The 72,089-nt window shown below is 43.1% G+C and overlaps 2 protein-coding genes across 6 annotated transcripts; both read left to right on the top strand.

The window, feature by feature from the left end:
• Positions 1–21,848: 21,848 nt before the first annotated feature.
• LOC147624267 (pentatricopeptide repeat-containing protein At5g27110-like) lies at positions 21,849–65,457 on the top strand. Of its 5 annotated transcripts, XM_086819238.1 has the most exons (5): positions 21,855–22,249; positions 22,498–26,473; positions 26,575–26,736; positions 64,675–64,738; positions 65,206–65,453. In XM_086819238.1, exons 1-2 carry the CDS (start codon positions 22,149–22,151, stop codon positions 25,568–25,570), a joined length of 3,174 nt encoding a protein of 1,057 aa, XP_086675364.1. In that variant the 5' UTR covers positions 21,855–22,148; the 3' UTR covers positions 25,571–26,473; positions 26,575–26,736; positions 64,675–64,738; positions 65,206–65,453. The 5 variants fall into 5 exon arrangements, with proteins under 5 accessions (XP_086675365.1, XP_086675364.1, XP_086675363.1 ...); XM_086819237.1 differs by having other exon boundaries at positions 64,675–65,457; XM_086819236.1 differs by lacking the exons at positions 64,675–64,738; positions 65,206–65,453 and adding an exon at positions 62,849–63,355.
• On the top strand, positions 34,092–34,571 carry LOC147624268 (uncharacterized). Its single transcript, XM_086819816.1, has one exon. It carries the CDS (start codon positions 34,092–34,094, stop codon positions 34,569–34,571), a length of 480 nt encoding a protein of 159 aa, XP_086675942.1.
• Positions 65,458–72,089: the final 6,632 nt, after the last annotated feature.

Raw genomic sequence — 72,089 nt, 5'->3', positions numbered from 1 at the left:
ATTATGGCATCCACCTTATCAAGATCCATTCTTGTACCATTTGTGGATACAATGTGACCCAAATAATGAATCTCCTCAGCAAAGAATTTGCATTTGGACTCCCTCCCAAACAACTTATTCTTTTTGAGCAATTCAAACACAGCACGCAAGTGCTCCAAGTGTTCTTTTTTCAATAATAATGAGAAGGTTTTTGCTATGGACATGATGCTTTTATGCATTGGAATGATGCTATTGAGCATTGGAAGAGCTTGATGTGTGATTGGAATCAATTGGTAATGCTACATTCAAATGCAAGTTGATGCCCTTGAATGCCATTTGATGCCAATTACTCATAAGCAATGCTTATGGGAGTGATACCAATTGGATATTGATGTCATTGGTATATGGTATTACCTCACTTGTGCTTATTGATTGATATTGGATCTTTGGATGAATGGCAGACATTTGGAGCTATGTGGATAAGCATGAGTTCATGCATAATGGTTTATGAGTATATTGTAATGGGCATGAGTCATGCCACATCCTTGTAAGTGATCCGCCTCATTTTCATATTCAAGCTATATGCACCTCACAATTGTTTGCACTACTTCAATTTCTAGAAACTAGATATGTTGGTGAGGGTACCCCGGGTGTTGGCGGAGAGGCCCAGGGGGGGAGCATGGCTTGAATTCACCGTGCCGTGAGTGCCGTGGTAAAGCGGTACGGTGGAGGATTAGGTGTGGAGGTGAAGACTTGGCCTCAACCCGTGCCTTGGTTTGGACTAGGTACGGGGGTGAGAAGAGCTTGGCCGGGAGATCGGCAAGCTTCAACGCGCTACACCAACGATCTTCTTCGCACAATCATCCTCTTGGTTTATGTACATGGCAATGGCGCTTTAATATGGACATCTCATGGGAATTGATCTTGCAATATGCCATGGGAAACGTATGGTGAATGCTTGGAATTGCAAGGAATTTGTATGCCTTTTGGTGATGCAAGTTGAGGCCCATGCTATGTAATGGATGGGAATTGATAAGAGGATTATGGATTTTTGCATTGCTACTTGAGAAAAATTGAGATTTAGCCCCTAAAACAAAGGAGACTATGTCAAAATTTTCTCAAATTTCTGGTCATACATGGACAATTGAAGCTTGTGGACCATAATTTGCAGACCTTGGGATGCCAATGAGGTGCGAAAGCTGTTGACATTGGTTTGGGAGCAAACAAAGATCAATTCGGCACAAAAAGGGTCCCTTTGCCAAGAATATGCAGATTCACAAAAACCCTAATTTAGTCCCAACCCTTTTGGACTGAATTAAAAGGGACCATATGAGCTCTTAGTGCTTCCTTAGAGCTAGCCAACGAGCCCTTAACCTTCGCATTTTGATATCTCTTTAGGGTAGAATTTAGGGTTTTTGCAGAAATAGTAAACCCTAATTCAGTCTCCCAGGGGTTTGAAGGTCTTCTAGATCTAATTACATAGGCTTGTAGTACTCATCGAAGGCTTCCATTTGAGCTAAAAAGTTTTGCATTTGGATATCTCTAGCTCAAGTTGTACCGAAAATACCGTTTTAGTCTATAACCCTGTAAACCCTAAAACAGAGAATAGTAGCACACCTCATCTCTTACGGGTCTTTGCATAGTGGTCTAGTACACTTCATTAGCTCTCCAACAAGCTTTAGATCACTTCAATCGGACATCCCTACCTCAATTTAGAGCCAAATTTCTGAAACCGAAGGTTTCCATGGGACCGAAGCCAAAAGAGCGACCGAGGCACAACACTTTGGCTTCCGACGAGGTAGAGGGTGAAGAGGCAATGATGGAACAAGGAATTTTGGATGCTCCGGAGGATACTCTTGGGCACACTTCAAGAGAAGGGGATAATTTTGGGCATACTTCAAGAGAAGGGAATGAGGAGTTGAATGTCGGAAGTGCCCATAAGCACACCCCACAATCTTTGCATGCCATCCCCATCGATTCGATCATGCAAATGCTGATGGAAATGAATGCTAAGATGGACACGATGGCTACAAGGGTGGAAGTCAATGGTAGGCTTGACACTATGGCTACAAGGATGGAAGTTTTGGAAGAGAGGATCGCTCGGCCAATGAGCCAACCTTCCTATGATAGTGGTCATGGTGCTTTACATGAAGGCAAGCAATTTGGGACAGCTTTTGAAGGCCGTAGGGAAGGCAAGCTACCCATGGTACAAGAGGTTTCTCCCAAGGTAACACATGAGCATTCCACCAAGAATGTCACTTTCGGATTCATGGCGGATGCTAGGAGGCCTTCTATGCGGGAGATGAAGCCTACTACATTCCAAGCGGGTTCTTCCCAATTGGATGGAAAGCAACATGCACCTACATTCAGACATGAGGAGTCAAATTTTGGGGATCCGAGGAGAGTACCTTTGCATCCCAAACCAAATCAGTTCTCCATGCTTGAAGAGGAGGTGTATGATATGGATGATGTGGTTGAGCTTGATTGGGAACATATGTCATTCATTGAGAGACAAAGAGAAGCTCATGATAGGTGGATGGAAATGCCAAATTTCCTCAAGAGGGAGTACAAGGATTTTGCACAATTCCTTGGATCTTATGTGCAAATGCAAAAGCACAAGCCCTCGCACCATCATGAGAATGCATCGTCAACCGTGTCAAAGGAAGTAAAGGACAAGATTTCACTCTCTAAGTTCAAGGGTGATGGTTCAGCCCCACATGAGTTGGAAGAATGGATGAATAAGTTGGATACATACTTTCAGCTCTATCCGAAGAATGAAAGGGACAAAGTGCATTTTGCATCCTTGCATTTGGAAGACTATGCACATCAATGGTGGAGACATATGCTCAAGGAAGGAGTTATGCCACATACTTGGGAAGAACTCAAGCATGAAATGAATATGACATTTGTGTCGCCTTTGGTTCTTGATCGATACCATGAAGAATGGTACGAACTCACACAAAAGGGCATGTCAGTTAGGGAGTACATCAAGAGGTTCATGAAGCTCTCTATGTTTGAAGGATGGACTCAATGAAGGCATGCGATTGAAGAAGTTTGTGCATGGTCTAGATTCATACATCAAAGTGGATGTCTCGGCACAAAGACCAAGCACTATCAAAGAGGCTATGAGGTTGGCGGAGCTATATGAGCCAAAGTATAAGAGGGTTCAGCCCAATGTACCTTTTCATAAGCCATTTCACACTTCTTCAAATGTGGGGAAAAGTCTACCTTCTTCTACATCCACTTATACTTCCAAATTCCATACATCTTTTGGAAGTGGATAGTCCACAAGTGGAGTTCATAATGATGCTAAGAAGAGCAATGGGTTTGTCAAGAATCCTCCTCAACCATTCAAGAAGACTCAACAGATGGATGATCCTAAGATTGAGGAATTGAGGAGCAAAGGCCTATGTTTTAAATGCAAAGAGAAGTGGTCACTCGGGCACATTTGCAAATCAAAGAAAGTGGTGGCTACTATGATCATTATGGATGAGGATGACGATTCCAAGTCATCTCATGATGTGGAAGAGTTTGAAGATTGCAGCAGCGAGGAGACACATGAAGAAGACTTGGAGGGTCATTCTTTTGTCAAAGAAGAGGATGAGTTTCCTTTCGACCCCGGTGGAAGGGATCATGCATGCATTTTGAGGGACAACATGCTAAAAGATACAGGAAATGCAGAAAATGCAGCCCATGTATGTTCCATTTCACAAGAGCTTTTGGCAGGTTGCAAGAGTTCAAACACCTTGAGGTTGGTGGGCACCATTAATGGGAGAGTTGCACACATCTTGGTGGATTTAGGGAGTACTCAGTTTTGTTAACTCCAAATCCCTCAACTCTCTCAAACTATCTCCGACGGAGCTACCCATAACCTTCCAAGTACAAGTAGCAAATGGAGAGAATGAAAAAGCCAAATTGTTTTGCCCTTCAACAAGAGTGAGTTTATCCTCTTCATATGCTTGGGAAGGTGACTTGGTAGTATTGGACATGGGGCCCATTGATGTGATTATGGGATGTGATTGGTTGGCTTCTCTTGGTGATTTTCACATGAACCTTCAACAAGGTGTTATGAGCTTTTCACATGATGGACAACTTGTGGTATTGGCTAGAAATACACCAAAAGAGCTTTCTTTGATCACTCCAAAGAGACTCAAGAAGGAACTCAAAACTCTTGGTACAGTCTATGTGTTGCATGTCACTAAAGAAGGGATGGATAGCAATGGACAACACATAGACAAGGATATGGCAGCTCTTCTCAAGGATTATGAGGACATTTTCCAAGTGCCAAAGAGTTTGCCACCAAAGAGGGAAATTGACCATGCCATTGTACTTGAGCCGAATGCAAAGGTTGTGAACAAACCTCCTTACCGGTTGTCAAAGGTGGAAAGGGAAGAAGTGGCAAAGCAAGTGCAAGAATTGCTTTCCATGGGTCTCATTCAACCCTCACAATCTCCGTTTGTATCTCCCGTTCTATTGGTGAAGAAGAAGGATGGTTCCTTTCGTATGTGCATAGATTACCGTGATTTGAATAAGGTAACCATCAAGAATAGATACCCCATACCTCGCATCGATGATCTTCTTGATGAGCTAAAAGGGGCAAAGTTCTTCACCAAGATTGACTTGAGATCAGGATACCATCAAATAAGGATGAAGGAGGGTGATGAAGAGAAGACGGCATTTCGGACCGAAAGAGGATTGTTTCATTTCATGGTTATGCCTTTTGGTCTCACGAATGCCCCGGCCACCTTCCAAGCACTCATGAATAGGGTGTTGGCTCCTTTCTTGTTCAAATTTGTACTTGTGTTCTTTGATGACATATTGGTCTATAGCAAGAGCTAGCAAGAGCAAATAAGAGCATTTGGTACATGTGAAGCAAGTTTTTGAGGTCATGAGGGAGCATAGATTGTTTCCAAAGGAGACCAAGTGCACTTTCATGGTGAATGAGGTTGAATACCTTGGACACTTGGTGGGAGAAAATGGCATTAGGGCTGATCCAAAGAAGGTGGCATGTGTCAAAGAATGGCCAACCCCTACTAATGCAACACAATTGAGAGCATTTTTGGGTCTATCTTCTTTCTATAGAAGATTTATGGAGCACTATGCATCAATTACGGCACCTCTTACCGATCTACTTAAGAGGGAAGCTTTCTTTTGGGATGCCATTGCCGACAAGAGTTTCAATGAGCTCAAGGCTTTACTTATATCAGCTCCTATTCTTGTTTGTCCGGATTTCTCAAAGACATTCTATGTGAGAGCGGATGCAAGTGGAAGAGGTCTTGGGGCAGTTTTGTATCAAGAGCATGGTGTCATTGCATTTGAGAGTAGTAAGCTTTCTGAGAAGGAGATGGAAATCCTAATTTGGTGCATGATTGGGCATTAGATCATGTGTATGTGCGTAGGGATTCACAAATTTTAAAAATAGGTCTGAGAACATGGAAAGCACATCCCATGGAAGGGCAATTATTCGGTAATGATTTGGTCACAACTGGGTGGACCACATCTGTACACATATGCCAAACCACAGTGAAAAATTCCAAGGGAGAAGAAGAAACAAAAATGTATGCATCACTTCCTCCTCCGGACTTTAGTGAAAACTAGATGCATGTGCTAGCTACCATACATGTGATGCAACCCAGGGAAACCCAGTATGTGGAATCTGAAAATATCCCTATGACCTTTGTCTGTATGGTTAAGTGGCAAACCTTTGATGAAAAATCAGAAGAGGAATCCTCTAGCATAGAAGTGACCATAACACAAGGTTGTACCAATGCTCAACGCCTCAAAAGATGGAGAAAACAGAAACGATATCTCACCTGATGAAATGCCCTATTTACGAAGAAAACCACGAATGCCCAGTGGCTGAGATACCTCGAAGCCACCAAGGTACACGATGAGTTTTCTAAGGATTGGGGTGAGGAGTTGAGTAAGATATCGCTGGAAGGAAGATAAAAAGAGGCAATCACCCCTTAAAAATCCAGAAACACCTAAGCTTACACAAGCTAGGCATCAAAAATGCAATAAAGCTTTGGCAAAAGCTGAACGTGAGGCTAGAAAAGTCATGGCTAAAACAAAACGTGAGAATGAGGATAAACCAGACTTGCTCTCAGTGCCAGACCACTTCAAAACCTACACTGTTGAACGGAAAGTGGTCCGACTAACGGCAACAAGGGTTAAGGAGGATGGGCTATCCACATCATACGATGGCCTAGCAGAAGTCATGGAAGTTGACATTGCGGGACCAGGGGAGGAAGCCACACCCATATACATTACCGCAAGACTTGACTTTGGCTGAAGAAGATGAGCTCGTTACCCTCCTTAAGGAATTTAAGGATTATTTCACCTAGAATTACAAGGAGATGAAGGGGGTACCACCTGAGGTAGTGCAACATATGATTCCAATCATGGAAGGGTCAAGACCAAACCAAGCATAGAAACCATACCAGATGAATCCTAAGTATGCGGCATTTGTAAAGGAAGAAATAGACAAGCTAATTGCTGCAAATTTAATCTATGAGATAGAACACACGGATTGGTTGTCACCAATCGTAATAGTACCAAAAAAGAATGGAAAACTTAGGGTATGTGTCGATCTTAAAAAGGTCGATGTAGCTACTAGGAAAGACCATTATTTATTACCCTATAAAACGGAACATGTTTTGGAGAGAGTGGCTGGTGAAGAAGCTTACAGCTTCTTGGATGGATTCTCTAGCTACAATCACGTGCCATAGCACCAGAAGAACATCATAAGACAGCTTTCAATACAATGTGGGGGACATTTGCATACAAGGTTATGCCCTTCAGTCTCACCAATGTCCTAGCAACATTTCAAAAACGATTGGTGTGCACAACCTTCAAAGACTTCTTGTAGAAGTGGTTGGAGGTATTCATTGATGATCTGTGTGCACACTCTTGATGGGTGAACCATTTGGCTTGCTTAAGGAAGGTGTTCAAGCGATGTCGATTATATCGTATATCCATGAACCCTTTAAAGTGTCAATTTTGGGTCAAACATGGTGTGATATTAGGACACATTGTCTCAAAGAACGGAATATCCACGGATGATAGCAACGTTAAGTTGATATTGGAGCTGCCACCTCCTACTAATTACAAAGGTGTGCAAAGATTTATGGGCCACGTAGGGTATTACCACGCTGGCGACGGAGCTGCTTCATAATTTTCTATGCTGAAATCGCCATACCATTATACAAGCTACTCATTGTATTTGAATGGATTGAGGAATGCCAGGAAGCATATGATCGACTGAAGCAGGCATTGGCTAGCGCGCCAATTCTACGACCCCCCAATTGGGATCTCATATTTCATGTTATGGGAATATATTTTAAGCCCTTAATAATATTATTCTACCATCTTAGATAATTCGGGGATGCTTGGATTATCTTTGCATCATGCCAAATTATGTTAATATCATGGGTGATACCATTATAAATATTAAAAGTCAATATTAGGTAATTTGAGAAAAATCTCACATTTTGGGAATCAATTACTCCATATAGTTTTGGACATATCTTAAACATACTAACTCCAAATTTGTCAGAGATCATAGATTTAGATTCTACTCTGCAAGATCTTTCCGATGATACATCACATGGGGGGGTTTTGACAAACTTTTGGACAAGTTCACCATGCTCCCATTTTTCAAATGGGAATGGGATTTTTCCCAAATTATTTAGTATGGCGTTTTAATACATTTGGTGGATATTGACGTATGCTTGGGGTCTCCAATGTTTGTTTCAGCAGTTGGTTCGTATGTAGGGGTGATTCCTGGGTTACTTACGCCTGGCAAACATGTGTGTGATGATGGTTTGTATGCTTATGGAATATTTATATCACTAATTTATTGTTGGTTATTTTATAGGTGAAGAGGATTCCGAGGATTAAGGAGGTCACACCAATTTATTACTTAGCACACCATTTTTTTAAACAAGCTTGTAAATACATATGCTAGCTTGTACACATTTTGATTTATTTTGTATAGTTTAGCAAGCATAGACTTGATCCTTAATATTTGCTAAAGCCTGATATGCTTCAAACCCAAGCCTTAAATTATGGGCACTCTATTTTTTAAGATAAGAGAGTGTCGTGCAAGAAAAGCACCACTTTTTGTATTTTTGGAGGCTATGGTCTAATTTGGAATAAAATATCTCATAAATACTCATGTGTGGGGGAAATGGGCCATACACACGAGGGGGGATGATTGCACCCAATCTTGGAGTCGCATCTTTGTGAGCTAAGTATTTTCATTTGTTTTTTAATATTTTAATCATGGTCATGTGATGTTTGATGAATTCTTGAATTTAAATCAATTTCTTGCAAATTATTTGATTTCTATCTCCCTAGAAATTTTAGATCCAGTGATAGTGGTATTAGAGCTAGACACCTAGGGAGAAAAGGATAAAATTGAGTGGGAGAAAGTTAACTTCAAAGGTTTGAGGGATTGCCTCTATTAACCAAAGGGTAATAACCAAAGGTTAAGAGGAGAGTGGTAAACCATTTTGAGAAAGCCATGAAACAGTGGTAAACCATTTTGAGAAAACCATGAAACCACTCTTAAATTAAAAAGCAGTTTTGCTGAATTCTTGACCTCTTTTCGATCTATATGTATGGATGAATTCCAAAATTGAGAGCAAATCCTACTTAGCTTTCTAATTGCTAAACCATTGAGGGAGGAAGGAACCTAAAATGGACGGTGTACAAATCTCCAAGAGTCAATTTATGGAGAATATGCACTGTGGGAAAAATTTCTGAAATTAGTCTTTTGATTACTTAGAAAAACTTTTCTATCCTTTTTTCCTTCCAACTCACGGCCATGGAATGTTAAAGCTTTGGAATTTTATTATTATTATTGTTCTTCTCTCAATCCCACGATGATTGAATGCCCGATAGCGCTGCGAATTCAGAGGGGGGGAGATTACTTCGCCTAAGCTTCTATTAAGCTTGTGATGATTAAGACTGCGCTAGGTTTAAATTCATAGAAATAATTATAAGCATAAGCTTTATTTAGTAAGTTTAATTAAAATCTTTATAAGCTTTAATTAATAAAGCTTATAAATGCTTTATTAGAACAAAAAGGGGCTTCGCACAGACATTTCTCAAAAGCTTACTAAGCTTTTATTAAAGCTACACTCTTTAGCTTTAGTAAAAGAGCTTTCTTAAGCTTCCACATCATCTGTAGCATGGTGAGAACCCTCAGCAGATCAAAGAGATGCTCTGTGGCGCTAGGCTCGTCCTTAATCTCCTCCAGCAATAAATCATCCACATCATCTGCAGCATGGTACAAGTGAGAACCCTGGAGAAGTGACAACTGTTAGTAATAGTAGTGGGATAATTCAAGTAATTAATCCAAATGAATAATAAGATATTCTACCAATTCCCCCGTATTTTGCACCCTCCCCGCCAAAAAGGCTCGAAACACCAGTTCCATTGATAATTCCATTGATTACCCATTGATAAAAAAAATATGACTAGCTTACTCTCAGAAAGACATTGTAGTAATAATCGATGTAACCTCGATTTAGTGACCAACCTTGAATGAAATGTCCGAGTGGAATTCATTCACCGTGCGATAAGGGGAAAGCAACGATGCTGCTGGAATGCATCTATCACACTGTGGATGGTATGGCCTTGAATGACTCGCATCCTGGACGCACCGTGGACAGTATGGAAAGCGAGAAAATTTCGAGCGTAGAGAAAAGCAAAAAAAAAACTCGCACCATCTTTATATAGGTCAAATAATAGGGCTGACGTCACATGATTGAGGATCGAACGTCACGTGTTGAAGGACTTACGTCATCGTCGATTCACAAATTGCCACGTGTAGGGCTGACACAGTCAACACATGATTGCATTTTGCTCTATAAAAAGGAGGAATATTTTCTTTTCCATGCTTTTCTTCCACGGTGTTTTTCACGATTTTTTCCAATTATGTTTCTCCGCACTTTGCTCATGCAGCTCGCTGAATCGATCCATCCCAGCCCTTGTTTCAAGCGCCTATAAGTTTTTCTCTCTCTTCCCCTTTTCTTTCGCTGATTTTATTCACGGTGCGATATGGCTATTCTCCATGTGAAATCGAATCGACATATCGCTCCGTGGTGGACGGTTGGGTGAATTTTATTAATAAGAGATTTTGTTCATGGTGCGATATATCTATTCTCCATGTTTTCGAATTGAAATATGGCTCCGTGTGGACGGGTCCAAAAATTTTATTGGATAAGTTCTTGTTTCGTTCACCATGCGATATATCTATTCTCCATGTTTTCGAATTGAAATATCGCTCCGTGTGGACGGGTCTGAAAATTTTATTTATAAGTTCTTGTTTTGTTCACCGTGCGAAAAGAACTTTGAATTCCCCTTATCGCGCGGTGGATGGTGGTCGTGTGACTTGGCTAAGTACTCTGCCTTCTCTTTTCTAGTGTTGTAATGGCATGCACAAAACAGACCGTCAGGAGAGTTTCAGTGCCAGAGCCAGATCCAGCGCCTGATCCAGTGCTGAATCCAGTTTTGGTTCCAGATATCCCAGAGAAAATTCCAAAGGACGTCTTAAGTGAACCTATGCTTCCTGATGTCAAACCCAACACCAGCAAGAACATTTCAAAGGCGAGGGTCACTTTGCAGAGGCAAAGAAAAATGTTTGCGGAGATAAGGAAGGTGCAGATGGCTGTCAATCACCTCATCCCCAAAGCTCCTTTCTTGAGAAGTCAGATCCATAAGCAACAGAATAAAGTGGAAAGGTTACTTTAAATGGCAGAGTAGCGTCGTCGCATGTCTTCAAGAGTCATGCGAGGACTTCCTTATAGACTTATTAAATGATAGTAACATTTTTGCTGCCCATGCCAGGAGGGTCACACTAATGGACAAGGACATGACATTAGTAAGCAGAGTTAGGTATAGGTATGATAAGTTCATGCGACCTATACCATTCAGGGATAGGAAGGCAACGGAAATCCTCTCCATTCCTCTTGCTTTGAAGAGGAACAGGGCTTTTGAACAAGGTGGTTATTAACAGCAAGTCCACAAGGGCTTAAGAGGCTTGTAAAGGGGGCGGATCTAAAAGGAAAGGAGACATTAGAAGAGAATGTCGATAGGGATGATTTGGCAGAAAACCTTCTAAAGTTGGAGGGAGAGAATAACGACAGACTTAAGGCGGTGCCTGGCCAGATTATATGCAATGTCTCGTACAGCGCATGCCAAGCAGGAGGACCTCCATATCGCTCCAAAACGGATGTTTATATGCTCGTTGAAAAGAATAGAGAGATGAATGACAGTATTGTGCTTACTTATTTAAGGTGTGTACTCTTCGTCTTTTTTTGAATGCTTTCTTGTTTTGATTTCTTTTTCCCTTTCCTATGTTTTTAATTCAATCTGTAGGGTACTATTGAAAGAGCTTTTGCCAGACTAGGCAAAGCAAGTATATATTTGTGATCCTTTGGTATCAACTATCCTGATTGACCCGTCGAGGTCTGACGAGGACCTTGCTCCTTATTTCCAGGGAGTTAGTCTGGGTACCTACTTTGTTGTGCTGCCATATATAGAGAAGTATGTATTTTCTTTGGATTTCAAGCTGTTGATGGAGTTTAAGTTATTAGTTGCTTGTGTTAGGTTTCTTATATTTTTTGTTCACTTTCTCAATTTCAGAGGGCACTGGTCTACTTGTTTAATAAATGTGGTGAAATGCCGGAATATTTTTATGAATAGCCTTCTCCAAATGCACGGACCGTCTAAATTGTAAGTCATTATACTTTATATCGTTTCCTTCTTGCTTCCTAATTGTTGATTGTAAGTCATTCTTTATATCGTTGACTATAGGGCATGTAAGAGGGCGACTGCATTGATTGAAACTCTATGTCCTGAATTGAAAAAAGATATAGAGTGGAAATTTCTCAACCAACTCATTCCTATGATGCAAAAGAATTCGCACTCTTGTGGTTGGCACGTAGTCGCAAATTTCTGGAAGTTCCTCCTTTCCAAGTACACTAATTTTGATAGCTGCATAAGTTTCTTATGTCACTGTAATATAATTTCTCTATGTTCATTTCATGAGAGATCCCGCATTATTCTAATTGACTTTTATGTTGTTGTGTAGTATGTTCTCTCAGACAAGTTCTGGCTGTGGAGTGTACGGGCAAAGGCAATAAACATTATCCTCAATAATGCAACTACGCTTGATGACCCTGACTCGCCACTTCCACCAGTTGCTAGCACTAGTGCATCAAAGAAGAGAAAAAAGATGTCATTTCATTCCCCTATTAAGCATTTTAGCTTTAAACAAGGAGTCCTGGAGAAGGGAAGCAAGGGCAAGGCAAAGAGGAAGCTTCCATTTGCAGGCAAGGGCAAGGATAAGGCAGGCCAACAAAGGAGACAAAGGAGGAGGCCAATGAGTCAAAGGAAGGCTGAGTCAAAGGAGGAGGCCAAGGCTGAGTTAAACTAAAGAGAGCCCGAAACCGCTTAGAGGCATTTTGTATGTCTAGAGACAACGTTGTAAAGATTATGTATTTTTATTGAGCTTGGCTCATATTTGTATAAACATTCTATATTTTTATTGAGCCCTACTCATTATTGTATTTTGTGAGTATTGTGCTTTGCCATAATAAAATAGATTATTGAGAATTTTTATCCTCATAACTTATCTTTGGTTAAAACTGAATTTTAAAGACGTTTGCTTCAAAATCGTTATGAGTACTTTGTAGAGTAGACACATGTCCATGTAGAAATTTTTCATCACATTAAACATTGCTAAGATATAACAGTTCAGTACAAGTCTTACAATGACTTCTATTGGGCCTAAGTCCATCGATTTAAGACCTTTCTAATCCTGCACGATAGATTTTTCCTCCGTCTTCTTCTCTGGGTTGTTCATCTAAATTATTCTTTGATGCACCTCTTTGGCTTCATCTATCAGTTTGTCTACATCTATCAGTTTGTCTACATCTTCAAGGTCTTTTTTGAAGCTTTTAGATATCTGGATAGGTTGGTCATCTCCCTAACAGAGGAATAGGAGTCATCATCAGAAGAAATAGCTAAAATAGCTGGCCTAGCAACCTTGCTAGGAACAATGCTCTCATTAGAAGAATTTGCATCCATGGGCGGCTTTTGTATAGAGCTTATAAGTTGTAAGCTATTATGTTCTCAATCCCCTTATGGACTGGTCTTTATATACTGTTTTGGATGGGCTCTGAAACCATCGACATAAAAAAACCATGTGCTATAAATCTGTGTGCCACTAAACCATTTTGGAATAGGAACCCTAGTACCTACACTGAGCTGACCATTATTGTGCGCATACAAGACAGCTTTAGAGTAAATTTGTTGAGTTATAACTTTAATATAAAAATCTAAATTCATAGCTGTTTTACAAGACAAAAATTCATTACTCAACACTTTTTTGAGGGCAAGGACTTTATAAAATTAACATACTTAAAGTAGCTTCAAAATTCACAAAATTCAAAATCCCCATTAATTGAGCAATATACCATCAACATCCCAATCGGGATCTACCAAGGTCTTTGGCTCTAGTCGTTTTCAAATCTTCCTATTGTTCACCTTGAATTGTGCTCTGCTAATATCATCACCTCCCACGATATTGAGGTGCTCTCTAATATTTAGGAGGCTCCAATGTCTACTTGCACCTACAACTTCCACTGCACCACTGGGCAACCGAACTCATATATCAAGAGGCAAAACAGCTTGTTCATCTGCCTGCATTGGGACCCAACAACTATTCTTTTTCATCCACCGCTCATAATAGAAGCGTATGTGTAGTGTGGCACGAGCTTTGAGGTACCGAAATGAGACACTAGATTCTACTATATTGCACTTGAATGTGTCATCCTTATGTATCCCTTCTACAGTCCTCCACTGGTCTCAAAGCAAGGCTATCATGTCATCACCTAATACCTTCTTGCACACAAACATGGTAGGTGTTTGTGAGAAACAAAATTGATTGAACATCTTGGCAAAAAGATGTATTGGGCATACCCAACTAAGACTCACAGATCGAGAGAGCTTTGCAAAACTTCAAAGACCCTTGTATATCACAAAGCATCTTTGATTTCATGACCATTACAGTCCAAGCATCTGGAATTAGCCATTCTATAGCAGATAGGGGTGGATATGTGATTATCTATAGCTTACCAAACCCACCGTCCTGCTTTGGCACCAAATAGGAGTGCCGGTAAAAGAAGACCTTTTCCTTTAGAAGTTCTGCACTTGTTTTACAAGAAAACATTGCCTGACCACTGTCTGCATGCAATGCTTAAAATGTTCTGGTAAGGCTTTCCAATGGCTGCTTCTCTACCATGTTTGAAGGAAAAATATCTGCAAACAAGAAATAAGTTGACTTAGATTGAAACATCTCTGTAAGAAAATCTCACATGCCCCTTTCTACCTGCGATACTTACAATATTGTATGGAAATCGAGTTTGTTGGCGAAGATGGATATCTCGTGCTGTGTAAACATGTTGTACCGTGGCCACTAGTTTTCCATTGCTTGCCTTCTTGAAGCCTTGTAAATGACCTTTCCAATGGTGCTCCAGTACATTTCGCCGTCAAACTCGGTGAGGCCCGATTGCAACAAGCTATAGATAAACCCAAGTGCTCTTACGAAATGCCTCTCCCACCCAAGCACCATCATCGTCCTTCTTGTTGTGCAAGGATATCTCCTCAATCTCATCTTTTCATCTTCTTGGTGCGGCCATATCTTCTTGGAAGCTAGAGTAGAAAGGTTATGTTTAGAGTAAAAAGGAAAGAGATGTACAAACTAGGGTTTTACGGGAGCCTTGAAGATGAAAGAGATGGAGCTCCGAGAAGGGAGGGAGATTAAGATGGAGGAGAAAGTTTAGGGTTTTGGGCTTTTATGGTTTCATTAGGGTTAGGCAAATGAGATAGAGATGGAAGAGAAAGGGAGGAAGAGTTTAATTTGGATGTTCAAGAGGGAAAGCGGACTTGAAAATGAAATTTTTGATTATAATGAAATTTGAGATGGGTTTTTGGGGGGATCTCAAAAATTTCAAAATTTTAAGGATTTTTTGAGCCACGAAAATGGTGGGACCCTACCTACCCTAAACCCCCTACTTTTTGAGCCACGAAAATGGTGGGACCCTACCTACCCTAAACCCCCTACTTTTTTAAAGGGACAAGTGTAATTATTAGTATTGAAAGCCTAGTCTCCCTCCCTATAGCCTAGTCTCCCTTCCTATATTTTCAAAGGAGACCAAATGTGCACAATCCTCTATTCCTATTGGTCCGTTGTTGTTGCTAATTACTTTCATTAGTAAAAGGCCCAAAATATGTCCAAATGCCCCCTAATGAAACAGATGTATGATTTACATACAAATTACACACTTGCTCAACAACCAGAAATAGAGGTCCTCTTGGTCCCTTTGGTTACCTTGGAAGCTACTTTATACATTCAAAATGAGCCATTTTCACCCATGCCATAGTAAAGTGGCTCACTGTGGTGGCTTCATTGTTTGTAGATATGCCTTACTTGGCTTACGAAATTACTCACTTCCCAAAAGCCAAAAGAGAAAGAGCCTTGAGTTTTGCAACCAAGCTTATGTTTATAATTAAAGCTTATGGAGTGGCCACATTTTCTTTTGCCACAAAGGTGCAATCTCATCACGCTCAATCCTAAGCTTGCTTCCTTCTACCTATAGCAATACATCCTTGCTTAGGTAGCTAAAGCTTTAGAGCATAGATTCCATGGCAACCTCTGCCATTTCAGGTTCTTTCCTATCATGAATGGCGTTGAGGGCATGTAACATATAATTCACACAGGTTAGTATCCTCAAACAAGCCAGCTCGGTTTAGCTTCCTTTCAGTTCTCTGGCTCCTTGAAAGCCAAGAAAGCGTGACTCTGAAAGCGTAGATCAGTATTGAAATCCTGTGCAATTTCTTGAACAGGCCTTTGGAAGGGCAATATCCTCAATTTTTACTTCCCCCAACTTCCTGCTTAGCTATAACACCTGTGCAATTGAGTAAATTTGGACAATATTGGCAATTGTTAATGACTTTCTTGAAAGAAACTGTCCAAACTACTTTGAATCACCAAGTGATACAATACTTACAAGCTTCAATCCTTAATCACCTTGTTTATGCCATAGTGTCATCTTAACCTTGTAAAATCACACCAAATAGACTTTATGTCCACTTGTTTACTTCTTTCTCAACCTTTCTTTGCAACCTTTTCTTGCATAGTAAGCTTTCTTTGCAAGAAAATGATCAAGAACTTGATTTACTTTTCTTCTTTAAACCCAACAATGACACTTGTGTGTAGGTTAGGAACCCCAAGCATTGGATTGTGCACTGGCTCTTGCACCAGAGGGGTTCGGTTCGACTCCCAACAGGGTTGATAGATGAAAATGTTGTTGTTAGGGTACTAGATCTGAAATAAATTCTTTGTTTGTAGCTTGTAATCCTAATATGCATCAAACTGTTGCAATAATCTTACACTACTTCCACCAAGATTCACTAATCTTGCTTTCTTGCATCAAATTAAGCAAGAATATAACTGTTGTGCTTATCTTACATCAAAATTTGCAATCTTTCTTGATTTTCTTGAAAATTTTATAATTTCTCTTAAAGAAACACAATTCTTGTAAAGTATGATTAAGATATGAAAGATTGATCATGAAGCATTCACTGTTATAGTTTTGCATCAACATTTGAAGTCTGCACTCATGTCTTTGCCAACTTTACAAATTTGCACCAATATTCTTATAAACTTCATTGTGCATAATACACTTTGTTTAAATTTGCAACAAAATTGTAAAGTGCACATAAGTCTTCATAAATTCTTTAACAGAACTATATTCTTCATATATATCTATTTAAATCTGCTATAGAATTGCAATCTTCACATAAATGTGCTAAAATCTACAATAGAATTGTAATCTTTGCACTTTCGTGATAAATTCTACACTAAGATTTGCACAACAACCACTAGTATCTTACAAACTCTCAAGAATCTAAAGAAACTAGGCAAATGATGAAAAAAACTAGGGTTTATAAAGATTTGATCACATAAGTCACTAATCAAGGAATTGTGCACTAAACTCAAAGAATAGGATTTCTGAAAGTGATGATTAACATAGATTCAAAAATGATTAGCACTAATCACAATGCTAATCCACACAAATCAAAATAACATCAATCCTAAAAAACTATGTAAAACTTAATCCGAAAATGATTTAAGTCTTAATCACCACCAAGATCAAAGACAAACTACCAAGATCAAAGCAAAGTTTTGATACCAATGCAAGAAAGGGGGCTACTCAAAGCATGGAGTAGGCATGGATGTGGGTCACCATCCTAAAGAATAGGGAAGCCAAGAAGGCCACGAAAGCTTGAAAGCTCCAAGGTAGATGTGTAATATGATCAAATGATAAAAGAGTATAATAGCCTAGATCAAGGTCACTTATATAGTGCCTGGCCATTTCAACTAGCTAATAATATGCCCATGCCCAATTCTATGCCCAAGGGACCCAAGGTCCATGTCCCTAGGCCCAAACCCATACATGTGCATGTGCATATAAAATTACTGAGCAGCAAAAGGCAATACCTACTTCATGTGAGGTATCATTAACCAATTTTGTTCCCATCAAAGAAGAGCCTCCCATGGTGTTAAATACCAAAGAGATTTATGCACATGCTTCCGTGGCACTTTTGAGCAACCATAAGGCTCAAAAGGATCACCATGACCCGCAACACCCACGTACGCGATGCCACAATACCAACTCGTCAACTGGAACTAGAAATGACAAAGCTCAATCACATATACTAGCAAAGCCGATGGCAGTGACATCAAAGCTTCATTATGGATGGGAAAAAGCAGTTCTTCCCCTTCGCTTAGTTAGCATACACAGTAAGCTAGAACCTTAAACCCCATTTTTACGTTTGTAGCACAACATATATACTAGGAATAATAAAATAAATGCACGTGCATGCATACATTTGCACAATCCTAAAACATATATGCACACATTGCACATGCACGTGTACACACACATTCACAAATACACCCACAAACTTGCGCACACATATGAAGCATATGTATACTCCCTGAAAAATAAAACACCCGCATGTACACCCACCCTTGTGTGGGTGTGTATTTAAAAGTTCCCCCTATTTCTATATGTGTGTGTGTGTGTGTGTGTGTTTGAAAGTTCCCCCTATTTCTATATATATATATGTGTGTGTGAGTGTGTATATATATGTGTGTGTGTGTATACACACACACATATATAAAGCCGCCCCCTCCCCCTGCCAAATTCTTTAAAAAAAGAAAAAAAAAGAAAAAGTGTGGCGACATGGCCAGGCCTGCTCTTCGGGGGGGGGGGGGGGTGCAGCCTTGGCCAAGGGTTATGGGAAGGCCACACACACCTGCCCAAGACCTATACGTTTACAAACTATGGTGTTACCACTCGGCTACGGTCTACCAAAAAAAGCGCCCCAGCACAAGAGAACATGGGCATGTGGACCTCATGAGTGGTCACATCTTTTGCTCAATGCCATCAAATTTTTAGGGGAAATATATATTATATTATATAAAGGCTATTACATCATGACCATCCTTTCATCCTCTCAAAAATTACCCATATGCATCTGACTGCACACTATCCAGTCTTCATTTAGCCGGTTGCATATTTTATCCCACATCCTATTTACATATTACGTACTAGTGGCGTGACCTGTCTCTGCCATCGACAAGGTAGAAGCTTGCTCACCTTGGTCTATATGATTCTTTCGCTTTCGTAAATATTGCAATAGGCTTTCAAGATGCAAGCAAAGGTCAACACATTTGCAGAGAGGCCTTCATGTGGGATTTGTTCAAAGAATCATGACCCAGCCCTTGCAGGGCATTTTGCACAATGCATATGGAATACATCTATGCATCTAGACAAAGGCTTTACCCTACATCTATTCAAAAAAGTTCAATGCTTGGTCATCTCAACCCTGTTGGGCATATCTTGTTATTAGTGCACTCCAAGGGATAGCATCCCAAGAAAGGATCTCTTGAAGTACTTGGTGTTATTTTGCAACCCCACCGCACTTGGCATACATACACACCAATGCATTGCCAAGAAAAAAAGTATTTCCTACATCATCCACTATTTAACAATCACATCATGAATCTATTCCTCCTTGTCATTTGTTCCCTTGTTCCCATAGGCTTTAAGATGCAAGCAAAGGTCATTGCATTTGAAGAGGCCCTTCTGCTCCATCTGTTCAAAATAGTCCACTGCTTCCTCTACTTGGCCTTGTTGGACATATCCAGCAAATAGTGCATCTTAAGAGATAATATATCAAGAAGGGAGCTCTCCAAGCACTTGTTGTGCTTTTGGTATACATATCCACCAAAGCAATACTATCTGCCAGAAACCTTCGTCTAGCAATATTATCATGAGTTTCTTTCCCCTTGTCCCTATTCCTATGTTACCATGGGTTTGCATGATACAAACAAAGGTCTTTGCATCTAAAAAGAGAGCCTACATCTGAAAAGGAGCTCTCGTGCTGCTCAAAGCACTCTAATGCTTGCTCACCTTGGCCCTATTGGAGATAACATCTAGGCGAGAAGCAAGAAGCAAGCTCCTTAAGCACTTGTCATGCTTCTATGAACACACCACACATGGCATACATTTGATGAAGGGATTCCAAAATAGTTCAAAGCTTCCATTAGGCCATCCCACTCATATATATTGATTAGTGCATTCCAAGAGACATCAATGCAATCTACATATTCATTAAAGCATCAACATATGTCATTTACTGAAAGCCTGTACCACATACGGATAAGTGCATTCCAAGAGAATACGTTCCTGCTCATACATGTCAAGAAAGAGTTCATAGCATCCAAACCTTGGCCTTGTTGAGCATATGCTTTGATGAGTGCAATCCAAAAGAGTACAACCTTGATCTTATACATGTTAAGCAAATCTTTTACTTTTGCAAACAAAATAGCAAAAAAACCATCATGTGGCATTTGTTTAAAACAATTTAGAGCATTTGACCCTACCTCTGCCCCTCATGCCATGAGTGCACTCAAAGAAAAATAATTCAAAGAATTTGGACATTACCTTTGCAAGGTATCTCCTCCAATGAGTGTGGTCGAGAGCATTTTGGCGCTACCTCTGCCCTATCTCCTTCAAAACAGTCAAAAAATAATAATTCAAAGAATTTGGACATTACCCTTGCAAGGTATCTCCTCCAATGAGTGTGGTCCATAGCATTTTAATGCTACCTCTGCCCCTATCTCCTTCAAAACAGTTCAAAGCATTTTGACCCTACCTCTGCCCCTAATCTGCATATCGTGCCATGAGTGCAGTTAAAGAAAAATAATTCAAAGCATTTGGACATTACCCTTACAAGGTATCTCCTCCAATGAGTGTGGTCCAAGTGAGTACATCCCTATGATGAGCACAAATAAACACGCATGCACACACCATGTCATCTCTCTCTCTCTCTCTCTCTCTCTCTCTCTCTCTCTCTCTCTCTCTCTCTCTCTCTCTCTCCGAACCCTCCTGAAGTGCCACATTCTACACACATGGTATGCATTCGCGGTCTACACTCGAAAACCCTCCTATTGGCTTGATCAGAGGCATCTATATCCTTCGGCCTTGATGGCTATAGCCTTGAGAAAAACCTCACGCACACCCCCATCCATAAGCTTGTGCACATCCAGAAAAAGAAGAAGAAGAGGCTGCAAATAAAATGCAAGGTGGCTGTGCCTAGTTCCTCCTCCTGCTTGCTTTTGCCAAACAATAGCTCTCTATGCTTAGCTACAAGGCATGCCACCACCTTTGCTATGCCGCAATGCATCTCCACCGACAACTATCTCCATTGTGCTAAGTTATGACGGCATGGCTGCCTTTGGCCTTGTTGGCACACCTAAGCCATGCCAAGTGGTTATCATCCGTTTTTGCTTAGCCCCGCATGACCGCTTTCTTCATCACCGCATGCCACTTGCTCTGTTGATGCACTAGCACCACCTCCTTTGTAGCTCCCTGCTGCACTTTGCCTTTTGCTGACGTTTTGCGCTTGGCTATGGCATAGCCACCGCATCCCAGCTTCTTGCACCCCTCCCTACTTTGCCACAATGACCTGCTTATCGTAGCCTTCTCCTGCTAATAAGCAACATTGCCACATAGTGGTCTCATTTGCTTTGGTTGCTGCAGAGTTACACCCTCACGACCACATAGCCCATTGCCTCATGGTGCTTCAGATCTTTCCCTAGGTGCTACCTCTCTTTGTTGTCTTCACTTCTTCAACAAAAAACATCCCTCTTCTTGTTGCCCTCCTCTCCTTATTCTTCTCCCTTATCATAAGGTAGTAGTGGCTACCTTGTGAATGAATATAGTCGTCTAGCAACACATGCGAGAGTTAGAAGCTTTGTGGGTGGCCTGGTTATAGGTGAGCTCCTCTTAGATGGTGGTTGTGGCCTTTGGGTGGCCTGCTTTGTGGGGGGTGATAGATCTAACATACCTCTTTGCCATAGCCTATGCAGTGCGGTCTCTCTCTTTGTCCGAAATAGCAAGAAAGAACATGGTGTGATAGAGAAAACGTGGTAGAGAGGGGGAAGGAAGAGGTACGTTAGATTTTTGAATTAGTGGAGGTGGTTGGCAAACTACCCCTACTGAAGAATAACTTCACTTACAGACTTAAGGTAAGAAGTAAGATGGGGCCACGTGCTGGAAAAGAAACCGTTTTGAATTTTCTTAAATTCACCTTAGTTACCTATATTAAGCTGTCCTCATCTTCACCTTTTCAAAGCTATAGAGACGAAAAGGAGGGTATGTCTAAAAATCACGCCATATGGCATCACCAAAAGTCAACGTGTGTTCCTAGTAGAAGATAGTAATGTTCTTTTGCTCAATGCCATCTCACCATATGTTTCACACATCGTCGCGACCGCGGGCAAGCGCCTTGACCGTTGGTGTATGATCACTGTTGTGTGAAGCCCTTGTACATAGCAGTGTCATCCAACTGCCACAAGGCCCCGATGACACAAGGACGCTGTTTAGTTTACATGAGCGCCCTGAATATCTGATGGCACGTTATATCTCTTGTGAATGATGGGTCCATTATTTTCTTCTTCCACAGTATTATTCCGCTGCCACATCTAGTTTATCGAAGGAGGCCGTGTGGATTATTTATTGATGTGTTACCGGAATTGGGTCTCCAAGTCCTTCACCTTGCTGCGTTTCTTTTCACATTCTCAAGCGGAAACTGCTGCACTTCACTCAGGAATCTGTTTGAGGTATGCTGTTTGAGGAGCTCTACCAGCTGTTTTTTTTAAAGAAGAGAGAGAGAAAAAAACTACATTATTATATGCTTTTTATGACAATTTCAAGCTCATTTTAAATTTCTTGCATTCTTTGGCCCTCTTTTCTCTTTTTGTTTTTAAAACACACACACACACACATTCATAGACGTGTGTGTGTTAAGGGAATATTTTCTCAGGATACTTTTTTTTCTCCTAAAGAGTATTTTATGGATGTGAAAAAGGAGGGATATAATTAAAGCCGAAGACTTCCATGATGTCCTGTACAAATTGGAATCAATGCGTAAGCAAGGGATGCCAGTATCACAAGATGATATATCCCATCTTGTGCAAGGATCTAATGGCATCAAAGACCTTGCAGCTGGTAGGAGTGTCCATATTCACATGGTCAGCCATGGGCTTGATGCCTTTGCTACTTTAGGGGACCATCTTATTCGCTTGTTTGCCTCTAGCAGGTGCTTGTTTGAAGCAAACATAGTGTTTTGCAAGGTATCAAAACCCAGCGTTTATACATGGCATGCCATCATTTTAGCACATGCTAATTCTGGTCGAAATGAAATGGCTTTGGAGCTCTATCATCAAATGCAACGAGAGGGAATTATGCCGAACAGGTTCATATTTACAAGTGCTTTGAAAGCTTGTGAATGCATTGGACCCATTAGGATGATGCATGATGCAATTGTTACAACAGGACTCGACTTAGATTTGGTTGTAGGCAGCACGCTTATTGACATGTATGTCAAGTATGGGACCGTGGAAGAGGCACGTGGTGTTTTTGATGGGCTTCCCAATCCCGATGTTGTGTCATGGGGCGCCATGATCTCTGGATATAGCCAACATGGTTGTGGCCTTCTTGCTCTTGATTTTTATGGAAGAATGCAAGACAAGGGCATACAGCCGGACAAAATCAGATTCTTATGCGCTTTGAGAGCTTGTGGTAGCATAGGAACATTTCTTCATGGCAAAGCAATACACACACAGATTGTCAAGAGTGGGCGTGAATTGGATATGGCAATTGGGTGTAGTCTTGTTGACATGTATGCCAAATGTGGGAGCCTCCTCGAGGCAGAAAAAGTCTTTGATGGGCTACCATCTCGGGATGTGGTCATATGGGGTGCAATGATTGGTGGATACGCTCAGTATGGACATGACTTTTCTGCTCTTAACCTTTTCAATAGAATGCGACAGGATGGCATTGAGCCCAATAAAATCATATATGTGTGCATTCTGAGAGTATGTGGCAGTTTAAGGATTACAGGGATGACCAAGTTGCTACATGTAGACCTTCTTATGTGTGGGCTGGAGTTAGATATTACTGTTGGGAGCACCCTTGTTGACACGTATGGAAAATGTGGGAGCCTTGAGGAGGCGCACCATTTATTCGATAGAATGCCAAATCGGAATGTTATGTTATGGAGTGCCATCATTGCGGGCTATACTCGGGAAGGGCATAGTGTGTCTGCTCTTGAATTGTTTGAGAAGATGTGGCGAGAAGGTGTAGAGCCCAACAAAAGCGTTTATACATGCATAGTAAAAGCGTGTGGTGGCACAGGATCTCTAGAGCAGGGCTGGTTGATACATGACAAAATTTTGAGAAGTGGACTTGAAGCTGATGAGGTGGTTGGCAGCGTGCTTGTGGACATGTATGCAAAATGTGGGCACCTTGAGGTGGCCAGGAAAGTTTTTGATGATTTGTGTAGTCGGGATCTTGTTTCATGGGGCGCGATGATTTCCGGGTATGCACAACATGGGCATGGCTGCAAGGCTCTTGAACTGTTTGAGAGAATGCACATGGGTGGCCTAATGCCAGATACCGTCATATTTTTGTGTCTCTTGAAAGCATGCATCACTGTAGAAGATGTAGAGATGGGGCAGCTGATTCATGACCAGATTATCAGAGCTGGAGTTCAGTCAGATGCGGCGGTTAGAAACACCCTTATAGACATGTATGCCAAACGTGGATGTCTGGATGAAGCGCAAAAAGTTTTTGAAGAATCATCAAATACTGAGGTTGTGTCATGGAGTGTAATGATTGCTGGCTATGTTCAGCATCATCATGGTTTTTTGGCCCTTGAACTCTATGAAAAAATGCAACAGGAAGGAATACAGCCTGACAAAGTCATCTTTTTATTCATCCTGAAAGCATGCGTCACTGCAAAAGCCTTGAATAAGGGAAGGTTGATGCATAAACATATTATTTGGAGTGGACTTGAACCAGATATGGTTGTGGGGAGTGCACTGGTGGACATGTATGCTAAATGTGGTAGCTTGGAGGATGCACGCAAAGTGTTTGATGAATCGGCTGACCATGATGTGGTGACGTGGGGCACGATGATTGCAGGGTACACTGACCATGGGGATAGTCTATCTGGACTTGAGCTCCTCGTGCGCATGCAACAAGAGGGCATAATGTGTAATGAAGTCATACTTATATCCTCTTTGAAAGCATGCAGCAGCATTGGAGCTGTACGTCATGGTAAGCTGATACATGATTTCGTGATACAAATGGGACTGGATGCAGATATTGTCCTTGTGAGTGCTCTCATTGACATGTATGGGAAATGTGGGAACTTAAAGGAGGCACAGAGAGTGTTTGATGTTCTTTTACATCCAGATGTGGTGTCATGGGGTGCATTGATTGAGGGATATGCACAGGATGGTGACTACAGGCTTGCTTTGACTTGCCTTGATGAGATGCAAGGACAAGGCCTGAAGCCACATTCTGTGATTTATCTCAGTATTCTCTCAGCTTGCAGTCATGCTGGCCTACTGGACGAAGGTCAGAGATGCTTTCAATCCATGAAAGCCAACCATGACATTAAACCGGGCATAGACCACTTTAACTGCATGATTGATCTCTTTAGCCGCACAGGATGCCTGAAAGAGGCAGAGCAGTTGCTTCACAGCATGCCGATCCCTCCTGATGCTGTTGGGTGGATGTCGTTGCTGACAGCCTGCAAAATACATGGAAACATGGAGCTGGGAAGACGTTGCTTCGATGAGGTTGCCTACTTGGATCCCATTGCTGCTGCTGGGTATGTGCTGATGTCCGACATTTACGCTGATGCTCAGAAGTTTGAGGATGTTCAGAGAATACAAGTGCACAGGAAACATGCTGGTGCCTGGAAAAAGCCTGGCAAAGCTTGGATCGAGGTTAGTAATAGCATGCATGAGTTCATTGTTGGAGAGAGAGCTCACCTACAGAGTGATGAGATGCATGCAAACTGGAATAGATTGAAAAAGCTGATGAATGGTGCTGGGTATATGCCTGACTTTGAGCTGAGTAGTGAATTCTAAAAACATCTGAACTGGCTAATGATTAGGCCAAAGCTTTTTGGATTTGCAAGTCAATGCCAGACGATGCGCATCATGCCACGTCATAGGCCTATGGGCAGGCTCACGGGTGTAAGCAGGATCAAGTTGATGAATGTGTGAGGAAATTGGTAGAAGGCACACACACCATAATGGCAAATGACACAAGCGCAATTGGGGCACTCAAGATCTCTTCATGGACAACTAGGTAGGACATTGTTTTAAAGGCCAAGCTTAATGTAATGGGGCCATATGTGTTCCCAACTTGCCAACCAATCTTTTTCAATGTGTTACGAAGAACTGGGATGCAAACATCATAACAGTGTTAGCAACGGCTCTTTTTGGACAAAAATGTGAGATGGGTCTTAAGTGACAGCGTGCTTTTTTTTACTGCACCCCAGCTTTGGTTCGCCTTTTGTTGGTCTGTAGGCAAGTTTTCGAAAGGCAATAATGGTCAAAAGACTGGATGGCTTCTGCATTTTTCCTTGTGGAACTTCCAAATTATAGGGTTTAATGGCTACTTGCCCCTCCTAATTGCAATTGGCTTGATTAAAACAGCAATACAGTAGCAGTTTGGATTTCGCTGGACCTGGTATCCCGCAAGTTCAGAGTTCCAATGTTGCTGAACAGTAGAGTGTAGAAAGCCATCTATGGAGGTGTTATCTTTTAAATGCATTCCTTGTATCATGTGCTTGAAGGAGCAATGGATTGTGCTGCACGATGTTTGGATTTTGAATGAACTGCCTCATGGTTTTGTCCCACGTTGTTCATAAAATGTGGTTCAAAGTGACCACTGCGATGCAAGGGACCACCATCAAGTGAGAGAATTCGGTTCAATGGCTTCATGTGTGCCTTTCTGGGTTTCTACTCATACTTTTCCCCTTACAGGTAGCTCTCTCTCTCTCTCTCTCTTTGCTGCGTAATACATTTCTTTAGTGTTCTTTTGGATAGACAGGCATTTAATCTATGGTTTGAACAACTCATTCCAGGTGGAAGGGCATTTTACAGGCAGATGTCTTCTATTCCCTTGTTGAATGTGTTCGCGATGAACAAGTGAATCATGTAGTAAAGCATTGTCAGTTAAGAAGAGCATTAAAATCTAGGAGGATCTGGAATGAGCAAAAGAAGAGGCAGCTACCACACAAGATAAGGTGCCCAAAAGCCATCTTTATTCTAAGATTCTTGTTCCATACAAATGGCCTCCCTCTCCTTGGGAGTCAAGTAGAAGGTCATTGTTGCTAGCCTCAAATTTATGGTAAAAGCTCTCTTTTTCCTCAAATCTATGCGGTCTTCATTCCAACCCTGCTTGGGGTTTTTCGACAGCTCTGCAAATTGCAATCTAAAAGACTTGAGCTTTCCTCAAATCTAAAAAATCTTCATTCCAACCTTGACTAGGATTTAGAAGCAAATTTTGTAAGTTAGGTTTATGTAACCAACTATGCCCGGTTAGAGATTAAATAATTCACTTAGACAATCAAAACCAGGACTTTGCAATGATACTAGGTCAAATGTAACATGTGGAAGCTTCGTGGTCGAATCGGTAACTTCAATGCTCAGAATTCAGCAATCTTTCATGACGAATATAACGCACAAAACTGAAGTAGATGTGCAGAAAATAGAGAGAGAGAAAGAGGGAGAAGGGGACACAGTATTTGGTCCCAAATACCCTTTGTAAGGCCCCCACCACGAATGGTGTATTTGCTTTATTAGAATGATGAAAATCTGAAAAATAAAGACTGAAATCTTGACCTGCAATGTTCACCTTGGTAGGAGCACTACCATGGCTGTCCTAGCCCTTGGAACACGTCCACCCTTTGTGAGAATATGAGATGAATGATTGAATTCCAGCATTGGGTTTATATGCCCCCTACTGCATCTAGTCGGCCAGTTCTACATGTAGCAAATCCTCACGACTTGCTAGAAAGGCATTAAATGCTAATAAATCTAGTGTTTTCACACTATGCAAGGCCTAGCCATCCCAAGCAAGATGGCTGGATGCTGAGCAGCCTGTGTGGGCTGTCCCACACCTGGCCTACAGGCAGCAAAGGGTCTGGTACCCTGTCGGCTGCCTAGCCAAAGGCTCTAGGGCTGGCCGACAGCCCTTCCAGCCCAAGCCATGGCTGGTGGGCACAGCCCGGGCCCTCGTGGCCCCTAGGGGTTGGTTCTATACCTTCCCCATGCCCAATGCAACAATTCTAAACTCTGATCTGGGTAGCCCTATGGGCTAGCCCTTCTCTACATGCAAACCTACATGCCTACAGAGGTCTGGCATCCAGTTGCAAACCAGATACACAGAACATCTGACATCATTCCAGAGGGAGACTCATAGCACGGACTGGCACTGCCTCATGTGCAGGACAATGCACACTTGACCTTGGATGTAACTACTGCCTAATTTCTCGGGATTCATATTGTAAATTCTCTATTATCCATGGACATGGGTGTTGGACACCCCATGTAGCCATGGAATGTTTATGGTTAAGCTTCCCATGTATGTGTATGCTAGTTGTATCTACGAGATCCTGGTTGCATAGAAGCATGTTAAAAGCATTTGATGGATCTTGGAGAACCAAATGCAATATATAATGCCATGGATAATTGATGGATCTTGGCGAGCCAAATACCATAGCCCTTGTAAATATCAAGTACATATAAATAGATGCGGCTTCTTCCAAAATATGTGTTTAAATGCATACTTTTGTGTGCATGGCTTATTTTATTTGTGTGTATTGTTTTGTTTGCCTGGACAATGCTTGTATTTTATTGCATGAGAAGCTCATGGATCTGGGGACACTTGGATTGCACCCATGGGTTAGTATGTTGCATAACTTGTATGGTTGATAAACTTCTTTTCCATGATCAAAAACCCTGATGCATGCGACATGCATAGTTAGAAACCCCCATACATGCGACAGGCATGGCCAGAAATCCTCATGCATGGCCAGAAACCCCCATGCATGCGACATGCAAGCTTTTTTAACTACATGCATGCATCATGCAATGCTTTATCTTTTCATGCATCTAAAAGTGTACCATGCAAGCTTACTTTTTTAACGACATGCATGCATCATGCAATGCTTTATCTTTTCATGCATCTAAAAGTGTACCATGCAAAAGAGTCATGCAAGCTAGTTAACTCAAAAGAAAAAGATAAAATGTAAACTTTTCCTCCTCTTTTAGCTACACGAGTTGCTACTTTGCTAATAGCCATTCTTTGATCCAAAAGTCTTACAGAAACCTCTCCCTATCACATCTTTTCATGAGCAGTAACCTCCACTCCTTCTCTTCATCTAGGCGCCTCTTTCTAGGCTGAATAGAACTCTATGAATTCAGATTTCCAGCCTCATTCAAGAGTACTTCTTGGCCTTTGTTTGTTGCTCTATCTAATGCACTTATTCTAGAGTATTTTTTCAGCCATACCATAGTGTTTTTATTTCCCCAAAACACTTAGAAGCTGGCTGAATTCTGATATTCAGAATTGAAAGTCTCCATTAAAGCTAGAAGAAGAAGAAGAAGACTATTCCCAAGATTGAAGCTGTGGAAGAATCATCTTGGATCCGGTTGCTATGCGGGAGAACCCTTGGGAAGTGCTGGGCATTCTCCTAAGGCTGATTTTCAGCCATTAGGTGGTTGATTTTATTGAAGTTAAGCTACATTTGAAGAAACCGGGATTGTTGGGCAACATAGTTGCATCCAAACTATGTTTGGATGTAATCCAATCACTATGTTTGGAATCTTTTCAGCACGTTTTCCAAACGTACTAAACGTATCGTTCACTGTGTTTGGAACCACTTGCTAGGCAATCTTGGTGAAGGGTGCTGGGCACCATATTGCTAACTTGCAGCTGGGCAACTTGTAGGCAAGTATAGTGTTATTGTAAGTTGTTTTCATATTCAATCATTTTGGAAGAAATGATGGTGTATGGCTGGACACCCGTTTTATGTACTTGTAAAATTCTTACTCCCTTAAGGCAATACATATCCTTCAAGGGGGGAGGACCAGCCCATCTTGTGGCCCCTTGTGTAGGATCATTTCTTTTTAGTACTTCCACATTGTATAATCAATTGTTATGGCTATGTATGTGGGATATGGAAGTGATCAAAGGATGATAAATCTTGTGATTTCAGTATTAAATTTTGTATAACTACACCCCCGTCTATGACAGTGGTATCAGAGCTCCGGTTCTCTACTTTGCGTAAATCTTTTTATGATACTGGATAAGACCGTGGAGGAGTCATTATCCGTGAGGGAAGGTTGGGATTCTAAGGTAGCCCTCCTCTTATTGTCACACTCTGAAAGGAGGTACCAATGGTTTTGGTGACAGCTAGCGTGTTGGAAAGACCTTGTGGTCCTCCTGTCCGTGTAGGGGCACTGTTGTACCCTTGTGGTCTATTCCATATCATATTTAGACGCAAGTAGAGACTAGTCTTGGGTATACATAATTGAGTTGCAAACAAAGCATTGTTTTGGACAGCTTTGACAGTATTTTTGAGTTGTGTTTCCTTGCTCTGCTGAGGAAAGGGCAACTCCAACAGCCATCATGAGCAGTTCTCCACATCATAGTAAGGTTATGTTGCAGCAATTACAGTCCGAAGTGGCTGAATTGAAGTCTATTTTGGCCATCCCAGAAATTCAGCATACTCTTGAGTCTCTCAAGAAGAGGCATAGAGATCCAACACTTGATGCCTCTCAAGAAGTCTCTTCAAGATTCCATACCCGTTCTCACTCTCATGCCCATAACTGTTCTCCTTCACCTAGCCACAGTTCTTCTCCTCGTAAAAGCCATTCTCGCCATCACAAAAGCCATGCTAAACCCAAAGCCCGTTCTCCTTCTCCCACTCAAAAGCCCTCAAAGAGATTGAAGACTTTCAAGGCTGGGGATAAAGATCTTAAGTTTGAATCTTATAATGGTAAACGGGATATTAATAAAGCTCTTGCTTTTATTAGATAGTTTGAGGTTGCATTTGTGAATGGCAATTTTACTGAGAAGTCTAAACTTCGTCATGTGGGCATGTATTTGAAGGATACGGCTAGCAATTGGTGGCTGACCAAGATTCTTTAGAACTAGGATCCAAAGTCTTGGGAAGACTTTAAAATTCAGTGTTATGAGCAGTTTCTTCCACCTGACTTTGAGAAAGATGTAAAGAAAGAGTGGGATTGGCTGTCTCACAAAAAGAGCATGAAAGTGTGTCTGCAAATGTAGATAAGTTTTGGGCTGTTTTGCTTAAAGTAACCCCCTTTATGAAGATTGCTAATGATGAGAAGATGCAGAAGTTTGAAAGTGGTCTCCAACCTATGATTAGGATGAGCCTAAAACTCTATCCTAATAGTACTTTACAACACATGATGGAGTCGGCAGTTATTGCCAAAAGTTTGCTTTCAAAAGGCATCCCCAGAAAGCAAGAGTTTAGCTGGGTGGACAGCAAGCTAGAAGTGGAGAAAGAGAGCAAAAGAAGAAGGGGTTTGACAAAAAGAAGCCGGGCGGTAAAAACAAATCAAACCGCCTTAGTTCTGAACAACTTAAGGAGTATCGGGAGCAAGGTAAATGTTTTCAATGTGGTAGCAAAGACCATATGAAGAGGGAATGTCCTCAACTTGTTAATGATGAAGGCACCCATGTAGCCTCACCCTCTTCTAATGTATTACCAGATGTTCAAGGCAATACCTCAGCTGATCCAAATGGCCGCACTTGCTAAAGGCTTGGGGTAAATTGCAAGATAAAAATGCTTTGTTTTTGTTTGATCCGGGTTCTACTGACAATTTCATTTCTATTGAGATGGTAGAAGCACTTAAATTGCATCTTGAGCAAATGGGATTGAGTATGCATGTAGAGTCTGCTTTTGAAGGATTGAATGCACATGTAACACCAGTGGTTGGCAAGCTTCGCATTCAAACTGGCAACTATGGTGATCATGAGGAGTTCCTCATAGGTCCTACTTCTTCGGGATATGATGTGTTACTTGGCATGCCCTAGCATTTTCGCATGCTTCCAGTTCCAGACTTTAAAAGGAAGACGCTTGCCTTTACTCATAAGGGCAAGCAGTATTGTATTCATGCAGACGCTATTGGTGCAACTATTCCCGTTGTAGGCCATATTGCCATTAAAAAGCAAATAAAGAACTCTATTTGTTTGTACTTGGTTTTTGTCAAAGAGCAAATTAGGTCTAAAGATGAAAGCATGACACATCTAGATAAGTCTAGGGTAGATTTTTTATATCATTATGAAGATTGTTTTGCAGATGCTTTGCCTAAGCAACTTCCCCCGCAGCGTCCAAAGGATCATCACATTGATTTGATTCCTGGGAGCTCACCTCCAAATCAGCCCCCTTATAGAGTGAGTGCAAGTCAACAAGAAGAAATCATGACACAAGTCAATGATCTTCTTGAAAAGGGTTTGATACAACCCAGCTCATCACCTTATTGCTCACCCGTTTTGTTGGTACAAAAGAAAGATGGTTCATATAGAATGTGCAGTGACTACAGGGCCTCGAATAAGATAACCATCAAGAATCGGTTTCCAATACCGAGAATTGATGATATCTTGGATAAACTCCAAGGGGCATTTGTTTTCAGCCGCATTGATTTGAAAAGTGGTTATCACCAAATAAGAGTAGCTCCTCAAGATGTACATAAGACAGCTTTAAGGACTACATTTGGATTGTATGAGTATTTAGTGATGCCTTTTGGTCTTACTAATGCTCTTGCTACTTTTAATCGCATGATGGATCGTATTTTTAGAAATCACAGAATGTTTATAGGAGTTTTCTTTGATGATGTGCTAGTTTTCTCCAAATCCGAGGAGGAACACAAGCACCATTTGGCTATTGTTTTTGAAGAGCTTTGCAAGCATAAACTTTATATCAATCCCAAAACGAGTGAATTTTTCTTGGCTGAAAATCATTATCTTGGCCATATTGTTTCTAAGGATGGTATACACATGGTCCCTGCCAAGATTCAAGCTATTGTTGATTGGCCTGACTTGATTTCTGTGCATGAAGTCAGAAGCTTTCTTGGTTTATGTTCATATTATTGCAGGTTCATTAAGCATTTTGCTCTTTTGACTGGTCCATTGCATGATCTTACAAAAATTGCCTTTGTTTGGGGTATTAGACAAAAGATAGCTTTTCAGAAGCTAAAGGATGCCATTAGTCAACGGCTAATTCTTATTGTACCAGATTTGCATAAATCCTTTGTTGTGGAATGTGATGTAAGTGGTGATTGCATAGGAGCAGTGTTAAATCAAGAAGGCCATGCCGTACTTTTGAAAGTCGAAGATTGTAAGATGCAGAGATACATAGTACCATCTATGAGAAAGAATTAATGGCTGTGATTCATGCTTTAACCATATGGAAGCACTATCTCTTAGGTGCTAAATTTATGGTCAAAACAGATCATCAGTCTCTGGCACTTTCTCACACAGAATTCTCACAGAGAAGCAAATGCGGTGGACTAATTTTCTTTCCATGTTTCATTTTCAGATTCTTCACACTTCTAGAAAGAATAATTCAGTAGCTGATGCATTATCTTGTAGGCCCAAGGTGAATGCTATCACCACTGCCTATCATGAGGACCTTTCATCTATGCCTCAACTGAATAATACTGATGAAGATTTCAAAGAGATATGGGCTGATTTACGGGCTGCAAAATCAGTCCATCCTTTCTCCATCAAGGATGATTATTTATATCACCATCAAGCCATTTGTGTAGTCAAGCAGCTTCGTCAAAAGGCCATGGATGAAGCACATGCACCTCCCTATGCAGGTCATAGAGGTATTTTGCACACTACTCAAGCTTTGGAAAGATATTTCTATTGGCCTTCCATGCGGACTGATATAGAAAAACATGTTCGTGAGTGTGTGGTATGCCAAAAAGTTAAGTATGATAGGCATAAGTTGCCTGGTTTACTTCAGCCTTTGCCTATTCCTCAAGCACCTTGGGATAGCACAGCAATGGATTTTATCACAGATCTTCCTTGATCTGCTTATGGTAATAATGCTATTTGGACTATTATTGATCTTTTTAGTAAACAAGCTCATTTTATTCCCGTAAGAAAGACTATCAAGCCCAATGATATAGCTCGACTCTTTCTTTTTCATATTTTTAAACATTATGGAATGCCTAAGTCCATTATGGGAGACAGAGATCCAAGGACTACGAGCTTATTTTGGAGAGCTCTCTTTGACAATATGGGTACTAAGCTCAATTTCTCTTTTGCCTATCATCCCTAAACTGATGGGCAAAGTGAAATAGCAAATTCAGTGGTCCTCGATCTACTCAAATGCTATGTTTCTGATCAAAAGGCAGCATGGGAGAAGTATTTACCCTTGGTTTAGTTTGCATGTAACAATACAATCCATCCCTCCACTGGCAAAGCTCCATTTGAGGTTATCTATGGCAAGGTAATACTTCCACCCATCCTTCACACTAAGGATGAGATTTTTGTTGTTGATGAATATGTGATGGATAAGCAAAGCACAAGAAAGCTGCCGATCGGCATCGGCGTCATATGGACATCAAAGAGCAGGATTGGGTTCTTCTCAAGTTTGAAAAGGCGCGTCTCCACAAGAGGCTAGGACAAGAAGGCAAGGCTCTCAAACTTGCCAACAGGTATTATGGTCCATTTCAGGTTATTCAAAAGATTAATGATGTGGCTTTTATGTTGGCTTTTCTCAATCATTGGAAGATACATAATGCTTTCCACATCAGCCTGTTGAAACCATATATTGGAACTCCACCTTCTCAACCAGTTACAGAATATCCACTAGAAGTGGATGATTTAGAGGAGGTACTACAACCCGAACAGATTGTCTTCCATCAAGAGCGTAAGCTTAAGGGAGGCAAGGTCATACGCAAGTATTTGGTTAAATTCAAAAACTATTCTCCTATGGATTCAAGGTGGATGCAAGAACAAGATCTTAAAGAATATCTCGATCTCCTCAACAACTACTTGGAAGCTTTTCAGTTGAGGACAACTGTCATATCGTAAATTCTCTATTATCCATGCACATGGGTGTTGGACACCCCATGTAGCCATGGAATGTTTATGGTTAAGCTTCCCATGTATGTGTATGCTAGCTGTATCTACGAGATCCTGGTTGCATAGAAGTATGTTAAGCACTTGATGGATCTTGGAGAACCAAATGCAATATATAATGCCATGGATATTTGATGGATCTTGGAGAGCCAAATACCATAGCCCTTGTAAATATCAAGTACATATAAATAGATGGGGTTTCTTCCAATATATGTGTTTAAATGCATACATTTGTGTGCATGGCTTATTTTATTTGTGTGTATTATTTTGTTTGCTTGGACAATGCTTGTATTCTATTGCATGAGAAGCTCATGGATCTGGGGATGTCTGGATTGCATCCATGGGTTAGTATGTTGCATAACTTGTCTTAAATTAACTTGTATTGATGGATTTGTACAGGAATAATTGGCATTTTGAAGGCAGTCCACTCTTATGCGGATTTTCTATCTCCGTGTATGCATGACAATCTAGCTAAGTATGGTTGATAAACTTCTTCTCCATGATCAGAAACCCTCATGCATGGTCAAAAACCCTGATGCATGCGACATGCATGGTCAAAAACCCTGATGCATGCGACATGCATAGTTAGAAACCCCCATACATGCATGGCCAGAAATCCTCATGCATGCGACATGCATGGCCAGAAACCCCCATGCATGCCACATGCAAGCTTTTTCAACTACATGCATGCATCATGCAATGCTTTATCTTTTCATGCATCTAAAAGTGTACCATGCAAGCTTACTTTTCCTAAAAGTAAAGCATGCAAGCTCACTTTTTTCCAAAAGAGTTATGCAAGCTAGTTAATTCAAAAGAAAAAGATAAAATGTAAACTTTCCTCCTCTTTTAGCTACACGAGTTGCCTTAGAAGCTGGCTGAATTCTGATATTCAGAATTGAAAGTCTCCATTAAAGCTAGAAGAAGAAGAAGAAGACTATTCCCAAGATTGAAGCTGTGGAAGAATCATCTTGGATCCGGTTGCTACAAGTTCTATGCGGGAGAACCCTTGGGAAGTGCTGGGCATTCTCCTAAGGCTGATTTTCAGCCATTAGGTGGTTGATTTTATTGAAGTTAAGCTACATTTGAAGAAACTGGGATTGCTGGGCAACATAGTTGCATCCAAACTACCATTGGAACATTCACTAACGTTTGGAAATATAGTGAACGTGCACTTTTGATTTTATAGGTTAAAAAAACGGACGCAAGTCAACGTTGTTGTTTTTTTTTTCTTTTTCGCTTTTCCTTACGTGTGTGTGGCAGCCTCTGTGCGGTATCTCTGTGCGGCGCTCAAGTCTTCTCCTCTATGTGGCGCTCAAGTCTCTCTGTCTCTCTGCCTCTCTCCCGCACACGCTCAAGTCTGTGTCTCTCTCTCTCCCTCCCACAAAATTGAAACTAAAGGTTGTATAGTATTAGTAAGTGCTTTAATGTTCATTGATGAATCTTCGAACTTCATATTTCAAAATTTTATAAGTAAACTATAAATTTTGTATATATATATATATCGGGGGCAGCGTTCACTACGTTTGGAATCTTTTCAGCACGTTTTCCAAATGTACTAAACGTATCGTTCACTATGTTTGGAACCACCTTGCTGGGCAATCTTGGTGAAGAGTGCTGGGTACCATATTGCTAACTTGTAGCTGGGCTACTTGTAGGCAAGTATAGCGTTTGTAAGTTGATTTCATATTCAATCATTTTGGAAGAAACGGTGGTGTATGGCTGGGCTATACACCCGTTTTATATACTTGTAAAATTCTTACTCCCTTAAAGCAATACATATCCTTCAAGGGGGGAGGGACCAGTCCATCTTGTGGTCCCTAGTGCAGTATCATTTCTTTTCAGTACTTCCACGTTGTATAATCAATTGTTATGGCTATGTATGTGGGATATGACAATGATCAAAGGATGATAAATCTTGTGATTTCAGTATTAAATTCTGTATAACCACGCCCCGTTTGTGACATTGGACTCATAGAGTGGAGCCTTGGCTGACTCGTCCCGGGCTCACATGGGACATCCCATGGTTCTGCACCTTCTTGTTCAAATCTGTCCATGTAGCATCCAAGTGTGGGATGCACGTGATATCCCCTTTTGCTTAACTTGATGGAAGCTGCATAGCCTCCAAATAGTCCGTCAATAAAGCCGGATAGTCGTCGAAGAACTCTTTGTCAAGCCATACCGCTTCATGGGTCCCTTGGTCGTGAAACTTCGTGAGGAACTGTCTTTGTCTTCGGTCGAAGCCATGCTTGAAGCGGTGCAAAAGGATCTATTCTGGAACCATCACTTTAGTATATTTGGTTTCTCTTGGTCTTTCACTTCTGAAGGGATTGGACCTGCATACGGTTTTAGCCAACTGACAAGGAACAACTTAATTGAAACCTCATTAATTTTTCTCTGGATGGGAAAAGGTCCGAAACTCCTGAATGATAGCTTTGGGCATCACTTGCCCACCTGTTTCAATCTTTGCTTGATGATCCGAAGATAAATCCAATCTCTTTCCGAGAACTTCATATCCCTTCGGTCTTTGTTGGCGTGTCGAGTGTAGGTCTCCTGTGCTTTAGCCAACCTGTCTTTCACTGATTCCAAAATCTCCTGGTAAGACTCCATCATTTTGTTCGCTTCAGGTACTGAAGACGAGGTTTTGTTAATAGCAATTGGAATGGTCTTCCAAACGCTGCTTCATATGGAGTCCTGAAAGGAATTATTCAAAACAGAGTGAACTGAAGGCAAATACGATTCCCACTTGCCTTGTTGATCGTGGACATAACACTTCAGCACATCAAAGGCCAACTGGTTGTAGATTTATGTCTGGCCATCAGTTTGTGGGTGAAATGCACTGGAAAAATTCAATTTAGTACCAAACTTATCAAACAATGCCCTCCAAAAATGACTGGTAAACTTGGCATCTCGGTCTGACACTATGATCCTAGGGATTCTGCCAATCGGGTACCAATGCCAAATGAACAAATGGGCAACATCCTCGGCGGTCACATTGGCCCTGCAACAAGGGATAAGCATAACAAATTTGCTAAATCTATCAACAATAGTCAACACTGAGTATTATGCTCACCTGGACTGGGAGGCGGATTCGTGACAAAATCCATGGATATGTGATATGCAGCGGAAGTCTTTGTATTGGAAGATCCTGTCACACAAATGCTCACACCGTCTTCTGTATCCTGAGTTTCGTGAGTTTAGCAATCCATTTCAATACTTCAAACTTTAAAGAGATGAGAGAGAGAGATATGAGAACTGTACACCAGATTGGGTCCCGAATTACCCACTGAAGGGCCCCCTATCCCGATAACGAGATAGTATTTGCTTTATTTCTTTAGAGAGAATGACTGTGGACTGTAGATAAGCCAAACGCAAGATCTCGGAGGATGGGAGAGTGGCTGATCTGTACATTGCTGTAGAAACACCTCGATGACTTGATCTCGAGCCTATGCACTCTTCCCAAGGGCATGAGGAAGGGCTGCACACCTGAGGCTGAGAGAAGAAGAAGGTGGACTGTTCTACACTATGTTAGAATGCTGAAAACACTTATGAATGCTGTGTTACCTTCACCAGACGAAGGCTGCATGTATGGATGATGCACAGAAGGTTGGATACTGATGCAAACTGCAGATTCAGGGCTGGAAACTGCTGCACACTGTTGATTCAGGGCTGGAAACTGCTGTGAACAGAAACGCAGACCTGTAGGAAGCTGCTGAACTGAAAAACGCAGGTGTTCTGAGGCTGCTGGACAGAAACGCAGAGGATCTGATGCTGCTGGACAGATGCAAAAAACACTGGCTGAACCCTGGCGTTGAACTGGGGCTGATCTATATGCTGAATCTAGGCCTGAATTGATGCTGAATCAGGGCTGAATGGATGCTGAAGGCAGGCGCCTAGGGCTGACTGAAGCTAGGGTTTCTCAAGGGGCTGGAGAAGCAAGCTTATGAGCTCCAAGGGCTGGATTAGTCTAGGGCTGAAAGCAAGGGTGCTCCTAGGGCTGAGGAGGAGAGCTCTTAGCACAATGAAGACTGAATGAGAAAATAGGCTCTAGGCAAGCCTATTTATACTAACTGGAGGTTGGTCATTTAATAAAGTTTATATTTATAAATGCCCAATAATGCAAATAATGCTAAATAAATACTAATAAATATGGGAAAAATACCATATAAATCCCAGTAAATTCCCTAAGGCTTTGGGGATGTTCTAAATGATGCACAGGCATATGAATGCATATTATGCAGGATGCAGAGTGCTTTCTGATGCAAACCCTAAGGCTTCTACTGACTCTACATGCATGAATGATTCTCTCCAAGTGGGTTAAGGGACTTGACTGACTGACTGACCCACTAAGGCTGAGGAATGACCTACATAGCTTGTGCCTGACTTATCCTGGACTGAGGATGTACAATGGGGTCACGGCGTACGACAATTATCATCCTATTGGGTTCTAAAACTGTACAACTGCTGCACTTCTGATGATGAGCCATCTTGTTACCATGCACTGAGTGCAGAGTGCATGTGACATTCCCTCCTGATTAGCTTGGCGGCAGGTTCATGGCTTCCAAGTAGTCCGCCAATAAGTGGGGGTACTCCTGGAAGAACTCCTCGTGGAGCCATACGGCTTCGTGGGTGCCTCGATCTCGGAATTTCGTATAGAACTGACGAATCCGTCGACCGGAACCATGCTTCCATCAATGAAGAAGGATCTGCTCAGGCTCAATAACTTCGGCCTCGTCTACCACGTCTGGCTGCTGTTCATCTGAAACATCAAACACTTCTGGACCAACATATGGTTTTAGCCAAGAAACATGGAAAACATCATGCATTGTCCAACTGGTAGGCAATTTTAACTTCATGGAGACATCACTTAACTTCTTAACTATTGGAAAAGGGCCAAAACTACGGAATGAAAGCTTGGGACAATGTTTGCCCACTTGTTTTAGTCTTTGTTTCATGATGCACTGAGAGACCCAATCCCCTTCCTTGAAGTGGATATCTCGTCTAAACTTACATGCCGGTCTGTGAACTGAATGATGGCCAGGCTCAAAATTGAGGGCCAAACTGGGTTGAGTACCAAACTCTGCGGAATCGACATACTGATCTTCTAAGTCTTTTCCAGAGATGTTGAGAATGGTAGACTCCTGACTGGTCGGGATGCTGGTCTTTCTACTAAGAACATCTCCTACTGGGTTATGTTGACCAGGGATGTACTTGATCATTCCTCCAACCTGGTGGAAGAGCTGACCCTGTCTAGTGTGCTGAGCACTCCACTGGGCACTTGGCATCGTCGGGACCCACTTAAGTGCTTGGTGGTCTGTGGTGACTGTGAAAATGTGTCCATAAGGAACATGTTCCAAATGTTTGAGAACTGACTGCTGTTCTAGCTTGCCCTTGAAAGTCTTGGAAAGACAAGAGGGAAACTTGCTAGGAGGTTCTGCTAACTGTGGGATACTGGGTAGGAGATCATCCTTAAAAATGTCTGAATGAGAAAGGAGATCTGCTAACTGAGGGACTGAAGATGATGAGACAGCGGTTATTGATGAGATAGAAGCTGTCTGAGCATAAATTAATGCTCCTTCTGCTCCCTTGCATATAGCTCGTCGGGCCTGGAGATGAGAAATCATAGGAACGCCAAGAATACTCCTATCCCCCCGAATCATGACAGGCTCAGGAAAACCTTTAGAGATAATAAAGGTGTCCTACCCCCAATTGGGAATAGGTTCATACTGACAAAACCACTGGATTCCTAAGATCATGTCACATCCCAAAAGAGGAGAGACAATGAAATCTCGCTGGAATGAGGCCTTTTGAACTTGAAAAGAAAACTGTTGTGCCTTCTGAGAGATGTGGGTGCGGAGACCAGGTGTAAACCCGTCTACCTCCAAATGATAGGGCACTAAGGTACAGCTCATGTTGGTAGCCAACTGGGGAGAGATGGCGTTCTCAGAACTGCCCATGTCAAAAAGGATTATGAACTGTCGGCCCTTGGCAGAGCCATAAGCCCGGATCAGGCTTTTCTGTGTGGTTGTTGCCTCACCCTCCTGCTTAGCATCAAGTACCATGGATGGCATGGAATGCATAGAAGGTAAGATCTGAACCGCATTGTTGGTAGCAGGCAGGTCTGGACGAGCGGGGGATACTGCGGCAACTGTGGCAGAAGGTTCTCTGGAGGCTTGCTCCGCTTGTCTTTTTGGACAATCCTTCTTACCATGCCCAATGGTATGATAGAAAAAACATCTGTTTTCTGACTGATACTGTCTTTGCTCCTCTGGAGGAAGATAGCCTCCAGTGATGCCTGCTTGAGCCTTTTCCTCAGGGGTCTTCTTAGGCTTGGATTCCTTACCCCCTGAACTAGAGCTAGGACTGTTGTCTGTCTTAGTGTCTTTAGAAGACGAATTACCCTTCCCCTGTTGGGGTTTGGTACTGGACTGAGATGACTGCTTGGGCTTGCCTCCGTTCATCTTCATTTCTTCATTCTGAGCGAGAGTCAGAGCCCGGTCATATGTACTTGGTTCAAAGTTACGAACTGTGAACCGAATGTTAGAGTCCAATCCAGAAATGAATATCTTGGCCTGCTCAGATAACCCTAACTGCTGTGCTAAAGTAATAACCTTACCGGAAAATTGAAGCACTGGGGATCCGTTCTGTCTGAGTCCATAGAACTCGTCTTTCAGACCGGTCATGTACTGGGGCGGGAGAAATCTGGTCTTCAGGTCATGGACAAAGATGTCCCAGTCAAAGGCTGTGACACCTGTGGCCTGGTCAGTATGAATACTAGACCAATGCTGCCACCAAGTAACTGCCTCACCAGTGAGATGGGGAGCCGCTAAGTGGACTTTGTCTTGTGGGTCTGTGATCTTAGCTAAAGGAAAATGAGCATTAAACTGATGAATAAATTGATTAACTGAAGAATGATCACACTTACCATCATACTTACTGAAATTTGGTTGACTGCGAATGATGGTGGTTGATGCTGCTGCGGGCTGCTGACTGGTGACACCTATGACTGGGGAGACTGAGGAGAGCTGCTGATACCTCAAGTGTATGGCCTCCTTTTCCCGTTGGTGTTCGAGTAACATACATTCTCGATCAAGCTCACGTTGGTGTTCCCGAGCGGCGAGTTCAGCCTGACGCCGGTCTTCGTCGATCCTGCGTTGGGCTTCCTCATAGTCCCGTCTTTCTTCTTTTTCTCTTCTCCTTCGGGCCTCGTCCTCTCTCCTTTGATGTTCCATCTGAAAGAAGAGGGAGATGTAGTTGGGTGCTGCTGGAGGTGTAGAAGGACGTGCTGCTGCTGCTTCCAAGAGTTGGAGACCCTCCATGAGTAGCTGGTTCTGAGCTCTAAGAAGAGCTATGGTGTCTGCTGTAGGCGGAAGAACAAGGTCTCCTTCGGGGGAGACGTCTTTCGGCTGATGAGTACTCTCTCCTGTAGACATGATGCTGAAGTCGGTGGTCGTGCCGGAACGCAATCTAACCATCCAAGGATGCCCCCACGCTAGGATACGGCGTGTGTGGACAATCTGAATCTGATACCAATGTGATATGCAGCGGAAGTCTTTGTATTGGAAGATCCTGTCACACAAATGCTCACACCGTCTTCTGTATCCTGAGTTTCGTGAGTTTAGCAATCCATTTCAATACTTCAAACTTTAAAGAGATGAGAGAGAGAGATATGAGAACTGTACACTAGATTGGGTCCCGAATTACCCACTGAAGGGCCCCCTATCCCGATAACGAGATAGTATTTGCTTTATTTCTTTAGAGAGAATGACTGTGGACTGTAGATAAGCCAAATGCAAGATCTCGGAGGATGGGAGAGTGGCTGATCTGTACACTGCTGTAGAAACACCTCGATGACTTGATCTCGAGCCTATGCACTCTTCCCAAGGGCATGAGGAAGGGCTGCACACCTGAGGCTGAGAGAAGAAGAAGGTGGACTGTTCTACACTATGTTAGAATGCTGAAAACACTTATGAATGCTGTGTTACCTTCACCAGACGAAGGCTGCATGTATGGATGATGCACAGAAGGCTGGATACTGATGCAAACTGCAGATTCAGGGCTGGAAACTGCTGCACACTGTTGATTCAGGGCTGGAAACTGTTGTGAACAGAAACGCAGACCTGTAGGAAGCTGCTGAACTGAAAAACGCAGGTGTTCTGAGGCTGCTGGACAGAAACGCAGAGGATCTGATGCTGTTGGACAGATGCAGAAAACACTGGCTGAACCCTGGCGTTGAACTGGGGCTGATCTATATGCTGAATCTAGGCCTGAATTGATGCTGAATCAGGGCTGAATGGATGCTGAAGGCAGGCGCCTAGGGCTGACTGAAGCTAGGGTTTCTCAAGGGGCTGGAGAAGCAAGCTTATGAGCTCCAAGGGCTGGATTAGTCTAGGGCTGAAAGCAAGGGTGCTCCTAGGGCTGAGGAGGAGAGCTCTTAGCACAATGAAGACTGAATGAGAAAATAGGCTCTAGGCAAGCCTATTTATACTAACTGGAGGTTGGTCATTTAATAAAGTTTATATTTATAAATGCCCAATAATGCAAATAATGCTAAATAAATACTAATAAATATGGAAAAAATACCAGATAAATCCCAGTAAATTCCCTAAGGCTTTGGGGATGTTCTAAATGATGCACAGGCATATGAATGCATATTATGCAGGATGCAGAGTGCTTTCTGATGCAAACCCTAAGGCTTCTACTGACTCTACATGCATGAATGATTCTCTCCAAGTGGGTTAAGGGACTTGACTGACTGACTGACCCACTAAGACTGAGGAATGACCTACGTAGCTCGTGCCTGACTTATCCTGGACTGAGGATGTACAATGGGGTCACGGCGTACGACAATTATCATCCTATTGGGTTCTAAAACTGTACAACTGTTGCACTTCTGATGATGAGCCATCTTGTCACCATGCACTGAGTGCAGAGTGCATGTGACAGGATATATCTTGGAAAGGTTCTTCGGAAATTGGTAAAGGTTGTAACAACCCTATCTTCTTCCTACGAGGAGCTTTCACTTGCTAACAAATGTCACATTGTTGCACATGTGCAAACATATCTCGCCTCATTCTGGGCCAATAATATTTCCTTTCTAACTTCCCCCTAGTCGAATTCATGCCCCTGGTGACCACCAGTGATGGCGTCATGGGCGTCATGGTGGAGAAGAGGTGCCCTGAACGACTTCAGGACACAAAGTCGGCTTTTGTAGAAAAGCCAACCATTGCGTATCAAAAAGTGGCATGGTCTTGTGGCATCCAATGCCTGTTCTCACTCTGTACCAAATTCCTTGGAATCTGTGTACGTGTGCTTCATGTCATCTAGCCCCGTATCAGCGAGGTCGAGTCTAGCGGTCTGAATCAAAGTCACTTGTCCCTTCTTGCTCAAAGCATCGGCCAATGGGTTGGCCTTTCCTGGAAGGCATTCGATCATACCACCAAATTGTTGGAAGATCTGGCTCCAGCGGTATTGTCAGTTACTCCATTGTGCACTTAGCATTGTCTGAATTGAGCGTAATGTTTGATGGTCAGTGTGAACCTCAAATTCACGACCATAAAGGAAATGTTTCCAATGTTTCAAGGCTTGAATGACTGCTAGGAGTTCCCGATCATAGACCGAGTAATTCTTTTCTGCGGGCAGTAACTTACGAGACATGTAAGCTACTGGATGGTCATTCTGTTGTAAAACACCTCCAATTGTGATGTTACTTGTATAGGTGATCACTTGGAACGGCTCGCCCCACGAGGCAAGCATTAGACAAGGTGCTGTTGACAAAGCCACCTTGAGGTTCTTGAATACCTCCAATGCTCGTGGAGTCATTCGAATCTGCTGCCTTCTAGTCTTGACACCCTTTAGCAGATCGGTGAGATCCGCCGAGAGGTCAGAAAACTTGTCTATGTGGCCTGGCATATACCCACAAAGGATCTTATGTCAAACGCAGTCTGTGGTACTTTCCAATTGACAATCTTGGCCACCTTGGCCAGATCAAGTCGGATGCCCTCGACATTGATAATGTATCCAAGGTAGTGAACAATAAAATTTTGACTTCTTCTCATTGACGTAAAGCTCATTGCTTTCCAATAACTTTAAGACTTTCTCCACATCAATGTCATGCTGCTCAACGGTAGTTGAAAATATTAATATGTCGTCTAGAAAAATGAACACACACTTCCCTATTAAGTCCCTGAACACACACGCATCATCATGCGGTTGAATGTGGCTGGGGCGTTCGTCAAGCCAAAAGGCATGACCACAAATTCATAGTTTGTTTTTGTTTTTCGAGCCGGGGGGTCAGAGATGAGCATGCTCATCTCTGAGACTCAAGCAGAGAAACGCTTTTGTCATTAGCTTCGTCGACAAATTCATAGTGGGCCCGTTCGGTACGGAAGGCTGTCTTGGGGATGTCCTGTGTGAAAATATGCCTAATATTTACCCAGCCCAAAAAGGGCCGCCTTCTTTGCTGGCCGACTCCCATGTTGGCCGCCCAAATAAAAAAACCTCATATAAATATGAGGGGCTCCACGTTTACGTGCATCATCAACCCACGATATCCAGCCTTGCGATCTTCTCTCTCTGCGTTTCAACGCAGGCGGGATATCTCCTAGATTGTATATCTCAGTTTGCATCGCCATCTTCTGCTGGTCAGCACACAGACGGCTCACAGCCTTTTTCACCGCCTACAGCAGGTTCGTAGGTTCTCTTGTGGCGTTGAACTTCTGCTGGTTTTACCCGCCTACAGCAGGTTCTCTTGCAGCGTTAACTTCTACAGTTTTTTGGGCGCCTACATCAGCTTCACCACAGTCTTTGTCGCCACCAATATCAGATTCTCTTGTAGTGATAACAGCTTCTGGTTTTGGCCGTCTACATCAGCCTCACCACAGCCTTTATCGCCGCCTACATCAGCAATCTTACTTCACGCTCACATCAGTCTTATATTAGGCTCTTTTCAGCACTTTCATCAGGGTCACTCCAGCCCTGTTATCTGCGTTTTATGGGACAACAGCTCTCTCTGCTTATTCGGAGTCTCACATAGAGCTCTTGTTCTGGACTTCATCTTTTCACCATTGCATGCTGTGTGTTTTACTCTGATCTTTCATATATTTGGTCCTTTGGTCTCTTTTGTTCTCACATGGTATGAGAGCAATCGTGAGCAAAGGGATCGAAGACCTAGAAAGTACACACCATGGATCGTCTACCCTCGATTTCGGAGGATCAGCTTTTCATACCACATATTGACTCCCCTTATTCCGATATAGATCACACAGAGGATGGAACTCCTCATTCACTGGAGAGCCCTGTTCGAGGTCTTTCATTGGGAGACCACCAACCTACTTTTACCCACTCACCCTCTTCACCCTTGGCGTATCGTTTTTCTTCTTCAAGCTTATCAGCCGTCACTTCCAGAGGAGGATACATGCCCACAGCCAGTGTGCCAGTATTGGACCCAGGTAGCCTCAACTGGAGAGCTCTGCTTCTCATTCTAGCCGACAAACTGGACTTCAATACGGGACTCTTTCTCAGGAAGGACACGTACCTCCTCGATCGTTCGGAGATCCATCATCTTCCCTGTCGGTGACCGCGTCAGGTTCGTATGTGCCTATTAGTACGATGTTCCTAACTCTGCATGGGTATCTTCTGCTGTGGCACAGGTTCAACAAACGGTACCATCAACTACCCTCGATCCCTGGCATTTTGTGAACCCTAATAGAGGAGGGTCTAAGAGTATAACTCACTCTCCGACTTCCAGTGTTCAAGGAGGTAACACTGTTTTCTCCTCTGGTTCACTTTCTGTTCCAACTCCTAATGTGTTATGGAATACTGTCCAAATTCAAACTCAAAACTCTCCCTCCCAACCCATACCTCTTCCTTCTAGTGTTGGCATGCAGTCATCACTGCCTGCACCTCTTTTGGGTCCTGCGTATGGTTTTTACCCATCCCAGTTATCTTTTAACATGACGCCCTCTGGCACTGCGGTCCCACCCAGCATTCCAGGGTATGAGGTGGTTTACCAACCCATCTCTGGCACTGGTGTTATTCCCAATTATGTGCCCTCTTCAGGTTCCGCACCTCAACCTAGTATTCCTCCTATGCTGAGTATCCAAAACTTGCTTCCATCTTATGGAGCACCCTCGACAGGTCCTTCATCCATGCCTGGTCTTGGTGGACTGTCAAGTTTCTCTCCTCAACACTTACACTCTGGATATGGACACCAGCCTTCCTGGACTCCCTCATCATCTTCCTTTCATGTTTCTATGTCCGGAAACGCTTTCACAGAAAAGACTCGTTTTAACGGGTCTAATTATACAACCTCGGCTAATCTTATGGAACAAGTGTTCACATCCCAAGGTTCCTGGAAAGTAAAGGGCCTCGAACCAAAACCCCACCCTTCTCTAGTTCCTCCAGAAGTCATCAGCCATTGGGAGGCTAGAAATGCCACTGCTATAGTGGAGCTCATGCAAGGCCTCCTGCCCGAGTTCCATTCACAACTCCAACAATTCTCCTATATCTGTGACAAATGGGCACACCTCGCAGAGAGATATGCCGCACGTGATCGTACGCGTCGCATTGATCTTGAGCATCAAATTCAAATTTTCTCTATCAAAGAAGGGGATGACCTGACCATCAAAGTGGCTGAATATCGGCGCCTTAACGCCGAGTTCCCCACCACTGGCTCTGCCAAGTCCCAGGAAGATCAGGTTATCACTCTTCTAAACAAGTTGCCTCCTAGCTTCTTTACTTTTGTCACAGAGACCATTAGTTTAGAGCCTATGCCTAACCTATATGAGTGTGAATGCCAACTCTTGCGTTTCGCTAGGTTGCATGACTAGTTTCATCCCAAGAAGTCATCCTCTCCCTCCACTCAAGAGGGGGCCCTTGTGTCCAATACAACCTCTACTCAAAAAGGACAGCAAGGGAAAGGGAACAGCAACTTAGGAAATCAAGGCAAATCTCCCGGCAACCATAGTGATTCCAAAAATCCTGTCTCCACACCCATTCCCTACTGGCAAAATATTCCCAAAAAGAATAGATTTTGCACTTCTTGCCAAATACCTGGCCATGTTGATGATGAGTGTGTTTTTAAAAACAAGGACAATAGAGGCACCAACTCCAACCCCACTACCTCCACCCGCCAAACCAACCAAGGTGGTAGCAATGCCCCAAATTGGCGATCTGGAGGGGGTGGCAATCCAACACCTACTCTACCAAGCTCCCCTCCAAAGACCCAACAAGAAGGAAATGGTTCTACTTGGCCACGTTCCTCCCACTGGCGAGCTAATAGTCAGGTTGCTCACGCCCCACCTTCCCAATCAGTTTCTTTCACCACTCTTGAAGAGATGTCTGACTGGTCTTCCATCACTCCTCATCCTGGCCCCTCAGCCAATATTGCTCAGGTCACCCTTAAGTTTGATTCCCGCCACCACTCCACAAATAGGAAGAAACGAAGGCCTAAACAAGGCCATCCGTAGGGAAAGGCCTCTGCCCTCATTCAGATTTGTTAGTTACCTGATAATCCCTCTCTGCCCATTATTGAGGCCCATCCCACTCTTCCCTGTGGTCATCCTGTCACTTGGGTAGTTGACAGTGGCGCTACTCACCATATGGCTTGTAATGCTGACATTTTCATTTCCGAGTGTCCCGTTAAGGGAGAAGTTCGATGTGGCAACAACACAAGGATGCCCATAAAATCCATTGGCACCGTCTTATTTGACACCAACACTGGCCCCAACGAGGCTACCTTGGACAATGTCTTCTTGTCCCTAATTTAGGTCTCAACCTTCCAGCTTACCCAACTCGATCGTGGTGTTTACCTCAACAAACGAGTTGTTGAGGTAATTGATGAAACTACTGGTCTTTTTGTTGCCAAAGGACAAGCTCAGAAGGATGGTTTGTACCGAATGTCCACTTTTCTTACTGAGCCATCTTCTGTTGACTTAGAGTTTCATCGGGTTCGGGCCTATGTGACCCAAGCTCCCTCCGACATTGAACGAGAATGACTATGGCACTTTCGCTATGGTCATCTACCCTATTCCACTCTCTATGAGCTATCTCGAGACAAGTTAGTGGTGAAGGTATACCCAACCTCAAATTGACAAAGGATGTCTGTCAGCCCTGTCAACTGAGTAAACAACATCGCTCCCCATTCCCACAACATGCTACTCATCGGGCTTCGGGAATCCTCCGGTTGATTCATTTCAACTTGAGTGGCCAATCCCCAACCCCTTCCTTGAATGGATCTCTATACTACATGCTGATTGTTGATGATTATTCAAGATACATGTGGGTATATTTTCTAGAGCATAAATCTGACGCTTTGCAATATTTTTCCACATGGGTTCGTTTAGTCACAAATCAAATGGGCTTCTCAATTGGGACTGCTCGTAGTAGTGACAATGGGGGTGAATTTATCTCCCATCAATTTTCTCAGTTTTTGCAAGATCATGGCATTCTATGCCAACTCACTTCTACGAACTCTCCCTCACAGAATGGAGTGGTCGAGCGCAAGAATCAAATAGTCATGGATATGGCATGCTCATGCTTTTTGCAGTTGAGCTACCTAAACGCCTCTGGTCAGAATCGGTCAACACTGCGGTGTATCTTTTGAACCGTTGTCCCACGGTTGCTGTTCCCCACAGGACCCCATTTGAGGCTTTCTTTGGTGAAAAGCCAATTGTTTTCCATTTCCGTGTCTTTGGATGTCGAGCATATACTCACACTCCGAATGATACAAGGGGCAAGCTTGAGCCAAGGAGTGAGTTGCTCATTTTTGTGGGTTACTCTTCTGAATCAAAGGCTTACAAAGTTTTTGATCCGTGATCAAACAAAGTTTTCGTTCGTCGAGACATTGTCTTTGATGAGCGAGACTTACTTCGTCTTCTGCTGCCTATACCAACTGAACAAGATTCTCAGACTGTGCCAAATGAACCCTATCAGTTACCTACTACTCCACCTCTTGAGGAGGCTTCCTCCTCTCGACAACCACCTAGGGACCCTTTACCTCGTTGGTATCAACAAACCATGCGTGATTTCGGTATACTTCCCTTTGATATCCCTTTGGACGGTCCTCATCGATCCACCAGACTCGCCCCTCGTGCCTCATTTGCCTCTGTTTTTTCCACAGACTGTGGCACATGATGAGCCAGCTTCGTGAAAAGGTGCTATTAAAATTCCATCCTGGAAACAAGCCATGGAACTCAAACTCAAAAGCATTGACCGTAGTAATGGCACGTGGTCCCTTGTGGATCGCTCTCATCATAAGGTGGTCATTGGAACCAAATGGATCTTCCGCACCAAATTTAAAGCTGATGGTACCTTGGACAAATACAAAGCCCGGCTTGTCGTGCAAGGCTTTCGCCAAAAAGAAGGCATTGATTTCGACAAGACTTTTGCTCCCACTGCTCGAATGACCACAATTCATCTTTTACTCAATCTGGCTGCTCACCATAAATGGTCCATCTATCAGATGGATGTTAAGAGTGCTTTTTTAAATGGCATTCTTAAAGAGGAGGTCTATGTTGCCCAACCTCCGGGTTTCCCTCTCCCTGGACTTGAGGACAAAGTCTTTCGCCTACATAAAGCTCTTTATGGGCTTAAACAAGCACCTCAGGCGTGGTATCATCGCATTGACAAATTTTTTCACAGCCAAGGTTTTTTCCCATCACACTGTGATCCCAATCTCTATATTCACACTGATCAGGTGATGGTTTGCTACCTTGTCCTTTATGTCGATGACCTCATTTTTTCAGGTTCCCATCAAGCCAAAATGGTTGATATCATGGCACAGCTCAGACAAACTTTTGAGATGACTGATCTCGGTCTTCTCTCATATTTCCTTGGCATGGAGGTGATTCCTGATGGTATTTTCGTGTCTCAACAGAAATACTGTCTCCAACTCATTACTTCCTATTTTCCTGATGGTGCTATCTTCGTGGCCACTCCATTGGATCCCACCGTTAAACTGTCAAAGGAAGTGGATTCACCTGCACACGAAGAGCGAGCCTATCGACAAGTGGTTGGGAAACTTATTTGGCTCACAAATTCTTGTCTTGATATATCCTATTGCACATCCATTTTAAGTCATTATTTCAATGCTCCCAAGGAGCCACATTGGAGTTTAGCGATGAGGGTTGTTTGCTATCTAGCAGGTACCTATTTGTATGGCCTTCACTATAGTCGTGGGATCACCTTGCACGGTTACACGGACTCCGACTGGGCTGGTGATCTCGATTCCGGCGTTCTCATGGTGGTTATTTGTTCTCCCTTGGATCTGCCCCTTTCTCTTGGTCTAGCAAAAAGCAGGACACCGTTGCAGGTTCTTCAGCAGAGGCCGAATACAGGGCCCTCTATGATGCCACCATTGAGGTTATGTGTCTTCGTCAACTTCTTTCCAACATGCGCGTCTCCATCGACACCGCCTCTACCATCTTCGTTGACAGTCAGAGTGCGAATGCCCTTGCTGGCAACCCTATTTTTTCCAACCGTACCAAGCATGTGGGTGTCCATTTTCACTTTAATAGGGAACAGGTTGAGCTTGGTACCATCCGACTTCAGTACATTTCCACGGCAGACAACCAAGTAGACATCCTTACGAAGTCCGTCAACCGCCCCATTCTCGAGCGTCTTCGCAATCGGATTGGCATCGGTCCACCATCATGATCCCTCCGCTCATTGAGAGGGGGATCTGCCTCTCCCTTTATTTTTTACTATTTTTGTATCGGGCACATGAGTCAGTGAAAACCCCATGAGGGCACGGCTCTTGTGAAAACCCATTGCATTGCATTTTTTTTCCATCCTGCATTCCCTATGCACAGCATTCTCTTTTGTGTGTTTGGGGCGCATGTATGAATGAAAACCCAAAAATGGGCATTCATGCATGTGAAAACCTCTTGCATTGTGGCATTCTTCTAGTACTTCTCAATCCGAGATGCCTGGTCAATCACAGAAATCTTCATCTTCGACAACCAAATCTTTTTTCCCTCATCTTCTCTCATGATCCCTTTTTGGTCTGAGAGGGGGGGTGTGAAAATATGCCTAATATTTACCCAGCCCAAAAAGGGCCGCCTTCTTTGCTAGCCGACTCCCATGTTGGCCGCCCAAATAAAAAAACCTCATATAAATATGAGGGGCTCCACGTGCTTACGTGCATCATCAACCCACGATATCCAGCCTTGCGATCTTCTCTCTCTGCGTTTCAACGCAGGCAGGATACCTCCTGGACTGTATATCTCAGTTTGCATCGCCATCTTCTGCTGGTCAACACACAGACGGCTCACAGCCCTTTTCACCGCCTACAGCAGGTTCGCAGGTGTCACATGCACTCTGCACTCAGTGCATGGTGACAAACTGGCTCATCATCAGCAGTGCAACAATTGTACAATATTAGAACCTAGTAGGATGATATTTGTCGTATGCCGTGACCCCATTGTACATCCTCAGTCCAGGATAAGTCAGGCACGAGCTACGTAGGTCATTCCTTAGCCTTAGCTGGTCAGTCAGTTAGTCAAGTCCCTTAACCCACTTGGAGAGAATCATTCATGCATGTAGAGTCAGTAGAAGCCTTAGGGTTTGCATCAGAAAACACTCTGCATCCTGCATAATATGCATTCATATGCCTGTGCATCATTTAGAACATCCGAGAAGCCTTAGGGAATTTACTAGGGTTTATCTGGTATTTTTCCCATATTTTATAGTATTTATTTAGCATTTATTGTCATTTATAAATATAAACTTTATTAAATGACCAGCCAACTTGACCAACCTCCAGTTAGTATAAATAGGCTTGCATAGGGCTTAGTTTCTCATTCAGTCTTCAGTGTGCTAAGGGCTTTCCTCCTCAGCCCTAGGAGTTCCTTTGCCTTCAGCACTAGACTAGTCTCATCCAGCCCTTGGAGCGCTTGGGTTTGCTTCAACCAGCCCTGGTTCTCCAACGCCTGCAGTTCAGCAGTCCCTACAGCCATAAGCGCAGCCATACAGTGCATCTACAGGCCTGAATCAGCAAGAAGACCTGCGTTTTCTGCATATCCAGCAGCCGGTCTGTTCACAGCAACCCCTACAGTCTGCGTTTTCTGTCCAGCAGCAGCCCTACACTCTGCGTTTTCCTGTCCAGCATCGGTACAACCTGCGTTAACAGTTTGACAGCAGTTCTTCCTTGCGTTTTTAGTCCTATAGCAGTTCCTCCGCCTATATGCATCATCCATACATGCTTCAGCCCTTTGGTGAAGGTAACACAGCATTCATAAGCATTTACAGCATTCTAACATAGCTTAGAACAGTCCACCACCTTCTTTTCTCAGCCTCAGGTGTGCAACCCTTCCTCATGCCCTTGGGAAGAGTGCATAGGCTCGAGATCAATTCATCGAGGTGTTTCTACAGCCGTGTACAGTTCAGCCAAGCTCCGATCCTCCGAGATCTTGCGTTTGGCTTATCTACAGTCCACAGTCATTCTCTCTAAAGAAATAAAGCAAATACTATCTCGTTATCGGGAATGGGGGCCCTTCAGTGGGTAATTCGGGACCCAATCTGGTGTACAGTTCTCATATATCTCTCTCTCATCTCTTTAAAGTTTGAAGTATTAAAATGGATTGCTAAACTCACGAAACTCAGGATACAGAAGATGGTGTGAACATTTGTGTGACAGGATCTTCCAATACAAAGACTTCCGCTGCATATCACATTGGTATTAGATTTAGATTGTCCACACACACCGTATCGTAGCGTGGGGGGCATCCTTGGATGGTTAGATTGCGTTCCGGTAGGACCACCGACTTCAGCATCATGTCTACAGAAGAGAGTACTCATCAGCCGGAAGACGTCTCCCCCGAAGGAGACCATGTTCTTCCGCCTACAGCAGACACCATAGCTCTTCTGAGAGCTCAGAACCAGTTTCTCATGGAGCGTCTCCAACTCTTGGAGGCAGCAGCAGCACGTCCTTCTACACCTCCAGCAGCACCCGACTACATCTCCCTCTTCTTTCAGATGGAACAACAAAGGAGAGAGGATGAGGCCCAAAGGAAAGAAGAAAAAGCAGAAAGACGGGACTACGAGGAAGCCCAACGCAGGATCGACGAAGACCGGCGTCAGGCTGAGCTCGCCGCTCGGGAACACCAACGTGAGCTTGATCGAGAACGTATGTTACTCAAGCACCAACGGGAAAAGGAGGCCATACACTTGAGGTATCAGCATCTCTCCTCAGTCTCCCCAATCATAGGTGTCACCAGCCAGCAGTCCGCAGCAGCATCAACCACCATCATTCGCAGTCAACCAAACTTCAGTAAGTATGATGGTAAGTGTGATCAGGGTGAGAGCGATGCTGCTCAGAAGAGCCTCATCCGAGCTTATGGCTCTGCCCAGGGCCGACAGTTTGTAGTCCTTTTCGATATGGGTAGTTCTGAAGACGCCATCTCTCCCTAGTTGGCTAATAAATTGAACTGCACATTAGTCCCATATCATCTGGATGTGGATAGGTTTACACCTGGTCTTCGCACCCACATTTCCCAGAAGGCACAGCAATTTGCCTTTGAAGTTCAGAAAGCCTCATTTCAACGAGATTTCATCGTCTCACCTCTGTTGGGGTGTGACATGATCTTAGGAATTCAGTGGTTCCGTCAGTATGAGCCTATTCCCAATTGGGGGGAGGACACTTTTACTATTTGTAAAGGTTTTCCTAAGCCTGTCATGATTCGTGGGGATACAAGCATTCTTGGCATCCCATTGATTTCGCATCTCCAAGCCAGACGAGCTATCTGCAAGGGAGCAGAAGGAGCACTCCTTTATGTTCGTGCTCAAACAGCCCCTCCCTCATTAATAGCATCCGTTACATCTTCAGTCCCTCAGTTAGCAGACCTCCTATCCAGACACCAGGACATTATGCTTAGGGACGATCTCCTGCCCAGTCTCCCACCCTCTCGCCCTGAGGACCATCACATTGATTTGGTCCCTGGATCAGATCCTCCTAGCAGGTTTCCCTATCGTTTTTCCAAGACTTTAGAAGGCGAGTTAGAAAAGCAATTATCTGAGCTTCTCCGAGCCGGATTCATTCGGCCTTCTTCCTCCCCATTTGCTGCACCTATCCTATTTGTCCAAAAGAAGGACAAGTCTGCACGCCTTTGTGTAGACTACAGGGCATTAAACAAACTCACTATCAAGATTAAGTTTCCTATGCCCAGGATAGAGTACATTTTGGAGCGTTTAGACGGTGCTAAGTTTTTCACTAAGATCGACCTCAAGAGTGGTTACCATCAGGTCCGCATTTTTGAAGCTGACATTCCAAAAACAGCTTTTCGAACAGAGCGTGGTCACTACGAGTTCGTAGTCATGCCTTTTGGGCTTACAAATGCACCCGCAATGTTCAATAAGATGATGTCCAGGATTTTCGCAGTCCACATTGGAAAGTGTGTTTTCATATTCCTTGATGACATACTAGTCTTCTCAACCACTGCACAGTAGCATGAGAAAGATGTGGAGAAAGTCTTGCAACTTTTGCAAGATAATCAGCTCTACATAAACGCCAAAAGTCTGTCTTTGGTGTTAAGGAAGTTTAGTATTTGGGCTACATCATCGGTTACGATGGGATTAGACTGGACCCATCAAAGGTTCAGGAGATCTTAGATTGGGACATTCCTAAGACCGCCCAAGAAATCCGTTCATTCGTAGGTCTTTGTCAGGCCTGTAGTTCCCATGTCCATCAGTTTTCCAACCTTGTAGTACCTCTTACCGACTTGCTCAAGGGGGTGAAGACTCGCAAGCAGAAAGTCTCAGTCACAGGTAAGGCACTTGATGCATTCCGTGCATTCAGAAAGCTACCTCAGAAGCACCTGTATTAAAGTTAGCATCATGGGACGAACCTTTTGAGGTCATCACCGATGCCAGCAATGTAGCCATAGGTGCAGTCCTCCAGCAGGACAAAGGACCCGTGGCATATTATAGTAGAAAGTTGGATGTCGCCGAAAAGAATTATTCGGTATATGACAAAGAGCTTTTGGGTGTGATCACAGTGCTCAAACATTGGAAGCCTTTTCTTTATGGACAGGCTTTCACAGTGAAAACAGACCACCAAGCACTTAAGTGGCTTCAAACTATGCACAGTGCCCAGTGGAGTGATCGACAGGCCAGGTGGAGTCAAATCTTCCAACAGTTTGGAGGTATGATTGAATACATCCCTGGTAAGCATAACCCAGTAGGAGATTCTCTCAGTCGAAAGTCCAGCATCCAGGCAGTCCAAGAATCTACCATTCTCGAAATCACGGGGAAGGACTTGGATAGTATGAAAGACCAATATGTCGACTCCCCTAAGTTTGGTACTCAGTACAGTTTGGCCCTCAATTCTGAGCCTGGCCACTATTCAGTACAGAACGGTTGGTTGTTTTACAAGAGCCGTCTTTGCGTTACTCGGGAAAAGCGTTCTGCTCTTCTCCACGATGCCCATGACTCCTTAGTTGGAGGACATAGGGGTATCAACAGTACCCTCGAGAAATTAGAATGGTCCTTTTATTGGCCAAAGATGAGGCGTGATGTCTACGCACATGTACAAGCCTGTAAGATTTGTCAAAAAGTCAAGGTTCTCCATACAAAGAAGGCAGGTTTACTTCAACCTTTGCATATCCCCGACGGACCTTTCATCGACATATCTATGGACTTTGTAGGGCCTCTACCAGCATCCACCGGATCCCGTAACACTCAGTGTTTTACCATTGTGGATCGCTTTAGTAAATTCTGCATGCTCATCCCATGCAAGCATACGGCCACAGCCGAGGACGTAGCCCGTCTGTTTCTCAAGCATTGGTATCCAATTTGTGGTTTGCCTAGCACCATAACATCAGATAGAGATTCCAAGTTTACCTCGCATTTTTGGAGGGCATTATTTGAAAACTTCGGAACTAAGTTGCAGTTGTCTAGTGCATTCCATCCGCAGACAGATGGCCAAACAGAAATTTATAACCATTTGGCCTTTGATGTTCTCAAGTCATACTGTTATGACCAGCAGTCCAAATGGGAACATTATCTTCCTTTGGTCCAAGCTATCTTGAACGACACTCATTCATCCAGTGTCGGACGGACTCCATATGAAGCAGCCTTTGGTCGCCGTTTTTCTTCTCTTTTGACGAGAATGGTGTCTCCATCTTTAGAGGCTAATAAAACCACGGAAGCATTTTCCGAGATCATTGAGTCAGTCATCAAGGACCGCTTGACCAAAGCTCAGGAAGCATATAGCAGACATGCAAATAAGTCTAGACGAGATGTCCACTTCAAGGAAGGGGATTGGGTCTATTTGCGTATCATGAAAGAGAGATTGAAACAAGTGGGCAAACGTTGTCCCAAGCCTTCATTCCGTAGTTTTGGCCCTTTTCCAATAGTTAAGAAGTTAAGTGATGTCTCCATGAAGTTTAAGTTGCCTACTAGTTGGACAATGCATGATGTTTTTCATGTTTCTTGGCTAAAACCATATGTTGGTCCAGAAGTGTTTGATGTTTCATATGAACAACAGCGAGACGTGGTAGACGAAGCAGAAGTTATTGAGCCCGAGCAGATCCTTCTTCATCGATGGAAGCATGGTTCCGGTCGACGGATACGTCAGTTCTATACGAAATTCCGAGATCGAGGCACCGACAAAGCCATATGGCTCGACGAGGAGTTCTTCCAAGAGTACCCCTAGTTGTTGGCGGACTACTTGGAAGCCATGAACCTGCCGCCAAGCTAAGCAGGAGGGAATGTCACATGCACTCTGCACTCAGTGCATGGTGACAAATTGGCTCATCATCAGCAGTGCAACAGTTGTACAATATTAGAACCCAGTAGGATGATATTTGTCGTACGCCGTGACCCCATTGTACATCCTCAGTCCAGGATAAGTCAGGCACGAGCTACGTAGGTCATTCCTCAGCCTTAGTGGGTCAGTCAGTTAGTCAAGTCCCTTAACCCCCTTGGAGAGAATCATTCATGCATGTAGAGTCAGTAAAGCCTTAGGGTTTGCATCAGAAAACACTCTGCATCCTGCATAATATGCATTCATATGCCTGTGCATCATTTAGAACATCCCAGAAGTCTTAGGAAATTTACTAGGATTTATCTGGTATTTTTTCCATATTTTATAGTATTTATTTAGCATTTATTGTCATTTATAAATATAAACTTTATTAAATGACCAACCAACTTGACCAACCTCCAGTTAGTATAAATAGGCTTGCATAGGGCTTAGTTTCTCATTCAGTCTTCAGTGTGCTAAGAGCTTTCCTCCTCAGCCCTAGGAGTTCCCTTGCCTTCAGCACTAGACTAGTCTCATCTAGCCCTTGGAGTGCTTGAGTTTGCTTCAACCAGCCCTGGTTCTCCAACGCCTGCAGTTTAGCAATCTCTACAGCCATAAGCGCAGCCATACAGTGCATCTACAGGCGTGAATCAGCAAGAAGACCTGCGTTTTCTGCATATCCAGCAGCCGGCCTTTTCACAGCACCCCTACAGTCTGCGTTTTCTGTCCAGGGGCAGCCCTACACTCTGCGTTTTTCTGTCCAGCATCAGTACAGCCTGCGTTAACAGTTTGACAGCAGTTCTTTCTTGCGTTTTCAGTCCTACAGCAGTCCTACAGCAGTTCCTCCGCCTATATGCATCATCCATACATGCTTCAGTCCTCTCGTGAAGGTAACACAGCATTCATAAGCATTTACAGCATTCTAACATAGCTTAGAACAGTCCATCACCTTCCTTTCTCAGCCTCAGGTGTGCAGTCCTTCCTCATGCCCTTGGGAAGAGTGCATAGGCTCGAGACCAGTTCATTGAGGTGTTTCTACAGCCGTGTACAGTTCAGCCAAGCTCCGATCCTCCGAGATCTTGCGTTTGGCTTATCTACAGTCCACTACAGTCCACAGTCATTCTCTCTAAAGAAATAAAGCAAATACTATCTCGTTATCGGGAATGGGGGCCCTTCAGTGGGTAATTCGGGACCCAATCTGGTGTACAGTTCTCATATATCTCTCTCTCATCTCTTTAAAGTTTGAAGTATTGAAATGGATTGCTAAACTCACGAAACTCAAGATACAGAAGACGGTGTGAGCATTTGTGTGATAGGATCTTCCAATACAAAGACTTCCGCTGCATATCACAGCAGGTTCTCTTGTGGCGTTAAACTTCTGCTGGTTTTGCCCGCCTACAGCAGGTTCTCTTGCAGCGTTAACTTCTGCAGTTTTTTGGGTGCCTACATCAGCCTCACCAGAGTCTTTGTCGCCACCAATATCAGATTCTCTTGTAGTGATAACAGCTGCTGGTTTTGGCCGTCTACATCAGCCTCACCACAGCCTTTATCGCCGCCTACATCAGCAGCCTTACTTCAGGCTCACATCAGTCTTATATCAGGTTCTTTTCAGCACTTTCATCAGGGTCACTCCAGCCCTGTTATCTGCGTTTTATGGGACAACAGCTCTCTCTCTGCTTATTCGGAGTCTCACATAGAACTCCTTGTACTGGACTTCATCTTTCATATTCACATCACCATTGCATGCTATGTGTTTTACTCTAATCTTTCATATATTTGGTCCTTTGGTCTCTTTTGTCCTCACATGTCCCCCTCAACAATCCTATCCTCACTTGGTGGTACCCACTCTTCAAGTCTAGTTTCGAGAACACCTTGGCCCCATTCAGCCTTTCGAGAATGTAATCTATTCGAGGCATCGGGAACTTACTCTTGATAGTTAGCTTATTGAGTGCATGATAATCGACACACAATTGAGAAGACCCATCCTTCTTCTTGACAAACAGGATCGGAGCTGCAAATGGCGACACACTGGGACGTATGAAGCTAGATTGCAACAGTTCTTGGAGTTGGCGGTCCAACTCTGATTCCATTGCCTTGGAAAGGCGGTATGGAAACTTGCTTGGGGGATCCGAGCCTGGGAGGTCTATTCTGTGGTCCTCCGGTCTGGACGGGGAGAGATGGGGAGGGAGATTGTCCCCAAGAAAACTCTTCTGGAACTTGCCATGGAGAACTTGGTACTTCTCTAAAGTCTTGGCCAACGTCTGGGAAGTCTGGATGTAAATCATTGCACACTGTGCACCTTTCCTGATTTCTCTTTTAGCCTGTAAATGGCTTATGAGAGAAAAGTTCGGAATTCCTAGCTCACACTTAATGATCGTTGGGGCTTTAGACATATTTCGATTCCACTTGATATTTGGTTGGAACTTGTGAAACCACCGAATGTCCAAAATTATGTTTGCTCCTACAAGAGGGCAACCATAAAATCACGCACAAACTCTACGCCCTGAATGACTAACTTAGCACTTTGAGCTTCAAACTTGATGCTCGTCGTCATCGCTATGCTAAATCCCTCAACTTTCTCATCCATCGAAGTCAAGACGAAACAGGCTTGCCGAGCGGCATGTTCTATGACCACATCCTCCGTGTTGCCGCCGTCAAACAAGACAATGATTCTCTGGCCACTTATGTAGCCAAAGGTCTTGAGCGATTTGTTGCGCTCATACTCCTGGTGATGGGTACCCTTCTGCTTATCTTCGAGCTTTCGACTAATGATTGTACCAACCGAAGCACTGGGATCTGAAGAACTAAGGGTAGCCGCTGGGGTCTGTGTGGAAGCTGGACTCACCACTGAAGCCATGGAGATTGGGGTGGTTGTTTGTGGAGTGGTAGTCTTCTTAGGGAACTCCTTAGAAGTATGTTCTTTTGTATGACAAAAGAAGCACCTACCCTCCTTGTACTGAGTTGTCTCCTCAGCACTCAATTTACTCTCGGTCTTGCCTGCTTGAGCTCTCTGGTATGGAGTAAGCTTGGGCGCATTGGTTGAGTTCTTGGAGCCAGAGGCTTCCGAGCTCTATCCTGGGAAAGACCCCGTCTGGTTCTGGCCTTTTCCCCCCGAGGCAGTTGGCCTTGGGAGTGACAGGCTGGGAAGTCTTGGGCTTTCCGCCATTATGCTTCATTTCGGCACTTTGCGCAAGCGAGAGTGCGTCTTCGAGGTGGCTGGCCTAAATATACACACCTCCCACTGGATTTGTGTCAAGGCTATAAAGAAATTGTCCTTTCTTGTCCTTTTTAGATAAGCCCAACTGCAAACATAAGTTTGAAATCTTATTGGCAAACTGAAGGACCGGTTGTGTGTTTTGACGTGCTCTCCTAAACTCATCTTCGAGTCGCTCAAGGTAATGGGGCGGTAGAAACCGCCGCTTACTTGTCCCAAACAAAAGCTGCCATACCTAATGTGGTGTGGGCATGAGCCCATTGTGTCCACCAAGGAATGGCCTCACCTTCCAAATACCAACTAGCCAATATCACTTTGTCAATACCATTTTTTCTAATTGCGGCAAAATATGCTTCAAACTGATGCAACCAGGAATAAAGAGTTTTGGGATCGAGTTTACCATTATACTTACTGAAGTTTATTTTCTCGGGGAAATGACTCGAGGAAGCCGCTGGTGTCATTCTTGCATCCAAAGCCACAAGGTATCTTTCATGTTCCACGTGTCGCTTGGCGTCATCTTGTGCAGTAGCACGGGCTACTGCCACACGGTCTTCCATTTGTCAAATCTCCAATGCACGCATTTGCACCTCGAGCATAGAACTCGGCTGCGGTCGTGACCCTTCAAAAGGGTCATTTTGTAGAGGATCTGGAATCTGGGAAACGGAAGGAGAGGGAGGAGGAGATGGAAAAAGAGGAGCTGGAGAACGGGTGTGCTCTTCCAAGGCCAAGATCTGTGCCTTCTGCTCTTCCAATTTGGTACCCTGTTCTGCGGTTGCTCGCATCATCTGTTGGAACATCTTTGGTACACTCATGCCTGATACCCTAGATTGATTGCTTGGTGCACTTTGGTCCCAAGGTTGTCGTTCTCTCTCTTCGTCATAGCTTGCCATAGCAAGAAAGTGCACTTTCTTTCCGGAGCGCAATCTGACCATCCACTGTGTGTGGGAGACTTCCGAAGGCTGAAAACTAGCGGTCCTTCGAGGGATAGGAGTCACACTGAAAGGAGGTGGTCCACCAGAGTCTAGAAACCAACCACACAAGCGAGAAAAAATATTTTCTTTCTTTTCTTTTGGTTTTTCTGGCTGAGTCTTCACACTTGAAGAAGGCTCTGATACCAATGTAACATATGGAAGCTTCGTGGTTGAATTGGTAACTTCAATGCTCAGAATTCAGCAATCTTGCACGACGAATATAATGCACAAAGCTGAAGTAGATGTGCAGAAAATAGAGAGAGAGAGAGAGAGAGAGAGAGAGAGAGAGAGGGATAAGAGCACACAGTATTGGGTCCCAAATACTCTCTGTGAAAATCTGAAAATAAAGACTGAAATCTTGACCTGCAATGTTCACCTTGGTGGGAGCACTCCCTTGGTTGTCCTTGCCCTCGGAACACGTCTTTGTGAAAATATGGGATGAATGACTGAATTCCAACATTGGGTTTATATACTCCCTACTCATCCAGTCGGCCAGTTCTACATGCTTACGACTTGCTAAAAAGGCATTAAATGCTAATAAATCGAGTTTTTTCACACTACACAAGGCCTGGCCACCCCAAGCAAGACGGCTGGATGCTGGGCAGCCTGTGTGGGCTGTCCCACACCTGGCCGATAGGCAGCAAAGGGCCTGGTACCCTGTCGGCTGCCTGGCCAGAGGCTCTAGGGCTGGCCGACAGCCCTTCCAGCCCAAGCTATGGCTGCTGGGCACAGCCTGGGCCCTCCTGGCCCCTTGGGGTTGGTTCTATACCTTCCCCATGCCCAATGCAACAATTCTAAACTCTGATCTGGGGTAGCCGTATGGGCTGGCCCCTTCTCTACACGCAAACCTACATGCCTATAGAGGTATGGCATCTAGTTGCAAACTAGATACACAGAACATTTGACATCATTCCAAAGGGAGACTCGTAGCACGGATTGGCACTGCCTCATGTGCAGGACAATGCACACTTGACCTTGGACGCATAGAGTGGAGCCCTGGCTGACTCATCCCGGACTGCGCTCACATGGGACCAGTTTTCCATTCCAGGTCCTGCACCTGCTTGTTTCGATATGTCCACGTGGGATCCAAGTGCGGGATGCACGCGACATCAAATCAACCAATTAAAAACAAATTCAGAGCTGATTTAAGAGGAACTTGCACTTCTATTTCAGAAAGCTTCTTGTGTGCGTGTGTGCGTGTGTGCGTGTGAGAGAGAGAGAGAGAGAGAGAGAGAGAGGAGAGCTTCATTTTCATGATAGAGTTTCATTCCACCAAATCGGCTTGAAAATCAAAAAACAAGTCCAGACTTCATGGTGGCTGAATATGAGCTTTGTCCAACGTCGATCAACCAAAGTCAAAGGCTCGTCAATGCAAGTCAAACCGGAGCAAATTTGACTATGGTCCAACCAAAGCAAACTGATCAACCTTGGTCAATTCAGATCAAAACTACCTAAAAACGACACAAGCTGGTGAACAAAAGCAACACCTGGAACCAGCCCATGCTGAGAGATGGCTCTCTTTTAGTAACGAAAGAAGTCTTTTCCTTTAAGAGGCTTACATTTGGGTCTACACTCGTCAAAATTAAGCAAGAATGGATTAAAAATGATCCTTTGTGTGAGCTCTCTTTGTACAACATGGAAACAAAGAAGATTATCATCAGCCGAGATGTGGGTTTCGGAGAAAATGATACTAAAGCAGAGTGTTTGCTGCAAGTTATGCAGTTTGTGAAGCAATTTATTGCTTGATGATCTTGGCCTTTCCTTTCGGTCATGTTTAAACATTGATTGTAATAACCAATCATGCATTGCAAGGTATGATGGATCTGTCGGAAAAAATCACCAGGGAACCAGTGTATGATATGCAGCGTCACACATCTTTAGGGGTCAAGATTTGGAGAGGAAATTTTCAATGCCGTTCAAGGGAGTGATTAGTGCATTTACAGTTAACTTGGGTAGAAACTTTTCATGAAACTTGGCTAAGCTGAAATGGAACACAACCCAGTAAGGATTTCCTTCACAAACTTGGCCAAAAACCTCACACTGATGGAAGTAAAAAATCTACCCTGCATGACTGGTTGGAGTGGGTGAGTAGGTAAAAATCTGCTATCTGTGGTGACCATTTCCCCTTCCAACCTTTTCATGCACAGTGTGAGAACGGAAATTTGGCCAAGAGCCCCGGTCACATGTGTCTGCTTAGAGGCGCAGATTTGTCAAGTGGGCAAATGTCGACTAGCATGGCCACGACTCCGCAGAGCTGAAATTTGAAGGCTTACCCTAACCTTCAATATGAAGGCCATAAACTAGTTGACCTTGTTGACCTTCAAAGCATATATGTTTGTGTAAAATTTAGAAAAAAAAATTAAAATAGTGGCCTTCGTTTGCAACCCTATTTTGTAAGAGGCCTTCTCTAAAAGGTTTCAAAAGCTTTGGTGCTCTCTGAAGGCGTCAAATTTTAGCCCTTGTCACGAGTCATAACTCACAACAAACAATGAAGTCAAAGATGTAAGATTTGCTGTAGATCAAGGATTGTAGTTAGTAGCTGATAAGATTTGCGGTAGACTCTCCACAGTCCAAGTCTTGTTTTTTGGTTAGAAGTTGTGTTGGGTGTTTTTCCCCCTTGAGCACCTTGTTAAGGTTGGACACAGTCTTTAGTTTGGTGTGCGGTCCTCCATCCAAATTCTATGCCTTCCCTTTTGAACCCATCATTTTGCTAGGAGGCATTTTTGCTCAATGCACTTATGCCAACACTGCATAATGTATCTTGTCACAACCTAGGCTAAATAAAAAATGCTTGATGATGTCTCTCACCTTTCATTGTCTTAAAGTGCAAGTTGTTCTTTCACCTTCCATTGCCCTAAAGTGCAAGTTGTGCAACAACATCGTGCAAGTTGATAACATGAGATAATGTGTTTTTGGATGAAAATCATGATGTGGTACTAGGTAAACACTATTTTGGGTGATAACATGTAAATTTCAATAAGACTCTTAGTTTGACACTTGTTTAACGTTGCAAGCATGCACGAGTGTGTGTGTGTGTGTGTGTGTGAGAGAGAGAGAGAGAGAGAGATTGTTAAGACTAGCTCCTCTCCTCTAATTCATGTGCCATGATACGTGATTGACAACGAGCTCAAGGGATGCCACCCTCGTGTTTGGACCCGCATCTGCCATCAACCTTGGTGTGGCTCCATCTCTATGGGTAGTTCCCTCTCCTCACCTCTCTCACATATGCACACACTCTCTCTCACAAACACACTAGCATGGATTAAGAAATGATTAGCAAGAGGGTTAGTAAGAGCAAGGCTCAAATTGCTAAATGGGAGGATCCTTTGCATTATGAGAGAATTTGGCATATATACAAGGCCATAGGTGCTCACACTTGAAGTGTGTCCATCATGGATGCCCACATCACATAGTTTTAGCTCATTCATGGCCTCATACAATTACAATGGCAGTTCTCATAATACACAAGCACTTCCACTGGGAATTTATGGAAGCAATACCTTGGCCATCACGAGTGATTGCCCATTGATGCTATGGTTTATCTTCTTGTTGCTCTTGGTGTTGGTTTGTTTGGATTTGCTATGGTGTCAGCAACCATGTTAACCAATGTGGTTAACATACTCCCAAGATAATGAAGAAGCTTACTTGTTGATGCCATTGTAGATGGCTCTCAGCTTGAAACGCCAATGGTCATTGTTTCTTCGGAAGGACCGAGAAAGGCTAGGTAGTACATGGATGCGGTCAGTGGTGACAACAATCGCGTTAGTCCTAAGGGTGATGGGATTTTCAACCTTGGGAAGTGATTTTGTTTCTTTTTTCCTCTCATTTTTTTCAAAAACATTTGTTGACCTTCTTTAGTTTACTCTTGTGACCTATGTGGTCAAATTGATTTTTACAATGAAAAGCATAATGAAGAGCCTTGATGATTTTTTGTGCACCTGCTACTATTGATAAAGCAAATCATTGGAGATAATGTTACTTATGAGGCTACGGTCGTGATGGGGGAGCATTAATGGCCTTAGTGCTCACATGTGGAAACCAAAGGTAGTCCATGTAGTGCGTGGACTTTGTTGGGGTTGTACATTATTCTGTGGCATGCATTGGTGTCGGAATGAGAGCCAAAGTCCGATTGGGATTTTTTGTGGTATTCAACATGAGTGTGGAGGTTTCCATCAATTCAATCCTTACGATCTCTCTATATATAGGGATTTCTTTGTAAATCTCTGAAAACTTGTCCTCCATGCGGATGATGTGAAGACCTGCAAAACTTGGCATGTAGTACTAGGTACAAAAATAAGCCCAATTACTAGTGCACCATATACAGAGGTTGATTCGGGTAGCATCAAGGAGAAATCTTGTCAAGATCAATTCGATAAAGTTTTAGACCTAAGAAACATCCACAATTCTTTCATACAATGTTTTTCCAAATTCTTACTTTAACGTCCTCAACAATTCCTCACAAAAAGGGAAAAATATTGACGTGGGCATCAACTCCCAAAATATTTATAAATAAACCAAAATGAGTTTCTCAGCTTTCACTTTTATTCTAAGTACATATGGCATGCTTTATTTTTGGCAAAATATTTACCATAAAATGTCACTTTGCTAGAGCAACTTTGTCAGAAGTCTCTTTCTTGCAAAAAAAAAAAAAAGAGAACAGCTTTGGGAAATTGTTTTAAGTCTTTGAGTTTTTGTCTTGGTGCATTCTGATAAACTCCTTATTGCTAACTTGCCTTGATAGCTTGGTGAAAATGTTAGCTATGTTCAACATTATTTTTTCCATCGACATGCAACCCAATATTTAGACTCTCTCATCTAATTTGGCGCCTTTTGTGAAAATCACCTTATATTTCATTAGATAAGGTTTCAAAAACCAAAGTTATTCTATTCAAAAATATCTATTAATTTCACATTTAACTTTTTTCTGATGTTGCTCCTAGGAAGCATTATTTTTATGATTTTAGGATAGTTGTTGATAGTATGGTGCATTGTTTTGAGATCTTGTTGGTGGCCTATTTGAAGGCATTTGTTGTTGTAAGTGTGGTGTTCATGTTTGCATGTTTGAAGGTAATGGTTGTGAACTATTGTGCATATAAATATACAAAAATTACTTATTTAAAAAAATGGCTGTTGTACATGCACATAATCTCTCCCTTCCAGCCTCTGTCCATCGCTCCCTCCCCCCTTCTCTCTCTCTCTCTCTCTCTCTCTCTCTCACACACACACACACACACACACACACACAAACATGCACAAATGTGCATATACGCGCAAACATGGTTATGATCTTAAAAAAATTTCATTGTTTCCCTAAAGATAGTTTTGAGCATGCTACAAAGAGCCTTGACTCACAAAATATTACTAAGGTCTTATTCATAGAAATCATGGGCCCAGGAGGGAGTGAGAGAGTGGAAGGAGAGGTGGAGAGATCAAGCCATGGTGTATGGAATCATAGACATGGATATGAAAGAGAGAGAGAGAGAGAGAGAGAGAGAGAGAGAAAGATGCAATAGAACTCAAGTGAGAGAGAGATCGCACATGAACACAATGACTCCAGTGATGGTGGAGTTGCATGTGTAACCTTCAATAGTCCTATACTCCACCAACACTAGCAAAGAAACAAGACGTGTTAGCCACTTCAGACTTAGAGGCCAGTAAACATGGCTTAGAGGCCAATGAGCTTGGCACAAAAGGCTCAGAGGCTTAACAAGCATGGTCTTGGGCGAAAGACTCAGAGATCAGGTCCTACCTCAAAAAACAAAGACAAAGTAAAGGCAAAAAGGGAATAATGGAAAGGAGTTTTTTTTAATAGAAACAAGGCGTTATAAAATCTAGAAAGATCTAACTCAGATTTTGGGGGACGCCCCCAGAAGAGAACCCATGACTCAAACATAATGGGAACCACATAATTATGGAGAGATTAAAATCCCCCCTCGAACATATATGTCGATGAAGAGTAGGCATCCTCTCTCGATGTGTACTTGTTGCTTCATAATGATGCTTGCAGTACTGATGATTGAAGTCATTTTTGCCAAGGGCAGAGAACTCGAGGGAAGAAAAGAGGTCTTCCATGATGCTTAGGAGTTGCTTCATAATGATGCTTGAAGTACTAACGATTGGCTAGGGCAGAGGACCCGCAGGAAGAAAAGAGGTATTCCATGATGCTTTATCTCAAAAAGTTAATGATATGAGCATTGAATACCTTATGACATAGGTAAGTTGTTGCAGAATCTTCAGAAGCCGAGGAGAGTAGCTCCAAGTTGGGGAGATCAGCAGCTTGAGCTTGGAGATGAAAGAGCTCCAAACTTGTAGACGATGACGTGGAGATCTGCAGTTAAAGACGTATGGCTGGAGGCGGCCCAATAACGCAGCTGCAGAAAACGCTGTGGAGAAAAGTCCGAAAAGGCACAAGAGAGGCTCACGGAGGAGAGGCTATGGTGGCAGTCGTGCTGGCGAGGCGGAGCAGCAGGGAGGAGGAGCCTGCATACGGGCGGGAAGGCTCAGTGTTGGATGAGCAATCGAGTAGAGCAAAGCCTGAAAAGGCACAAGAGATGGCTGTTGGAGAGGCTCACGGAGGAGAGGTTATGGTGGCAGCCGTTGAAGGACGTGCTGGGGAGGCGAAGCAGAAGCAGCAGCAGCAGGGAGGAGGAGCTTGCGTGTAGAAGCTCACGGGTAGAAGGCTCAATGGAACAGATGCTCGCTTGCTTGACTTCCATAGAGCACCCACCTTGACGACTACCACCACGACCACGACTACACAATTTTCGGAGCTTCCTTTTGGTCGAAGTCAAAACAACTCGCTAGAAACTAACTCGTGTGATGTAGGTGTTGAAATTATATAGCTATCAAGGTGCCTTAAAAACAGTAATGACAAAGAGGTCTTCACTTTTCAAAGTTCTAGGGCCTCACTCCCCCACATGTACATGCATGAGCAAGGGTGGATGTGTGCACACATAGGGGCCACGCAAGACTATGTTTTTAAAAAAAGAGAGGATGTGCCTAAGTAGACAATCAAGTTTTATAGAAAGAGGTTACACCTAAATGGACAATCAAGTTGTATAGAAAGAGGGTTAGATAGGTCGTGCATTTCATATCAATGAGTATTTCTAATGGGATGATCAAAGATGCTTCTCACAAGCCCAAGGATTCATGGGATGAATTAGCAAAAAGGTTCTTGAGTCTTCTTCCAAAAAGCAAGAAAGGTGCATCTCAAGAAGAAGTTATATATAACGTAAGCAAGGGTTCCCTAGACGCAAATTGTTATGTGCTTATAATGAGAAGATTTTGGATTGTGGGATGCTCTTAATATTATCCTCCTCTAGGTCCTCCCACATTGGCAAGGAGAGGTTCTCTTTCCCAACCCCCTCATTCCCTTTTTCTTCCATGCATCACGTGTGCTATTCTTGACTACATGTAAAATACTTCTTCACCTCTCTAATGATGACCAATATAATTTACAATGGATCTCTTCTTGAATTGCAATCTCACACTTCTTTGATTAAACATATAACTTGTTCGGATCTCAAAATGATGAAGCATTCAAGCCTCATATGGGCTGCCCTAAATTGTCACACAATCATCTCTCTCTCTTTATTTTTTTTGGACCAATAGTATACATATATTATAAAAAGAAAAAGACAGCTTTACATAAACTTTCCATGCCCACAGTCAGCAGCCCTTAACATCATTTGCATAAGAGTCATCATTCAGCAAGGCTACGCATCAAATCCCATCTATCATCCTATGAAACAAAAGAAGATTCACCTAAAGATAAATGATATCCCAGCAAAATACATGCGTCAATTTTCATTTAAAAAACCACAGTTTCAGCCAAGGTTTCAGTATGGCATTTCTTGAAACGTTTCACTCCTACTGAAACATTTAAGGAGTTTCAAGGTTTTACCCCTGTTGAAATGCTTTTCACTGTGACCATGATCACAGGTTATAACTCCATTGAAATATTTCCAAAGATCATTGTTTTTGCCCCTTGGGTGCTCATTGCTTATGTGCAATCTTCCACACTCAAAGAAGACAAAATTTGAGAGCGCATGGAATCCGGATGTGCCTCACAACATCATGGACACTACAAATCGTATTGCTAGTTTTAGCAATGCTAATGAGAAATGGTGTTGAGATAGTTCACATCATCTCTAGGTCCGGTTCACAAATGGTGGCACCGAAGTTATGAGTTGTGTTTTTGTGGCAAGCCTTCTTGAGTAGAAGTCCATGTAAGTGGACGGCTAACAAAAACAATGGACTAACTCTCACCCCGGACCTAAGCTGAAGCCAACAAGGAGCTAATAGGCGCAAATGTATATACTAGGGTCAAAGCTTCAGATGTGCAATCCCTAGGGGTCTGTTTTTCCAAAATCTCACCCTTCATCTCCCCTTTTTGAAACCATATTGGGACATTTGGTCTAGACCCTATTGTATTCTCAATCAATTCCAAAAAAACGTAACTAGCTTGTTTGACCTTACTCTTTGTTCCAGGACCATACCAGGTTGTCTTGATCTTCACCCTCTGCCTTCTGAGACCCTAAACAACAATATCCCAGAAGTCAGGCAGAACCCAGTATGTCTGCATGGAAAAGTCTCATATAATAGCACACTCAAGAGACTGAATTAGCTCAGCTCCACTAATTCTGTTAATCAAACATACAGACCAGCACATACAAATACATTTATGCACTAACATCAATCCTTGTATCACAAGCTTTCTGAAACACAATGCAGTTTTTGGAATTCCAGATTTCCCATAGACAGCAGCACCTAATGATATTAAAGATCACATCCACATGTTCATCATTAACTGACCATCTACCAAACAGTCGGTCCCCCCATTGACCCTGTATTCCTAAACAATTCTAGACCCATTTCCCAATTTTGACCCAAGCTCCTCTAATAGCAGGACAATCCCAAAATGTATGTTTCCCATCTTCCAAGGCAGTCCTGCATCTGGGGGCAGCATCCACTATTCCCATACACACTCTCCACAAGAACACCTGAGATTTGGTAGGTATTTTCATTTTCCATATTGCCTTCCACTTCCTTTTCCAACAGTTTTAGGGCTCCAATCCACTCTCCATATTCTGTCACTTACTCTCAAGGCACTGTACAAAAATCTAGTTATGCCTTTGTCTACCTTAGAGCCATTAAACCAAGTCCAATCCTTGATCCAACAAGTATGATCCACAACAGTGGATGTCCAGCCTTTTTGCACTTCCTCCAACACATACCTGACCAGTTGTGCTTCTCTGTTAGACAGGGCAAGATCCATTTCCAATTGAGCTTTCCATTTCTCCACTTCCTCCAACACACTGACCAGCTGTGCTTCTTTGTTAGACAGGTCACGATCCATTTCCAATTGCTCTGACTCTTTCCATCCCGTTGATGCATTATCCCAACAAGCCGCCTTAAATCTCCTCAACCCCTTATTATTCAATCTTTTGGCTATTCTGGGGTCTTGTAAGGCTAAGGGGGGATTGAAATTACGAGGGGCCACCATATCCCTAAGTACAATAAAGAATTCCCTGAAGCTCTGCCACATCCATCCCATACCATGAGTTCCAACACCTCTTTCCATTTAGAACACAACATCCTGCATAGTGGGGACCTAATTATTTTGAGAGGGGCATGAGATAATACTTTATCCTTCTAGCTTAGACCTTGCCACACTCCATCCAGATACACAGCTAAGCATTCCATCAATTCCCTTAACATCTTTGCCCAGATTTCCTTCTGGTTAAGGCATTTGGGCAAAAATACAGCCAATCTAGCAATGGTGTGGGAGGGGAGATGGAGAATGCCAAGCCCACCATGAGATTTAGGCATACAAATTTTGTCCCAAGCAAGCCAGGAAGCAAGAGTCTTCTTATTATACCCTCCATTCCTCCATTCCTCCATATAAAGTCTCTAATGGGTCTGATTATCTTCTGCCCCAGTGCCCTTTTCCAAAATCCAGCAGTAGAGGGAAAGAAACATAATATAGGCATTCAATATTGTGTTGCATATAGCCACCCTATCATGAAAAGGGACCTTGATACCTTCCCACTTCTTTAATTTCACAAAGAACCTGTCTAATGCCCAGTCAGTTAGTTGTTTATTTGTCACATCTACCCCAAAAGGAACCCCTAGGTATCTGACAATCTGACCTCTCCTCACCACCTCTGACAAACTGATGAGTTTAGACTTGTGGATATTACATTTGGATCTTGAAGCATCAGCAAACTCTTATATAATATCAGGAGCCAATGCAACATTATCATTATCAGCTTCTAAAAAGAGTAAGGAGTCATCAGAAAAACATTGTATTACTGATTGCTCTCCATCACATAACTTCAATCCCTTCACCCTCCCACCAGAGGAATCCATCTCAAGAGCTCTAATGAAGGGGTGAGAGGTAATAGCAAAGAGAAGAGGAGCAAGGGGACTTGTCTCACTGATCTATGAACCTCAATCCCTCCAATCACTCTTCCATTCAGTAGTAAATTAGACTTGCTCCCTTGGGTGAGAGTAAATATGCAAGTAGACATTCTGGAGCCAAAACC

This window comes from Cibotium barometz, chromosome 25, assembly GCF_041138505.1.
Source record: "Cibotium barometz isolate CiBa-2024 chromosome 25, ASM4113850v1, whole genome shotgun sequence".
In the NCBI taxonomy this organism is placed as follows: domain Eukaryota; kingdom Viridiplantae; phylum Streptophyta; class Polypodiopsida; order Cyatheales; family Cibotiaceae; genus Cibotium; species Cibotium barometz.
The sequence above is the reverse complement of the archived record's forward strand: the minus strand, read 5'-3'. Positions and strand labels throughout refer to the sequence as shown.

What these genes read in the sequence shown, in the direction of transcription:
- LOC147624267 (XM_086819237.1), top strand. Translation starts at nt 22,149, where the DNA reads ATGTGTTACCGGAATTGGGTCTCCAAGTCCTTCACCTTGCTGCGTTTC. An exon ending in CACTCAGGAATCTGTTTGAG is followed by an intron (nt 22,250 to 22,497) that starts GTATGCTGTTTG and finishes GATGTGAAAAAG; the next exon opens with GAGGGATATAATTAAAGCCG.
- LOC147624268 (XM_086819816.1), top strand. Translation starts at nt 34,092, where the DNA reads ATGGACATCAAAGAGCAGGATTGGGTTCTTCTCAAGTTTGAAAAGGCG.